The following is a 72,089-nucleotide window of genomic DNA, read 5'->3' on the forward strand; positions in this document are numbered from 1 at the left end:
TTTAAATAAAATTAAGATAAAGATCTATTTTTAAAATTTAGTTTAGAACTTTTTTTATGAATTATTTATTTATTTAAATATATATGATTTACAGTAGAAATAATTAGAATGAAGTTTCTCCACCTATAAAATATATCGTAAATAAAAACACATAAACATAAACATAAACACACAAAAACTTATCATATCTTTTTTAAAGCGTAAGAGCGTAATATACCCTATCTCTTTTCAATACAATCTTGTTATATCACATTTCAATATCACCTATAGTATTTCTTTTCGACAAGGTATAGGATAGCATTTGAATTAAGAGAAATTTGACCACATTTTTTGGTCAAATTGGATTGCAGCTAATTAATTAACCCAGCAAAAAAATATTATATATAAGTTTTAAGTTTTGGAATTTTGCACAAATATATCACCCCTTTAAAAAAAATATCAAACTACTTCTATTTTCACAAAATATACCAAACTACAATTTAAAAAAAAAAAATTATTAAAGGCTTGCCAATTGAATAATTAGCAGATCTCTCTTTTTAAAAAACATTTAGCTGTATTTTATTTTTCTTTAGAATTTTGGAAATTTATAGAGGGTGCAGTTAAGAATTTTGATAAAAACTGCGAAAATTTCATAATAAATATTATTTTCAAGAAAATTTGTAAGAAAATTATATATGTTTTCTACAAAACTTACACTTGAGTAAGAATATATATATATATATATATATATATATATATATATATATATATATATATATATATATATATATATATATATATATATATATATATATATATATATATATATATAATCAAGTCAGTTTGTTATATAAATTAAAAAATGTGATATCCTTAATATATTAAGACAAAATACAACTAATTTTTTTTATTAAATTCATCAATATCCCATTTAATTATTCAAATCCTTTGTTTTATTCAGGGTAAAAACTTTTCATATTTTTAATTAAGAACTCCACTCTTCTAATTAATTATTATTTTTATGATATAAAATTTTATTATTTTTACATTTATATTTTTAATTATTAAAATATTATATTTAGTCTTAATTTTTTCTTGTGGATTGGATTGCACGTGTAAAAATACTGGTTTTAGTATATAAATTGGATAATAAAAGTACTCGTTTTAGGATATGAATTGGATAATGATGGTAGTTTGATGAAAAATTCCTAATTTTGTGTCTAATTATGTCTAGGCAATATATTTTAAACTATTATTATTGCATTAATCACATTGTTATGTTACTTTCCCACTTTGTTATCATTTTCTATAATAAAAAAGAATATATATATATATATATATATATATATATATATATATATATATTAAATTTTAACTTTACTAATTTTATCTTTAAAATTGTATTGTGCTAAAAAAACTTAAGACAAAAACAACTCTTTTATAAAATAAATCAATCAAAATGTTTTGAAATTGTACATAAATAATCTTATAGTATAAATCATAAATTTATCGGTCAAATTTTCAAGTTTATTTTTGTCCATCTAATAAATCCCAAGTGTACATGGTGTTTCATGTGACCCTCCTAAAAATTTAGAAAAGATAATAACAATAATTATTAGCTAGAAGTAGTGCTACTGCTACCTTATACAAAAAGAGGAATTGATTATAAAAAATAAAGAGAGGAATTAATAGACAACTTGGGAGATGCTATTCCTAAAATTTAGTTAAATGAAAAAAGTACATTGAGTGAAGTGACTCAAAATTCGGGAAAGATATCTCCAATAATATTGTAACATAAATAATATATAATCTGCAGCAAATATTAAGACTTTTTAATGAAGGATTGTTTCGATTAAATCTAGAGTTTTTTTTCATTGTCATTATCCATAATTCATACTAAACATCAAATTTGTTTAATATTTCATCATGCATGTGGCTTCAAAGAAGAAGAGATAACCACATTTTATATACTATACTTATAAATATTAAACACATTGATCTATTTGGAGGCCGTTAGAATTAAATTATTAACAATCAATTGAATATACATGCTCAATAAATGTGGAAGTTATACAAGCATGTATAAAATTAAAAGACCTACAAATTGATTTTAGAAATACATGAATTCAGTGAAAAATTCATGTTGGCGGTAATCTTGAGAGTTGAGAGACAAACAAAAAATACTTTATAGCTTGGGTGGTTCTTCCTTAATCGGTACTCCTAATGTCTTTAATACTCTTTAGATGGGGAGAAAAGATTATTTTCTTATGTACGGTATATTGGGACTATAGCCCGAAGGTGTGAGAAAACACAAGAAAGGAGAGTTTGAATTGGGTTGCACCAAATATAACCATTTCGTAACTCAAACACAAAGCTAACAAGTGAATAAAAATAAATGAACACAATTATTTTTATCCTGGTTAATTGTTAACTAAGTTACTCGAGCCCACCCCGTAAGGTGATTTACCTTATCCACAAGGACTTAATCCACTATAATCAACTAATTACAGACAATCACAATAAGTCTGATCAACCTTGTTGACATCCCCAACAAGTCCGTCGATCTTTATTGTCAAGCCACTGACAACCACAATAAGTATGATCAACCTTGTTGACAACCCCAACAAGTTCGTCGATCCTTATTGGCAAGTCGTATACAACCAAAATAATGTTAGAACAAGATTTGGTTCTGCATATATCTCTGAGTTTTGATGATAACAATGAGTATGTTTGTATGAACAATTTTGGTACTAACGTTTGTTAGTTTTGAGAATTTAACAATCAGGTTCTGATCTAATTCAAGGCACTGCCATATGATTAGAAGAATCCTTGTTACGTTTTTGCGCTACAAAGGTTCTGTTAAACAGTAGCAAATCACTTCAGAAGACTCTGAAGTATGTAACTCTGATAAGCTATCTGAAGAAACCAAGTGCTGAAGATCTGAAGACAAAGTTTCTAAGGAACAGTCTAGATGCTGAAGACTTTTGTTTATGAAGATAAAGGATACTGAAGACCAAATGCTGAAGACTCTGAAGACGTAGTTTTGAAGACTTGAAGTTCTGAAGAACCCAAGCTTATTTTCCGTCTTCTAACTCATGCTCAGCAGAGCCTCTGAAGTCCAAGAAGAATAGAAGATAATGTTTACGTAGTACATAGTACATGGTACAAACCGAATATTTCGCTCCACTACCATGAAAGGACAGACTCGTCGTACGATCTTGTCCCCCACTACGTTCAAGCTGCCAACTTTCTAGAAGTTCCAGATTTTCCCTTCAACGGATGTATTATAATATTTGGCTATAAATAGGCTTGAAGACTGAAGAGGAAAAGTTGCTATTTCACCATCATTCAAACGCTCTCAAGAGACTGTTCATAAGGTTTTCATTTCTTTTAAGTCTAGAATCTGAATTTACTGTTTACTCCAACTTGTGTAGAAGCATTCATTGTTAGCACTTTTTTTTTTCAAACCGTAGTTTGATATTTTTCTTAAGAGACCAGTTGGTTAGATTTCTTAATAAGTCTAAGAATAATGTATCTTAGAGGTTGTATTATTAGTCATTTGCAGTTAGCTTATGCATTGGAATAATCTTGTGATTAGTGGATTAAGACCTTGTTGATAAAGCAAAATCACCTTGGCGGGTGGACTAGATTAGCTTGATATTTTTCAAATGAACTAATATAAACATAAATTGTTCTTTCATTCTTGCATATTTATCTTTATTATCAAGAATCAACTTCTTATTAAAGGGAAACGTTTTGGTGTTAAAACCCTATTCAAACCCCCCATTTCTAGTGTTTTTCACATCTTCAATTGGTATCAGAGTCTGGTTCTGAGTTGGTAAAAATTTTGAATTTTTATCAAGCCCTTAACAGTGTTCAGTACTGATCCAGGCTGTGTGAAAAACAATGGCTGAAAAAGTTGTTGTTGAAAATAAGGATAGAGATCAATGTACAGCTAAACCTCCTACGTTTGATGGAAAAAAGTTTGATTAGTGGAAGTATAAAATTGAAACGTACTTCATGGCGTTTGTCTTTGATCTATGGAATCTGGTAGTTGATGGCTACAGTTATCCATTAGATGCAAATGGTGTCAAGATTGCAAGAAGTGCGATGAAAGATGGTCAGAAGAAAACTTACAAGAATCATTTCAAATCTGTGTCTATTTTGCTATCTGATATTTCCCATGCTGAGTATGAGAAAATCACAGATAAAGAGACTGCAAAGTCTATCTGTGATTCTCTTAGGATGACTCATTAAGGTAACACTCAAGTTAAGAAGACAAAGGCTCTTGCCGTAATCCAGAAATATGAAACCTTTAGAATGGAAGATGATGAATCTATGGAAGCTATGTTTTCAAGATTCCAGATACTTGTTGCAGGACTTAAGGTTCTAAACAAAGGATACTCTACTTCAGATCATGTTAAAATATTATCAGAAGTCTGCTTGAGAAATGAAGACCAATGGTAACTGTTTTGAAGCTATCAAAGGATCTGAATAATACCAGTCTTGAGGAACTAATAAGTTCTTTAAGAATTCATGAGATTGAGCTTAAGGAACATGGACCTTAGAAGAAAGGTAAATCTGTGGCTATGAATTCTAGGTCTGAAAAGACAAAGGCTTTTCAAGCTGAAGAGGAAGAATCAGAAGGATCTGAGGAAGATTTAAGTGAAGATGAACTCTCTCTCATATCTAGAAGGATCAGTTAGATATGGAATCACAAACAAAGCAAGTTCAGAAGACCAAGAAGAACTAAATGTAGGTCTGAATCTACATCTGGTGAAAGGAAAGCTTCTGGAAAGGAAGTAACATGCTACGAGTGCAAAGAACCTAGACACTACAAAAATGAATGTCCTAAGCTCAAGAAGGACAAGAAACACAAGAAAGTGTTCAAGGAAAAGAAGGTTCTCGTGGCAACATGGGATAATTCAGAGTCAGAAGAAGAAGATTCTGATGAGGAGCATGCAAATGTGGCTCTCATGGCCAAGACTGTCACAAGTGAAGTCATTTCAGAATGTGAGCCAACATCAGATTATGAATCAGACTCTGAAGATGACACAGAAGTAATGTCTTCTATTTCTCGCACTGGACTTGAATCTTGTTTATCTGAAATGATGAAAAGACACCATCTTCTTCTTGGTAAATACAAAAATCTGAAGAATTTTTTTTTAACTACCCCTAAGAACTCTACCAAGTCTAAGCAAGATTGTCATGAATTTTTTTTTTACTTTTGAAAAATCAAATCTTGCTCTGAAAAGTAAAGTTTCTAAGTTAGAAGAAGAGATCACTTCTATGGCAACTATTACTAATGAAGTAATCAAATACGATAGAGCTTTTAAGTATTTCTTAGCTAAAAGCATAGATAGAAGTAAGATGGATTCAATAATCTATGTTGTTAGCAGAGATGGAGGCATAGGCTTGGGATACTTAGGACCTCCAAAGAAACCTGGTGTACCTGAGTTTGTTATTCCAAAACCTCTCTCTGAACATTTCGTGCTTGTTGGCACTGAACTGAAGTGTTTTGAACAAGAAGGTCCTGATTTTATCACATCACAACCACATGCAAAGAATGAAGCTTCTAAGCCTAAATATCATGCACAAATTCCACTTGATTGTCCTGTTTCACGTGAGTCCAAAGGTGTCAGAACCTTTGGAACTACTAACAAGAGAGGACCTTGAAAGTGGGTACCTAAGGATAAGATTATATATGTTGCAGATATCCTTGATGGCTCCACTGAAACACCAATCATGGTACCTAGACAATGGTTGCTCGCGACACATGAAGGGAGAAAGGCGTACGTTCCAAGATTTGGAACTTAAATTTGGAGGACTTGTTGGTTTTGGAGGAAATCAGAAAGGAAAGATCACTGGCTCTGGAACCGTAGGTAATGGTAAGTTCCCTTATATTAATAATGTTATTTTTGTTGAGGGTCTGATGCATAACTTATTATCAATTAGTCAACTTAGTGACAATGGTTATGACATCATTTTCAATCAAATGTAATGTAAAGCTGTTAGTCGGAAGGATGGCTCGGTCTTGTTCAATGGTAAGAGGAAGAACAACATTTACTAAATAAGGTTATCTGATTTGAAAAATCAGAATGTAAAATCCCTTCTTTCTCACATAACATGTCGAAGTCTTTCGACACTATTCTCCGCCACCATCAGTCCTCGGAACCTTGAGCTTTCGACCAATTTTCCTTTCGACCAAAGATTTAAACTTGGAAAATACCTCAAGCACTTCACTTTTATTTTTGATCAGGTAAGTCCATAGTTTTTGACAGAAATCATTTATGGATGTCACAAAGTATTTGTTACCTCCATTCAAATCCACCTGGATTTAACCACATACATCAAAGTATATGACTTCAAGGATTGCCTTCGACTTGCTTCCTGCATCCTTGCTGAAGTTGTTCTTTTGCTGCTTTGTTTGCACACATTCCTCACACTTTTCTTGGAATGTCGATTTCTGGTAATCATAAAACCATATTTCTTATTTACAACTCTCTGATGTGATTGAAGTTTATACGTCCTAGTTGATAGTGTCGTATCCATTCATCTCTACTAGCTGCAGTTGCAAGGCACTTGTGCTCCATCACATTTAGTTCAATCTTTAAGGTTCTATTCTGAGACATATGAGCCTTCAAGATTAACTTTCCACTTTAGTCGATAACTCTCAATATCTTGTCTTTGATCGGCATCTTGTAGTTATTTTGGATTAACTGCCCTATACTGAGAAAATTGCTCTTCATGTCTAGTATGTACATTACATTAGAAATTACTAACCTCTTTCCATCTTTCCTCATTTGCAAATTTCACTGTGTTCTTCATGGAGGGATTTATATTGGCAAACCAATCTTTTCTTCCAGACATGTGTGATGAGCATCCCGAGTCCAAGTACCATTGGTCCTTGAAACTCTTTTCATCTCTTGTTGTGACTATCATCATCATCATCATCATCTCTTATTCTTTGTGCTTTGCAAACTTTGTATCGCTTTCTTGATTCTTTTATTTTTCTGGTTAATCACTAGAGTAGTGACCATACTTCTGACCATTGAAATACTGAATATGACTTTTGTCAGACTTTTGACCAACACCTCTTCCTCTACCTCCAACACTACTTCTTTGGTTGCTTTGGTATGAGGGATTTATTTGATTCAACCAGCTTCCTTCTTGTTGATTTCGACTAGTCAAATTATTGTAGCCTTCTCTACCTTTGTTGCCATTCCAGCTTCCTTTGCCTTTCTTTTCTTTTGCCGACTGAGCCTGCAGAGCCACATCGCTCTTCGACTTGTCTACAACTCTTTCATCCATTCTTTGTTCATGAGATTCAAGTGTTCCTTGAGGCTCTTCTTTTGTCAATTTCGACAAATCTTTCGACTCTTATATGGAAACCATCATGTGGTCAAACTTTGGAACCAATAACCTTAAGATATTTACAACAACTAATCTTGATGTCAACACTTCTCCACATACCTTGATTTGATTTCTCTAATTTCGTAACCCTAGTGAAGAAATCAGTTATGCTTTCACTTTCTTCCATCTGAAGCAATTTATTCGTTCTTTTGTGAGTTTGTAACCTCACGCCTTTCACCTTTTCTACACCTCCAAAAGAATTTTAAAGAATCTCCCAAGCTTCTTTTGTAGATTCTACATCACTAACCTTTTCAAAATTATCTAGACTTAGACATTGAAGAATTATAAAGAGAGATCTATAATTCTTCTTCTTCAATTCTTTGTGTGCAACCTTTTCTTCATCTGTTGCGTTTTTTGCAAGCGGTGCTACCACTTCTTTCAGTACATCCCAAAGGACTTGATAACAGAAAACAACTTTCATCGGTTTGCACTAATTCTTATAGTTATCAACTTTCAGAATTGAAAAACTCGTCGGAAAGTGCCTACTTGGGTGATTCATCGCCATCGTGACTTTCTCCCAAGAATCACTCAGCCAGTGCTCTAGATACTAGATGTTGGAATTAAACTCAAACCTTTGGGTAACTCCTTATTGCTACGCAATAACAATGAATGAAACAGGAAAAAAGATGATGAATTTTTACAGAGTTTCTCTCTACCCACAAATTGTGGAAAATTTTATTCACTTTGCAACTACAAAATTATGTGAATACAAGTTGTTGCAAAATAGGGGTTACTCCCTTTATTTATAGTTTTAGGTTAGCTTGCTCCCTAAGGTGAATTCCAAAACTACAAAAGCCCAAAATACCTATTTTAGACCCAAATCGAATTATGTGTGTAGCAACCTGCTTAAAACACTTTGACAACTACATACAACTCGGCAGACTAAGTTTCTCGACATACATTCTGTCAAGCAACATCCTGCTTTTACACAAAGAATTACACTTTAACAATTTTCTAGGAACACTCGTATTAAGAATTTTAAAGTATTGAAAATTCTCATCATCAAATAATCATTATCAATTCTTCTCAGTGGTTTATTAGCCTCGAGATTTTTTAAATTAGTTTATCAAGAGTACTATAAATATTACTCCAATTTCTAATTTCATATCTACCCTCTTCAAAATGTCTACGCACCTTATTCCATTTAATTTAATTTAGTTTACTTTTCTCCCATTTTATTCTATCCCTATAAATTGTTTAAAAAGATATTTAAGTTTAGAGATGAGACCTACTGGCATGAAAAAAAGAAGAAATTAGAAAAGAAAATAAGATTGATATTATCATTAGCATACGCTCATTGGTGGATTTTTGACCAATTATAGTCAAATAATATAATTTATAAGATTCTTATATGTAGAGATTATTAAAATTTCTATTAGAAAATTATCAATTTTTTTAAGATGATTGGATTTTTTCTTTGTATTTTTGAAAATAGATTTTTCAAAACCGTTTTTTAAAATATTACAAGTTTTTTTTTATATTAGTTTTTTCTCAAATGAAACACCCATTTTGACATCCTATAACATAAACATACATTATTAAGACCAAAACTTAGTCAAAATCTCAATTTTTTTAAAAATTTGTATTTCAAAAATGATTTTTATGAAAATCTATTTGAAATAGCTTCAAAATTAAGTGATTTTTTTGAAATTTTGATATCCAATTTTTTTTAGCATAATATAGCAACCTGCCCTAAAAACTTATATTTTAGAGTCGCCACCTATTCTGCCAGGGCGAATAGGAAACCCTACGAAATTTAGAGATCTGAGTAAGTTATTATAATCAGGTCAAGGGAAGGTGTTAGGCACCTTAACCCTTTCCTAAGGTTTTATTTTAAGCAAGAGTTTATGGCTTAAAAGTATTAAGGTAAGGTTTGTGGCTACATAAAGAAATGTGACAGAAAGTTAATTAGGGTAAACCTTAACCCTATTGAAGTATTGGGGAAGGGGACTCGCCTTGGTTATCAAGTGCCTACGTACCTCCTTAAGGAGGATCAGAGTCTACGTAGTTCGGGATATGTTGGTGTTTTTTAGAGGTTGTATGCCTTTGAAGTTTGTATGTTGAAGTGTATTTTTAATTACCGTATGCAGTTTGGTAATTGTCGCAGTTTTGTGTAATTCGTAGTTTGTGAATTATTAAGATGTTAAAAGTTATTAGCAGCATACAATCCTATTTAATATTTTGAAGTTTTGTTAATCGCGTTGATCAATTGATTTGATCAACATAATTAACAAATTAATAAAGAATTACTAATTATCGTAACCAATTTATTAGGTTAAAACCTATAGTAAATAGAACATGTCTGAATATGTCATTTAAATTAAAGTATAAGAAAATTTATTATTAATCATCGTAATCAATTAATTCGATCGAAACAATTAATAAATTGACCCTAACCTAAATCGGCTTGACAAAAATAATTTTTATCGCTAACTATCGTAATCAATTGATTTGATTAAAACAATTAGCGAAGTGACATTGATATAAATGTTTTAATAAAAATTTATCCTAATATATTTTCATTAAAATATTTTTTATCAACGCGACTATTAGGCATAATCGAATCGATTAAAAATTTGCATAAAGTCAATTAAACAAAATAATTAAAATTCAATAAATAAATTAATTATTTTATGGCGCAGGGGGTGCATTATTAGTTTGGAAAGTAATTCAGGAGGGTGTGTTTAGTCACTTGGCTGGCCTAATAATTCTGAAGTCCAATGGACTCTATGTGGGCGCGCGCGTAGTGTTATGGTGTGTTTGCGAGGTTGGTGATCGTTTGATCTGGGATCTCACTATCTAATGGTCTGCATGCTGCCTTGGATGAGGGAATATGGTAATGGATGTGCATAGGATCAAAGTCCATCTGCAAACCATGTGGCCATCATGAGGCCACATGGCCTTCATCCAACGGCTGGCTGAGGGAGTTATTCCGATCCACCCGATTTCATTTTTTCATTTTTTCGTTTTCTTTCTCTCTCTACTCTTCTCTCTCTCTCTCTCCCTCTCTCTCTTAACTCTCTCACAAACAACCCTAAAAGACCCAGAAATCGAACCCCCACCACCGGCCGGAAATCACATCCGCCGGTGGCTCCGCCCGTAACCACCATAGAAATCCAGATCTCCGGTTGAATGTCAACCGATATCTTCATACCTTCAACCATTCCCCAACCCAGAAACCCAGATCCTCGAACCCAGATGAAGATCTTCGTGATCTTCATCTTCAACCTTCAAACAAATCCCCAAATCCCAGGAACCCTAACCCTAACCCTAGCAACCTAAGAACCCTAACCCTGAATTTATGAACCCTAACTCTACATCACGCCCAGATTTAGACAAACAGCAACAACCAAGCATGCACATCAACAAAATTTAAGCTAAGTGGGTCGATTCAGTTACCTTTGGTCTTGACTTTCTGGATCGTGTGAGCTCCCTCTCTAATCCTTCTCTTTCTTCTGTTTGCAGGTTTGAAGGTGGCGCTGTCATACCCCAAAATTTGCCCTCCTCATTTCATCTTCAATGACTCAAGGTTCAAGGGTTTTCTCAAGTCACTCTCTCCTATTCAAAACTAGGGTTTGCATTTTATCAAAGGAGTTTAAATCTATAAGGCCTCAAATGGATCTCAAGGTATCTCATATGTCTCAAGGAATATCCATGTCAAAAGTCAAGCTTCCATTCCAAGGATTGCTCACTCAATGGCTCAGATGATCAATGACCGACTATGTTGACTTAAAAGTCAACTATAGTCAAAGTATAATCAAAACTCCTGACTTTTGGTCAACATCAAGTATTGGAGGTTATATCCATCATTTGATCAAGGGTTGATCATGATTCATTAATAAAAACTCAGAAATGAACAAATTCAAAAGGTTCAAATTAGGGTTTTTATAGGAGAAAGTCAACTCAACTTTGACCGGCCATAACTTTCACATGGAGTATCAAAAATTTCCCAACCAAAGCCTATTCTGAAGGAAATTGGATTCTCTACAACTTTGTCTCTCACAAGCCAAGGCCAGAAATGCATCATTTTGAAGATATGGTCAAAGAGATTATAGGTCCTCCAAAAAGTCAACAAAAACACCTTTTGGGTCAAAGCTCATAACTGGAGCATGGAAGCTTCAACTGAGATGAAACCAAAAGGGTCATTTAGAGGACCCGTTGAGATTTCCAAAAAGTCCTAGAACATGGTCATATGGCAAAGATTGAAGGAGTTACGGCTTGCACAAGTTGGGTAAAATTGGAAATTTGCTTGAAACCCTAAGTGAACAAAATCTAATTTTTAAGTATTGGGCCTATAATTTTGAATTGTCCACGTGGTAATAAGCCCAAGAGAAGTCTATTGGTCCAATATAATTACTTTTGTGATATTATTTTATTTGTATTTGATTTTATTCAATTAATTTCAAATAAAATCCTAAAATAATTATATGATGATATTTCTTTTTTTATTAATTCAAATCAAATCCAAATATGATCCAAGGGCCAAGATTAAATGGAAAATATGCATGGAATAGCATGGTGTTCAAAATTAGAAAGATTTTATACAAAATGTTTCTTCAATTTTCATGTTAATGATTGATTGATTGTTTTCCAAAACTTATGACCTAATAGACTCTCATATATATTCTGAATAGTAGCAGCCAAAGGGGGGGACGGAAAAATTGGGCAAGAAGCTAGGGTTTAGAGTTTCAAAGAAGGCAAGAGAAGGGCATCATTGAATTACTCCTCCAGGCGAGTTTCACACCAAAGCAAGTATTCCTTCTTCCCTTTGGAGATCCCAGGAGCCCAACCAACGTTTTGTTGAAGCCCCAAGCACGCAGAATTGTATCCCTGGGTTCCCCACGGTTTGCAATAAAGTTTCGATTTCTAAACCTTCAATTCACGCATTTTAAATGGATTTAATGAACGCCTTTATAATCATGTTGGTGTTTAGGATTGTTCCGAACCTTTAATCGTAAGTTTACATGCAGGAATCGAGGGACACCATAGTTAGGGCATCAAGGTCCTATACGTTCGTTTTCATGGCTACAGTGGTTTTCAATCAAAACTAACATTACCATTGAACTCAGGGACCTCGGTTTAGGTGATCTGGGTTGTCTTTATTTTTGTTTTTGATTGATTTTGCAGGATTCCAATTGTAGCCATGGGAGACGAAGTACCTGTGGAAAAATTCGCAGGTAAAGTCGCAACAATATCCGCAATAAAATCCGTAGGTAGCAAGGAAGAAGATGATGAACAGCAACTCAGGTCCACGCGTAACAACGTGATTGGCAGGTCCAAAGTCTTTATTCCTTTCTCTCACTCTGCCCACGCGTGGAGATGCGTGATTCGCTGGTCAACCAGCCAAGACTTCCTCTCTCCATTCCATTGGCTACTCACGGCGCAGCGGGCCCTCTTTTGAGTCATATTCCAAATTGCATTTTTTTTCATATTTATTAATTCAGAGTTGTGTAATTGATGACTAACTAACGTAGCTTAATTGGAAAGAGAGAGGAGTGTGTCACTATAAAGACCAGGGTTCGATCCCTGAGTCCATTCTATTATTTTGGCTATTATTTCCTATACATTCCAGCGCTCACAACCCAGGAAAGGGCCACCGTATACCTTCGTTGTCAGCCACAGGATCTTCATTAATCCAGATCTAACGTGCACAAAGCTGAAGGTTTACCATGCACCTTCAAAGGCCAACAACACAGGATTGCTTCCCAGGTTTTTCTATATTTTTATTATTTTTAGTTATTTAAATTAAACATTAATTAGTTATACTTAATTTAATTAATTTATAAAATTAGGATTAGAATAATAAAATTAGGATTAGGGTTAGGATTATAATATGTCCCGATTATTCGATTATTTTGATTATTCGACTTAATTGATTTAATTAATTTTAATTATAAAAAATCACAAAAACCCTAGAGAGCTTTATCAAATATTAGGGTTTGCCCAATCCCACTGGCCATATTGGCAAAAATATTAATTCTTGATTAATTTATCAATTTTCTCTTCGATCCGATTATATCTAATAGTCGCATTGGTGAGAAATAAAATAATAAGATACATTTATTTTGCTAAATGGTTTTAACCAAATCTATTGGTTACGATGATTAGCATATTCAATTCGTTATCAAGTAATAATCAAATTTATTGATTATGAAGGGTAACGATAAAATTAATAATTTAATTATTTAAAATATATTTTATTTGTTGTTCGTGATGATCAATCTATCGATCAGAATGGTCAGCAATCCTTCATTCAATCCGTTAACTATGGTGATCAAACCTATTGATCATCGCAACTAACGGTAACATATTAAACCAGGGTTGTACGCCAAATTCAAACACATTTAAAATACTTTTCATCTCTTAAATACTGCGATTTTCAAAACTACGATAAGGTAATTCAAAATACCTTGCGAACTTCGCATTTCAAAACTACGATAGGTAACTCAAAATACCTTCAAACCACTTCATATCAAATTCTAAGGCGTACAACCCTGTCCCGAACTACGCTGACTCTGATTCTCCCTAAGGAGATACGTAGGCACTTGGCAACAAGGCGAGTCCCCTTCCTCAAAATTCTAATCAGGTTTAAATCTTGTCATTTACCCTATTAACTTTCTGTCACCTTTCTTTATGTTTAGCCACAAACCTTTACTTTAAGATGCAAACCTTAGGAAAGGGTTGAGGGTGCCTAACACCTTCCCTCAACCTGATTATAATAATCTTACCCTGAATCTTCATACTTCGTAGGGTTTCCTATTCGCCCTGGTAGAATAGGTGGCGACTCTAAAATCTTAATTTTTAGGGCAGGTTGCCAGAGCTGGCGACTCTGCTGGGGATAACCTATAATGGTGAATTATTATGCTCATAGTTTTGACAGGGTTTAGATTTTGGTTAATTTTTAGGTTTTTGGCGAATTTTTAGGGTTTGGCTAACTTGCCAAAATTAGGGTTTTGTACTAGGATTTAGGTTTTATTTCTTTTTATATTTAAATATTTAAATTTTTTTTACATATTTATTTACGCTTTCTAGAATTTAGGTTTTTAATATTTAAATTTTTAAATTTTTATTTACATATTTATGTACAATTTTGTTTATTTACAACAATGGTTTATTTGAATATCTGTTTGTTATTGCATTCTTTTGGATATATAAATTGCTGTTAAACCTAAGCGTGGGAATTATATTTAAGACCAGAGGGGAATTACATCGCCTACGAGTCTTATTATAATTCCACTCAGAGTGGGTTGAATATTTGGAAATGTCTGATACGAAGCTTGACTTTGTTGAGGGCAGGACTTGGTATTTAGCTGATCTCTCTGGGAACCTACCCCTAAAACTCGAACCTCATGGATAAATGAGTTGTTCTAAAATCCAAAGAGACAAAAAGTCTCGGAGGCTACGAACGACCCCATGAGACCTTCTAGAACATACCAATGGGAAGGGTAGGCACCCTAAGCCGTTACGTCGAACCTATGAACCTAGGGCTTATATGCTTATGTGCTTATTATATGTGTGCAATTTATATACTGCGAATGTCTTGCGATTTAATTTTGCAGGTATTCCTACGCGTTCCCTGGCCTGCAGGGACTCTATTTCCAAGACCATGTCCTTCCCACGAAGGACACCTCCATTTATGCACGTCAATTGGCCTCTCGATGGCCATGAGATTTAGTGACTGTCTTGAACGGTCACCCCGTGCTTGCTCCTACGCATTCCCTAGCCTGTAGGGATTCTATTTCTAAAATCGCTTACTTCGTACGAAGGACATCTTCGTTAGCATACGTCAATTGGCCTCTCAATGGCCATGAGATTTAGTGACTGTCTTGAACGGTCACCCCGTGCTTACATCCACACGTTCCCTAGCCTGTAGGGATTCTATTTCTAAAATCGCATCCTTCATACGAAGGACATCTTCGCTAGCATACGTCAATTGGCCTCTCGATGGCCATGAGATTTAGTGACTGTCTTGAACAGTCACCCCGCGCCTGCATCTACGCACTCCCTAGCCTGTAGAGATTTTCTTTTTATACCTTTGTATTTTTACAACTACGTGTCCTTCCCACGAAGGACATCATGGTTTACGCACGTGGATTGGCTTCACGATGGCCATGAGATCTAGTGACTGTCTTGAACGGTCACCCCGTGCTTATTCCCGCGCACCCTCTAACTTGTAGGGTTTGGATTTTCATTTATACATCTTTCATCCCTAGATTGTAGGGATTTCACTTCGTCCTATATCGTCCTTAGATAGGTTGTGTTCCGCATAGAGAACCTTCCCACCAGGGACAACTCCATTGGTACACGTCGAACGGCCTCTCGATGGCCATGAGATTTGGTGACTGTTGTCATACCCCAAAATTTGGCCGCCTTAATTCTAACATTTAAATTATTTTTAACTTTGGATAAATAAATTTTTACTTGAAACTTTACATAAACTAAATAGCATAATTGGCAAGAAAGTATATTCAAGAATTTACCAGCTATAAAGACATGAGTTTTAGATTTTATATTATCATTATTATAAAAAATATCAAAATGGGTATGTTCAAGTATATTAGATTATCTTAAGGTTTAATATCACGTAGGGTTTTATAGTCATTTTATTATTATTACTAAAACAAAACAAAAAAAAGTTAATTATAATTTTTTAGGAGTTAGTTTTTTTAGTTTTTTATAGTTTTATTATTATTATTATTTCCTCTTATCATTACTAATTATATTTATCTATTACTATCATTCATAATTCTCCATTAAGAATTAATCAATAAAACCAAAATAAAAGGGCATCCACGGTTTCATATCTCCATCAATCAGTTTCAAATATTCACAAAATTATTTTTCTAAACACCCTGTGAATCAAACCAGAGTGGAAAGTTTTAAATCAAATTAAACAGATTCATAAAAAAACCAATATCTTTCATAGGACTGGGTTTCAGTGACTTTAACCCGCCAACTGCACCGTGACTTTACCTCACACTCTCTTACAATACTCTCTCTCATCTTAATTTTTTGTTTCTTATTTTATTTTGGGTTAAATGCAATTCACTCCCCTGCCATTAGGGTGTGTTTCAGATTTGCCCCCTGAATCTTTTTTTTTAAGAAGACACCCTTATAAAAGTGTAAAGCCAGTTTCACCACACCCTTTTACTACTAATGCTGACTGGGCTTTGACAAATTGGCTGACGTGGCAATTAGTTATTTAATATTTCATTTTATTATTAATGATTATTATTAAGAAAAATATTCATTCTCCAATCACTCTTCATCTTTCTCTCTTCACGATCTTCCTTCATCTTTCCTCATTTATCACTTCAATCATCAGCAACGATCGACAAACTTCATCTTCATTCTTTAACAACCTGCAACATAATCACAATCCAACAACGTTTCATCATCTTCATCCGCATTCTTCAACAGTCTCATTAAATCTTCATTCTGCGAGCAACAATAGCATCACGTCAAGATCTAGAAACGAGCAAAATAAGAAGGAGAATTGAAAGCAAAGCATACCTGAGACCTTGGAGACTATTCGCTGGACTTCTCACCGTTCGTCAATTCGGAGAAGCACATGAATTACTCCGATTGGTGAACCATAACCTCCGTCTTCGATTCGTTGAGTACGTTTTACAATCGATTGAGAGGAGAATGTGAGTCGAGAGGGAAGCGACGCGGGAAAGGTATTGAGAACAGAAGAAAGATGAGAGGAGACAACGCGGGGTCAATTATTGGTGGCCAGAGAATCAATCGGAGAAGATGAGATTGAGAAGAGGCCGCGGCCATGGGAGAAGAAGGGAAGAATTTCGATCGTTGCATCAAGTAACCCTAATTTCCCCTTTCCGTCAACAAACCCAGAAGAAATCATGCATTCAAACCCAGACAAACCCTAATTTTCCCAAATAAATCCCTAATCCCTCTTCTTTTTTCTGTGAAGAACAAATTGGATTTAGTTTTAATTTTAGGATTTGATTTGATTTTTAGAGTTAAATTTTTTGATTCGATTTGTTGTAAGTTTGTTTTGGATATTGAATGTAATAGATTGTTGATTCAGTTGTAGAATGTTTTCCTGATTTGCGTTTGATTTTGTTGGATCTGGGCCTTAAATGAAATTAGGGTTTGAGTTGATGATGGTGGTGGCCGCCGCAGCCCAAGGTTGAAGAAAGTGAACAGGTTCAAAATCCAAGTTGACTTAGTCAACGATTTCTTATAAATTAATAATAAAAGATTTTTCTTAATAATAATCATTAATAATAAAATGAAATATTAAATAACTAATTGCCACGTCAGCCAATTTGTCAAAGCCCAGTCAGCATTAGTAGTAAAAGGGTGTGGTGAAACTGGCTTTACACTTTTATAAGGGTGTCTTCTTAAAAAAAAGATTCAGGGGGCAAATCTGAAACACACGCTAATGGCAGGGAGTGAATTGCATTTAACCCTTTTATTTTATATTCTAAAAATATGTTACAATTTGCCTCAAGTCACCAAAGTCACACCCCTTCAAAGTTACTGAATCCTGTTCCATCTCTCACATCTTCATAATTCAAAAAAAGAACTAAATCATTCCCAAATCTCCCCAAATAAATTCTGAGAATCTACAAAACAGTCTAAATATATAAGCTTATCCCCTAAGTTACAAGTGAATAAAAAAAAAATCAAATTTCAATCTTTTCAAAAATAATACTTGCACAAATCGGTATGAATCAGAATAATCAAGTTTCAAACCTAAAAGACTTCACTATATAATAAGAGGAATTCATCAGAAAAGGGGGAGGAAAAACGACAGAAAACCGGAACAAAAAAAATGCCGTGAGAAGAACAGACTTGGAGAAAAACACGACAACGATTGGAACACCGTCCTCCCACACGCGCTGCCAATCAACTCAGTCCAGCCGCCGCAAAACGAACCGGATTCCCCACGCAGTTGCTCCGATCTTCAAATCAACCACGATGCTGTCCGCATTCCTTCACGCTGTCGTCCAGATCGCAAGCCGCTGTGAATCACCACTGAAACCGCTAACGAAAACACCCTAACCGTACCTCCACGCCATAACAGGATCAATTGTACCGCCGTTTCGGTTTTCAGGTAACTGTCTCTTTGAAGCGTTTCTTTGTATTTTTTTTCAAATTTTGAATGTCTTGTTGTTTATATGATTGAGGGGTAAACATTAGAAAATTGATAATGTTCTTCAGGGTTATGGTGACAGAATTTTGTTTTTTTGCATATGCTGGTTTTTCTTCTTCTGTTCGATTTACTGGTTTGGAGAATTGGGGGTGTTGCTAATTTTAATTTATTTCGTTTTAATAATGGTATACTATACATGTGTCTTGGTAATATAATTGAATTGACAAATTCTAACCAAAAATGAATAAATTGGTTTGTCAGGAAAATAGAACACTCCATCTCCCACGTGATACCCTTTCATAATTTAGTCCCTTGTTTCTTTTTTATAGTTTTTATTTTATTATTTGATCATAATTAATTTAGGTTGCTAAACATGAGTTGATAGAATAATTTTAGTTTTTTTATTAAAAGATGTAAAATATAAAAAACATCAACTCTAATTCTCTCTTTAACGAATAAATAATGGGTGAAAATTTATTTCATCCAGTTTTCGACTTGCTCGACTCTTCAAATATCCAACGAACAAAATTAAAAATTCAAAATACAAGTATTTTAATTCGATCAAAATAACTAATCAATTTAAATCACCTTTTTATATTAATATTAATAATTTTATATAATTTTATATACACAATGGAGGTTTCAATCGATTGCGATGATTAGCGACAAAATTAATTTTGTCAAGCCAAGTGAGGTTTATAGATTGGGATCTAATTTATTAATCGTTTTAATCAAACCAAATGTTTTTCGAATTGTATGCCTCTTGTAAATCAAGATTTCCTCTTTAGCCTATAGGATTCGATTTAATCTCAAATTCTTCAAAGTAATGATGATGAATAGATGTCAGTATGAGTCTTTCACACAAAATTTTATTTCCTCTTCTATTTTAGTTTATTTTTCAAACAAGATTTGTGTGAAAGACGCGGATTGACATCCATTTATCAATATTGTTTTGAAGAATTTGTGGTATTGGATGAAATTCTATACGATAAAGAGGAAATTATGATTTTACAAGATGCATGCAATTCAAAAAAACATTGGATCTTCTAAGTTGATTTTCAAGAATAATTTAATTTTTTTAATTATTATCTCAAAAATCTATTTAAATGAATGCAAGTTCAATGAGAGATTAGTGAAAAAAGCAATCACATATCATATGACAAACTCATTAACAACATTTATTAACAAAAACATCAATTACTTAACATAGATTAAGAGAATTTAATAAATAACCATTTCTCCAAGCTTTAAGTGAAAAGTAAAAAACCATAACCACTTGCTAGCTGCACATGAAAAACCATTTATTAACAAAAAACACAACAATATCAACAACAACAAGAACATAAACATTTATCAATAATATACATACCTTTAATTGAAAAAATTATTGTCTCATAATAAAGTTGAAGTTGATCTACTTGTGTTACTAGGAAAAAAATACAAGGAGGATGAATAGTTTCATCCTCCTTTTTTTTTTCTCTCATACTATGTGAACCATAAACCATCATGTGAACCACAACCATACTATGTAAATTTGAATTATACAAACACCATGAAAAAAATTAGCATGTTAACATAAACTAGCATGACATTATATTCCAATAAAATTTCTTAACATGCATAACAACAACATCAACATAACAACAACATACACACAGAAGAGAGAATATGAAAACATATTTGTCAACAACAACAAGCAACAACAAAACATGTGAAACCGAAGTAAATAATATGAAAATCATGCCAACAAACACTTATCTACATTTATCAACAACAACATACAACAATAAAAAACCCATAAATTATCTAACAAGAAGAAAATCATATGAAAATCATGTGAAACATAACAACAACTTGCACAAAAACAAGAGAATAAGGAAGAAAAATACCTTTATCTATGAAGAATATGATTGACGACTATACTATAGAATATGAAAGCTAATGACGACGAAGAGGAAAAATGGATGCTAGGGTTTTGCTGTGAAAGATATACTGTCAAGAAGCAAGAGTTAATTCACTTATATATGAGTAAGCAATTTATATATATATATATATATATATATATATATATATATATATATATATATATATATATATATATATATATATATATATATATATATATATATATATATATATATATATATATATATCACAACGGTTGAACAAAACAACCGTAGTGATATCCTTTTTGTTTTTTATCTAAAAATAAATAACAAAGAAAACGCACGCCTTAATGTTAAAGAAATACAATATTTGAGAGTCCTGGGGTTCGAATTCATGAAAACTTGATTTTATCACCACGGTGAGGTCATCAAACGTTATTATATTCTAACAACTTTTAATTAAAAAATAAATGTTAGCGTTTGAGTTTAGAGATGTCACCGAGGTGTTTGGAAGAACCGTGGTGACTTGGGCATTGTTGTTTGTGTGTTTTGTAGTAGTGTCAATTTCAATAATGAGGATGGTCCATTGGTTGAAGATATTTCTCAATATAGAGGAATAATTGGTAGATTACTTTATCTAACCATTGACCCGACATTTCCTTTGTTGTGAACAGGCTTAGTCAATGCATGGCCAAACCACAACAACCTCATTTGAACGGAGTTCATCATTTGTTATAATACTCGAAGAGCACATCAGGTTAAGGAATCATGTTTCTTGCAAGTCCATCTCTTCACATCTTTACCTATTCATATGCAAATCGGGAGAGCTGCACACATGAAAATTTACTACAGGATTATGCATCTTCATTGGTGAGTCTTTGGTAGCTTGGAGATCTAAGAAGCAAGAAATTGTGTCAAGATCATCAGTTGAAACGCAATATAAAGCTCTAGCTTCTCCAACATCCGAACTGATGTGGTTGACATAACTCTTAAGGGCATTCAACATTGATGTTTCATCTTGCAAAGTCTTATGTGATGGCACATCAACAATTCAAATGACAAACAATCTTATGAGTCATGAATGAGCCAAGCATATTAACATCGATTTCCATTTCATTCAAAAACATGTTTCCACAAACTTCATCAAAGTGATCCACATTCCATCAAAGTATCAGCTGACTTCCCATTTTACTAAAGCTTTTTCAAGAAACTTTTTTTCACTACCTAACATCCAAGTTGGAAATATGCAATATATACCTTTCATTTTTAGGGGAAGTATTATGAGATTGATGCAGAGAGTTTGTTATTTTAGCAATTACTAGTTGTTGTAACTAGCTTACTAAAAGTTAATTATTTATAGTGTAACTACTTTTCAAGCTCATTTTCCATATATAATAAATGTATCACACATATACATTCATTTATTTAATCAATGAGATAGTTTGATCCTTCTTTCTCATCATAAGTCTCTCAAACTAGAATACTCAAGTTTATGTATAATATTTCGAATCTTACTAACACTACAAAGACACTTTTTAAGAATTTTCCATAATTCTTTTTAAAAAAAATATTAACTATTTTAAAAATTCAAGGTATTGAACGAACACATTTTTATATAATTTTCTTTTTTTAAAGACTGGTTCTATAATTTTCGTTGAAATTTCCCTACTAGTTTTAATGAAAAATATGTCTTCACTCTTCACCATTATATAGTGTTGATGGCAAAGAATTTTGGCACTAAGCAATAACAACTTTCATTCATCCAACAAAGTTTTAAACACACGGCAACGGCAAAAAAATAATTGTTGTTTTCTAATATTGATTCTTTATTTTTGTTATAAGGATTCTGTAGCATTCAAACTGTTAAACCTGAAGCAAAATAAGAACAAAAACAATAGAATAGAAGAAAAGAAAGGATTGGGTTTGCCACGTGCAGAAAGAGGTGGGACCAGGTGGAATAATCTCTCTTACACATAAAGAAAGAAACAACTGAGAGAGGTTTCGGTGTTTTTTCTCTCTCAAAACAAAACAAAACAAAACAAACATAACATCCTCTCTCTCTTGACTCCTCCACGCACCACAACATAAAACAACACATTCATCTCATCATAAAATTCATAGACATAAAACCAACCTCAAATCAAACCTTCCACCAAACACACCTCACCAGATGTGCGACCGTGACTGGGTCAACTTAGCCTTGGCCGACGATTCCATCGTCGCCGACACTCTCCTCCGTTTCAACCTCCCTCAACGACCGCCACCGCCACTTCATCTTCACTGGACCGTCCGCCAACCCCGCTCAAGGTCCACTCCAAAACTCCCATCAAAACCTGACTTCACAAGAGCAAGCCCCACCACCCCGCTTACATGGAGCGCCGCCACCTCAGCCAGCGATGAATCCAGCCTCCCAACAAAACTCACCAAAACATCAAGATCTAAGGTCCGGTTTCGGTAACTCTTACTCCATTCATGATTCATGATTTATCTTCTCTTTCATTTTCACGTTTGCAAATTCTCCGGCGAAGTCTTAACTCGTATCTGTGAGTTGAAGAAACTGTTGTAGTCGTAGACATGTAAGAAGTGTGACAGTTTCTTTTTCAATCTTGAATAGACCAAAATGCCACTTTTTTCACCTCCATTGAATTTACGATTCTACCCTCGTAATACCGGCGCCTCTCCTCCGGTTGTCGGTAACTGTAACCGCTGTGTCGTCCGGTTGTCGGTAACTATAAGCGCTGTCACGTTAACAAAGTGCAACTTTCATTTCAACATGAACTTTTTTATTTATTTAAATTATTTATTTAATAGTTGTAAGAAAAAGAGTATTTTATTTAATAAATTCAGGGAAAAGGTGTGACTTCGGATTCAAGTCTCAACAAGGAATGAATTGAAGTCAGAGGATTGATTCACGTTTTTACCTCAGAACTACGTGTCATACTTTTTATTCAATGACGAAAAAGTCCTTTGCTTGGGGGCATTTTTGTCTCTTCTGTTCCGGTCTTGTCGGAAGGAAGCTTCAAGTTTGAACTGAATTTGTTATTTGTGTTGTGGGGCTAAACTGAAATGGGTTCGGTTTGTCACCATTGGTTAGTGGGATGCGATAGATTCACATATAAGGGTAATCTAGTAAAATTAATGGTGCCACGATTCTACATAGTAGTTTTTGGGTGGCGTGTTTTCGTGGCAAATAACTTATTCCTGTTGTTTAGTTTGGTGAAGTGGTTGTGCACTTTTTTGGTGGTTAGCATTTGCATTTGCAATTGCAATTTCTCTAGTATTTGTGGAGAAAAAAAATTAGTATTAATTAAGTAAGATTAGCATATTAAAAAAATTTAATAGTAATTGTTGACTAATCCTAGCTGTGTGTTGTTTGTCACGTGGCATAAAGATACACATTTCTTTTATGATATATGCCTAAAGTCAAAAAAAGAGTCCAAAATAAATAGAAAAAAAATGGAAGGAATATGCTAAGTAACAACGTCTTGAAAAAGACAAGGAAGTTGGAAATAAAAGAGAGGGAGGGTCCTTGTTAATGCCACCAATAGGGACCACCTTAATTTCTCACCAAATCAATGGGTTGATGAAGCCTATCTATCTACTTAGTTATCATTCTTTATTATCACTCCATCTATTTTTCAAACACATATTTCAATAATTTCTAATCTACATCTTGTGAATAGATATATATTATTTTTCTAGAAAAGCATAAGAGAATCATGTGTTATCCTCAACTTTTGTTTCTGTTTTGTATTAAAACTTTTGCCTTATAAAGATCTTTGATATGTTTAGGGCGCTAATCAGAAGGAAGCAGTTACAACCAAAAATTCTAAAAGAAAAAAGGTGAGTATATGATTGTGACATTTCATAACTCTTAAATTTACAACAACACTTAAGTTTTGTAAACTGTTAATGTTTTTCCCTTTTGTTTTTAGTTACATGTTTAACACATCTTGACTATGATTATTGTATTTGCAGACTTTAGCTGAACTAAAAGAGGAAGAGACTTTGTTGTTGAAAGAAAGGATAAACTTGAAAAATGTATGTACGATGCGTAGTTGTTTTCATCAATAGGATCGGTTCATATGTCCTGTCTCAACAATTCAAATGACAATGTTGCATTTGTTAAGATTTGTTTATCAACTTATATTGCTTGCATTTCTCAACAGGAACTGGCTTCTTTGCGTCTCAATGTAGAAAAAGAGAAAGCCACAAATGAAAGATTGAAGAGAATGAAGGTAAACCTCTCTTATTCTCTTTTTGCTGCATTCCTTTGGATCTAATATGGTGCATTATATTTAAATCTAATACGTTTCCATCTTTTGTAACAGCTTGATTTCGATTCACGACATAATTCTAATACAGCTGCAACCTCTGAGATTTGTAAGCAAGAACCTAAATTTGTTCTCCCAGACCTAAACTTGTAGGTCGAAGAGGATTTAAGGACGGCCAAATCTTGGTGGTTGAATTCGGGTTGCAGATTATGCGGTATAGTTTATGGTAAAACATATTAATCTAACTATTTAGGTTTTTCTAATGTAAGTGTAGACGCTAAATCATTCAGTTTCCTCACCTAGTCAAAACTAAGTGTGGTGTTTATTCATGAAGGTGTAGTGGCAGTCAAGAACTCCAAACACTTCATTTTTAGTTCCATTTTTTATTGTTTTTTACATTTTTCAATATTCTTTATGGCTACCCTACTTCTTCTTGATCACCTTATATTATGAAGTTTATACTGCAAATCCAGAAATGTACTCATGTGTTCTTCAAGTAGTTCAAGAATTTTGGTTCTTGTTTAGTGAGTTCTTATGTAACTATTTCATTTATGTTTTTATGTTAACCCTTGCTGTTCGAGGGAAACAAGTTCCGGTAATCACCTAAAATTTGAATATAAATTTGAATTTCTGTATCTCTAACACCCCCTTCCCCTTACTCTACACTAATCTTTTTCTTTTGATTTTTAAGTTTTTCAATTAGATTTTCTTTTGTTTTAAAGTTTTTCAATTAGATTTGAGTTTTAAACAAGTATCTAGTGTTTAGTGTGATGAGAATTCAATATTTTTTGACCAAATATAATTTGTGTCTTTAAAATTCCAAAATGATGGCCAAAATATAGAATTTGAATTGTACTTTTAAAGATGAATTTGCTTTTAATAAAGAAGAGAAAAACAACATCTAGTGAGAGTTACAAAGTAAACAAAAAAAAAAAATCATCAAAATGGGGGCAACAAGCATCTTCCAAAAAATAGAAAGGATCGAGTAAAACGATTTTGATCGAGAGTTTTTGAGGATTTGTTTTTTCTTATTACACCAAAAACTTTTAATTTGGGAGAATTCAAAATTTGGATTGAATGAGGTTTTTTGAGGATTTTGGAGGGCTTACATACATTTTTCAAATAACTTTTATGTTGTTATAGTAATCTGAAAATTAAAAATACAGTAATCATAAAAACTATTTTATGGTTCTATACAAAATAATTTTTTTTTAAAATGTCAATTTTTTTTTAAAACTCATTTTCGAAAGCCTTCTCTTCTCCAAACTCATAGACAAAGCGTAAGGAATCTAGAGAGAATAGTGAACATGTTAGTTAGTTGTCCTAAATTATTTTAGGATTACAATGTGTAAAGTGTTGGCAATGTTAAATTTATATAGCCTTGAAGTAGAGATATTGGGCTTGGATCAATCAATCACATATAGGAACAATAGCCCTTCAAGCAGTAGGTTGACCAAGTCAGGTAATGGTTTAAGTCCGACATCTCATTAGGGCCACAAATTGCAAGTGGAGTCAAGTGATGGTGTGAATCCAACATTTTTTCATATTAGGGACCCTTTGTATGGATCACTGCCCATTGAATTTGTTATATTAATGGTTGGTTCAAGGACAAAGATGTCTTGTGAACATAGTATTTTTTGCTTTGATGTGGTTTGTCTATTAGTTGGCGTAATAGACGAATTTTGACTTTTTAAGGTTAGAGTTTGATCATGATTTTCATCGTGTCACTGGCTTTATCGACATCCTATCATCTATCGGAACAAGTCATCAACCAAAATGTAAATGTTCTTTTCTTCGATCTAAGGAGTAGTCCTTGGTATGAGGTCGATGTGGTGTCATTAACCATTAACTCTCGCTAAACCAAGTGTGGAAGCTTGGAAGAGGGTCTGACTTGCTGAAGCTAAAGGTCATGACTCTTACTCAACTAAACATACAAGCTTTGAGGATGGTTTGACTTGCATTTCCACATAACAAAAATATGTAACTATTCCAGATATAATTGTTAGTAAATAGATATATAACACTACTACAAAAAAAACATTTTACCATGGTTGGGAGGAATATTCCATCATTAATGGTGGCCCGCGGTAATGAATGGTGTGGTAGTATGTGTAATCTTTATTATCACGGGATGGTAGGCGTGGTAAAAACACTGTAGCACGTAACATATCACTATGGTTATAGAAACCAATCGTAGTAAAAGGTGGAGGTTAGGTGTTTGATACACAACGCCATCATTTTGAAATATTTTTCAATATTTCACCTGTGTTGTATGTTCCAACTGTAGTGAAAGACTTAGCGTACAATTTTTCACTACAATTATACGTTCCAACTATGGTAATATGTTCACTTGAGTTTATTATAACTTATGTGAAATGCTTATTTCACCAACTTCTCACTAAACACATAATCTTTCAATATGATTTAGAAATTAATAATATGACAAATTGAGTTATACACTACAAGAAAAATCCTGTTTAGCCAGAGGTTAAAGCCCTTACAAATGCAAAATACCCCTCACAAAACAGAAATTTGCGAGGGGACATGTCCCTTAGCTAAATAGGTCGTCGCAAATTATTTGCGAGGGACCTGTCACCTCGCTATTTTGCTCGGGGCTTACCCTTGGCAAATTGCAATTCCTATTTTTCCTACTACAGACATGCAGGTGTAGGAACAGACTAGGTGACACATTTTGTTAGTATTTTGCTAGTGGCTTAACCCCTGACAAAGAAATCTACGTTTTAAAATTTGTGAGGGGTTTAGCCCTTGACTAATTGACTTTTATTTTACAGGTTATACTTATTCTAATAAAACATATATATTTTTCTAAATAAATATACACTAATAAAATAATATACTTTCTCTTAAATATATACTTTCCCTAAATAACATAATATAATTTCTCTAAAATATATACTTTCTCTAAATTATATATTTTCTCTAAATAAAATGATACATTTTTCTCTATAATATATAAGGTTTCTTAAATAATATTTTTCAAAATAATATTAAAATATATTACTAAACTAATTTTTTTTACTAAACTATATTATACTACTAAGTAATATACTTTTTATACTATTTTTAAAATAAAATTTACTAACAAAAATTTCAAAAATTCATATCTATCTATTTATATTAGGCTTAATTGTTGTTTTGACCCCTCAAGTTTTTGAATTGTTTGATTTCACATACGTACCTTTTTTTGAAAATATTTATAGAAAATGAAGACAAAGATATGAGCTATCTACTAGTTTCGTGACACCTTTCCTTGATTCATTCTAGTTGGAGAAGTTACATTGGAGTTTTGTAAAGTTCTGATAGATTTTTGAGAGATTTAGATAAAGCGAGAGAAGTTAGGGTTTCACTTTGAGCTTAGTATGTTCTAAAGTGAATTAAGTTTGCTTATAGAGGTAAAAAAAATCACTAAAATTGTTAAATTAAAAAGGTTTCACCTTTGATGCCCAAATCTTCTTCAACATAGGTTCATTAGTTCTAGAAAATCTAAGGTTATTACCTTTAGATATTTTTAATTTGTCAAAGAAAAAAAAAAGGCTCTAAATGGCCTATTCTTTTGCAGTGTGTACATTTGTAAATTGGACGATTATTTTCTTGTGATCTATACCTTTACCCTTTTTAAATCCTAGTCCATTTTTGTTTAAGTAAGATCTTTGACTCGATAGGATTAAGTCAAGCTTTTATTTACATTGGGTTAACTTTCCTAGAGTTTCATGCAAATTATTTACTTCCTTTATCAGAGAGACACAACTCTCACATATTTCTATTGAATTTCTGATCTTAGTTATGTCTATCTTGAATGATTTATTGATTTCTTTAAGAGATATTAAAGACTCTTTAAGACCTAAGTTGTGTTTCCAAAGTTTATCATTTTCTTTCTCTAACTGAGAAGGAATTCTAAATTATTGTTTGTAAGATGGTTTAGTTACTTTAACAGTATCTTCCTCATAGGATGCCTTTAAGTAAACCTCATCTTCTTCGTTAGAAAAAGGTCTTTTTATATTTCTCCCCGAGGTTGATGTCTCTCCTCCTTTTCTTCTTTTGAATTTTGAGGATACATCTTCATTTTCACAAATTTTCAAAAACAATGTTCCTTTATTTGATGTTGAATCTTCATAAGATCGTTCAACTATTGATTATATTCTTTCGAAGGATTCCACCATAGTTGTATGATAAGAGTATGATGAAGTTAATGATTCTTTGATTTTTTATTCATCTTTGAGTAATTGAACTAGTTTGTTCAATTTATCTATGATCTCCTTCTTTCTTGATTTTTCCTTAAATTCTTGAAGACTCTTATCTTTTGATTTAAGAGTTGGATTAAACCTCCAATTCTTAACTCTTAGAATTTGGTTAGTGACAAACATTCCAATATAACTTTTAATATTTTTAAATTTTGAAAAACATATAAAGGTGGTATCTTTTTCGCCTCGTGTGTTCATTTCCTCTTGTTCGATACGTAGGGAAACTCTATATACCATCTCAATACTATCCTACATTCCTAAGCGGTTTGGAAATGGTGAACATAGAAGAATTTACTTTCATCTATAGACCTTAATATAAGGCTCTTGGTTTTGAAATATATCTCAAACTTTCTCTTTTGCTCTTATGTCCAAAAGGAATCAGGTTTCTCTACTACTTTTTCATTTAATTAGTAGGTAGGGATAAACGTACATGTTCATGTAGAACACTTTTGATTGCCTCCCGGAAGAAGATTCCGGCGAGGCCTCACAGGAGTTTGTGGTGTTTAGCTTTAGGGATTTGAGCAGCACAGTTGATGCGAGCTCAAGATAAAATGCGCCTTACTTATCCCTCGGTTGGAAGCCCTATTTATAGTTGTTGGAGCCATAATCACCCTCATTAATGGAGGAACTTTAGATTCCCTCCATAATGAGTGAACTGACGTAACTTCCATCGTTTGACTCTTAAAGAGTTGTAACTTCCATAACGGCAGAGACCATTGATGTGCGGATGACAGTTACAGGTGTCCCGGGTTGGAAGACTCCGAGCTCGTTTATGTCTATGTCCACCGACCTGTGGTAACTGTCTTGACCGACTAAGGATCCCAAACCGGATTGAGAATCCACGCCGGGTTGCAAATCCTTACCGAACTGGTACTCTTTAAGATCAGTCATATCCTTCTGTTTGGTATTGGCTTTCCTGATCGGCCTAAATATTCCTAATATGTACAGTACCATTGATTATAGTTTCTCATAATTCATGATTTATACTTTGAATAAATATTCTAAACCTAGCTTGCGATATATCAAATCTAATACTTTAAAAGTGATGGTATGTTTAGAAAACATTTCTTGCTGGAAGTCATCTTCCTCTTGAGACGATTAGTCCTAAAACATTACTTAGGCTCTTATGCTACTTGTTTAATACGTTACTTCGCACACAAGAGGGGGATTGAATTATGGGTTTCAGAAAAACTTAAGTTTGAAAAAAAAATTGGATTAAAATCAGAGTTTCAAAACATTTTAGAAAAGTTTTATAATTATGCAGCGAAAAGTAAAATTACAGAAGATATAATGCGGAAATAAGAAGTTTAAGGGAAGAGAAAAGAACACTAGAAATTATAGAGGTTCAGTAAAAAATAAAAATACATAGTCCCAATCGATTGGCAAGTGTAAAAACTTGGTCACAATTTTTCTAACAGCTCCCAAATCATCTATGACGACTTCAAGACATTTTTGAATTTTTTTTTAGAAAAGAAGTTTGAAACTTTTTTATGTGTATGTGTTTGTAGCCATATACCTAATAAGAAAGCCCTAATTCATTTATAATAAATTCACTCAGACGCATTTATGCAAACTTTCAAATTCTTCAAGTCTAGTCAAATGTTTCTATCTTGTAGACAGCTGCTTGAGTTTACTTTGATATGAGGCTTGAGTTATGTTCAATTTGGTTGCCATTATCAAAGAGTCAAGTGTAAAGAAGGTTCTACACTCACTAAAACTTCTTATCATGTTAGGGACAAAATACATAGACGTTATGCCCCGAACATGAATTTGTTTGGCGTTCCTCCGACTCATTAACTCCAGGTGAGAGGTTGAGGGAAAAAGGGACGCGAATGACAACATTTATGTTATGGGAAATAAATGAACACCACGACCTTTCCTTTTTTTTCTTCCTTCAAAGCTTTGTTCTAGACCGATACATTTTTCCCAGGGAAGCAAGAGAATCTAAAGGAAGAAGAAAAAGAGATCTCCTCAAATAATGAGTCAACTCTTATGTAGAAGTCCAAACATGCAAGTAATGCATTTACTCATGGGAGTAAATACTGTGAGGAGTGGAAAAGTCTTTACACCTAGAAAAGAAATGTAAGGGAAATGGATTAATTTGGATTTCCCAAGAAAATCATCATTTGTTGCATTAAATGCTATCCATGCCTTCTTCGTTAAACCCTCAAGCTTTCATAATTGACGGGCATTCCGACGTCTTTAACCAAACAAATAAAATTTGACTTTTTCAACCAACGTTTGTTTACCTAGGAACATCTGGCAAGAAGTGGTGACTTACCCCCTATTATGAGGACTCACCTCCCATTAAGAATACCGCCTTTAGCTGAGGGACTCGCCTCCCATTAAAAGACCTCCTTCAGCATAGGGACTCGCCTCAAAAGACTGAATCTGTCCGAAAGAAGTCTTAAAATACTTCGCTCTGTATAAGTCCTCGTGTTTGAGAGATTGTGTAGTGTTATATTTGTGAGAGTCCAAAAACAAGGGCGGCTCTTGGGTCTCTGTATTGTATGACGTAGCCGGGGTGACATCCTCATAGAGCATCGGGGCTAGCCTTTGGGACCGAGGACGTGTATATTACTGTTACCTTCTCTCTAGTCATATGAGAATATGAGAAAGGGTCATACCCCTGTTACCTTCTCACTAGTCATATGAGAATATGAGAAAGGGTCATACCCCAACTTCCTAAAAAAGTAGGTAGTCAACAGTCTCTCCTAATCAACAGGAAGAGTTATTATCTCTAAAGGTTTCTTAAACTCTACAACCAAAGGCCTCTAAAAATACATTTTCTCTAGTCATATTCTCACTTCTCACTTTTCAAACTAAGATTATCAAGATGAGTTATGTTAATATAAAATTTTAATACACATATATATAAATTCATAATTTTTTTTTAGGTGATCTCGGGTTATCGTAGTAACGTTTGATAAAGAAATTACTTAAACAAGTGATTGAACTTATTGATTAGATTTTAAATAAGTACATTAAGCAGTTAAGTGGTACAAATTAGGTTAAACTTTCATTGTGTACATCATCTATATTAGTGACAGTTGAGTATTTTAAGTGCAAATATAGCCGGTTTATGTATAATACATGCAGTTTTTCCAAATTAAAACAAAACTAATGGCTTAATTAAAATTAAATTGAAAGGATACATAAAGTAAAATTAGTGATAAAACAAGGTGAAGAACACTCTTTGTAACTGAAACTAGAATAGTGACAACAAAACTACTAGTGAGATTTGCATCCTCTTCTACAAAATTTCTCTACATCACTATCTCACATAATTTCTTATCTTCCTTTTCTCTCTTTTCGCACACATTTATTTTGATTCTGGAGGTGTGGTAGTAGCGGAAGCTAAGGCTGAGGCGGTGGTGGAGCTGTAATATACCATGGTATAGGCTCTGGAGGTGGCGGTGGTGGAGCAGTAATATACCATGGTACAGGCTCCGGAGGTGGCGGTGGTGGAGCTGTATTATACCATGGTATAGGATCAGGAGGTGGTGGTGATGGTGTGTACCACCATGGTTGAGGAGGTGGAGGAGAAGAAATCAAAGGCGGCATTGGCGGTGGGATTATCAAAGGCGGTGATGGAACTAATGGTGGAGGGTGAGGAAAGTAATGAAAGGGAGGTGGAATTATCCAAGGAAAAGTTGGGAATGGCCATTGTCCACATTTTCCATATAGATATTGGTAAAATGGGTCGCACCTTGAGCTTCTTCTTCCTCTCCCTCTTCTCTGAACTCGCAATTCTTCTTCTTTGTTTTTGTGTTTGTGTTGATGTTGATGAGGAGCATGTGTTGTACTTTCAGTAAGAGAGTACTGAAAGAGGAGAACAAGTGTTAGAAGGGTTAAAACTAGTGTTTTCATTTTAACTTAGTTTATCTAGTCAAACAAAAAGGTTCTATATATATATATACTTGTTCCATCTCAAATATAAACAACATACGTACAATTTATGTGTTTGATAGTGTTAAATAATCTCTCTGTTTTTTTAAAAAAAAAAATTTGGTGAGTTATTTTTGACTTTTTACATATGTTAAAAGGGTAATTAATTTTGCATCAGAAATAGAATTAAAATACATTTTATAAAATTATTTAATATTGAAAAAATGAACTTAAAAAATAAGAGAAAGATATAGTAATATTAAGAGTATAAAAAATATTATTAAAGATTTATTGATATTGTAAAGCAATATATATACAAATTAATACAATTTTTTTTATAAAATAACTTATAATAATATCAATAAAAGTTAAATAATTTTATTAGATTTAATTTTATTATTCTATAATTATTTTGTCAACTAATTTAAATAACTTTTCAATTAATTGCTAATTCTCTTGAAACAAGTTTACATGATGAGTATTTTAAGAAATAGAATTATTAATAAAAATGTAAAATGAGCCCGTAAATCATTGTTCAACTTATAAAAATCAAAGGTGCGTGTGTGATCTAGCGGTGAAACGCTTGGGTCTTGAAAGTGTGCATCTCTCGAAGTCTCAGGTTCAAAAGTCGCTAGATACAAATTAGTTATTAAAAAAACTTACAAAAATCAATTGAAACCTTATTATCTGATATCAATTCGAATCAAAATCTCAAAGTTATATGTGAGTTTAAAGTGATGATAATCACTTTGTAGTATAGGGATGAATAATCTTATTATTTTTTAGTGATTAATAGTCTTATTACTACATTTAGTCATTTACTATTTAAACGAATTTTTTTTCATTGATAAATAGATTGAGTATTAGTGTTTGCGTGTGGAAAGAGGGTGTAAATGCAAAGAGAAATGGGTATCAAGAATCACGCATTTCAATAGAAACGTATTGGTATGCTTGTATGTATCTGCCATCAACCACCCACCCACCACCATCAATTTTGAGTTGTTGAGCGCTAAGAAGATCTTCATTCATAGTTGAAGATATAGGTGAGTGTATTAATGGAAGGAAGACATAAATTTATACCTAGTTAGACGTGCCATTTTGACCATTTCACTTGTGCAAAGAATCGGTGGTACTGTACCTACTAGTACTACCTAGAATAATTTTCTCACTTAGTCACTGCCATTCTACACTATAAGTCTAATCCTACCATGTTTGAACGCATATGAATATGAAATTGGAAATCTCTCAATCCAATATTTTTACACAGGACCGTTTTTTAGGGTGTGCTAGGACAGCTAGTGCATGGGCCTGAAATTTTTCAGAGTTAAGCTATAGATAAATAAAGCCTCAAAAATTATTTGTCAAGTTAAATCGTGATTAAATATAGTATGTACTTGTTTTTCTATAAATAAACTATAGTTAACCTACATAGAGCTTCTAAAAACTTAAAACGGCTCTGCTCTTACACATACATCTGTCAAACTACATAAAGGTGTATCCAATAATATTCAGATCAAATAGGATATACATCTGTCAAACTACGTATACATCTTCAGATCAAATAAACAGCGTGTTTTTGGTTAAATACGGTATTTTTAGACGGCAAATTAAGCAATATTCAAGAAATTTAGTACTAGATTGGTAGAATGGGCCGAAGATATAGCCCACTTAGAAGTTGTATGCCCACCTAGAAGAGTCACTATTAAATATAATATTTTTTAAATTTAAAAATATATTTTTGTATGCACCTAAAATACACCAACTCGTTCGTAAATGAGTCACCCACCTTATGTTATTAAAAAAAATAGTTTAAAATATATCTCGGTAATTATAAAAGGGTGAGCTTATATTCCGTAATAATTTTAAATACATTTTAAACTTACAGTAGTATGTTTATTGCATAACTCAGTGAATAATACAGAAATATACTTCGTAATAACCTTGGGGTAATAAATTGATTATAAATTTGACATTTTTTAAAAAATCTTATATTTTAGGTTATTTAAACTAAATTTATTATCAAAATTAATTGGTTATCAATTAAATCATACACTGATGTAATATAAATAAAATGTCATATATAACTTCAATTAAAATCCATAATCAAAGTATCATTTTTGACAAATTACAAACCATAATATAAATATTATTAAAATAAAAATAAAAATGAACTAATGGATATATTTAATCCCTTGGTTTCTTCTCTGAATCCTATACTACAATGTGATTTGTGACTCGAATAGAATGACCTCTATAATAGTCCTCACAGTAGTACCTTCTGAAAACTTTCCTCTGATCTCTCTCTCTCTCTCTCTCTCTCTCTCTCTCTCTCTATATATATATATATATATATATATATATTCACTTTCACAATAGTCATATTACGCTAACATGCAGGTAAAATATGAACGACGTAATCTGCTCTAGCTTGCTCCTCCTCTAATATCTTCTGATGAACTGCCCTAGGTGGATCTTCCCGAGCATCTGGTGTCATGTAAGGATGTGACACTCTAAAATACCATTGAACGTAGCTAAATGTACTACTCCATGGTTGAGGAGATGGTACACTTTGTGTTTCCTTTGGTACCAAATAATTATAGAAATGATCATACATCGCATTAAAATCTCTGAGGCCGATAGCGGGAGGAGAAGACACGAAGGGGTCTCTTGGAATACCTTATTGAAACCTGAACTGGCTCATAACTCGTTCAGACATATGTAAATAAATCAAGAGTGACCCAACAAGTCAACCATCAAGAGTAGAAGACTATATCATCCAAGGGACGGGTTTGACAGTGGTCTTTGTACGGTGTGTAGCATATATTAAGAAACAATTTTAATGAATTAGTCGCCTGATTCCTTCGAAGCTGGACGAATGCGCAAGCACGTGGAAAATCCTCAGAATAGTCATCCGGATATGACAGGCCGAAGATGTGTGGAAAGTGCTAAAGGTGCAAATAAATTAGTAATGGCGTAGCACAAGGGTTATGAAATATTAGTAACACTAAAGGTGCAAATGAATTACCGTAAATAACGTGCAGCTTGTTGTCATAGTATGGCCCCCTTAATATATATTTTCTAGTTCCACCACTGCATGCTCTAAGATGAAAAACTTGTGCATCATCACCATCGACCTCCACTGTCGGAGTTAGGTGATTTATGTATAGTTCTTCCTCTTATGTTTTGGTTTGTTTACTATATTTTGGTAAAACAATAAGTTCAGTAAGATGTAGGACAATATGTTGCGACATGTTGCTGCGACATTGTAGCCTGCGTTGTTTCTATTTTTGAAAGATTTGTTTCTATTGTTCCAGAATATTTGTTTTGTGGATCAAGTAGCACATTAAAGATTGAATTCTCTAAAGAATTTGTTTTAAAGCTGAAGAGCTAACAGAATATCTGATTTGCTTTATTGGATGTCAAAACCTTTTGCCTTGCATTTTAATATTTGATTATATATAATATGATTTGATTATATCGACTCCTTGAAAAAATTATACGACTCTTTAATGAGTCAATATACGCCCTGAAAATGACAAACTAAGCTGATGGTCGTCCCCAATGGAATCCAACAGAAGAAGAAAGAAACCATGTGAGAATATATTTAAGCTCTTTACAAAGGTTATGGTTGAAGGTGTGTGATCGAACGATAGGTTAAAGTGAATGATCTTTGAAAAGAGGTTAAAGACGAATTACATTTCCCGTGATAAGTTAGGGCTGAAAGGTAACAGGAACATGAGTGACTTGTTCACCGGGGCCTAACCATATATTAGTTACAAATAAAATACATTACCATAAAAAAATGGAAAGGAATAAAAGATCATGGAACTCAATAAATATTCGCGTGACTAAAGAGACTTTAACCTTCGTCGCCACGATGGAGACCACAAATATGATGTTACTTAAAACTAACTACATATATTGTGTTTCATTGTTTGAGATGGAGATTCATTTGGCCCATTTGGTTCTTTATATTAGACATTCTAACATCGACATTGATCATAAACAAATGGGTATGAGTCTCTTTTTTGTAGTAAACTACAACTAGGTTAGAATTCATGATATGGGTAGGGAGAATTTATTTTTTATTTGATATGAACTACAAATGAGCCAAAAATATTTTTTTATACCACGTTGATTTTCGATGCAATCTAGACCACACATTAAAATCTAATGGCTTGACAACTTTTGAAATATAGAATCTAAAACATGCACAAACAAAAAACTTAGATTGTATTCATATTATAGAATTTGAATCCAAATCACACATGTCATAATGAATTTGAGTTCTACAATTTGAAATTATTGTTTGCAACATCAGAGTCCAAGTTATTGATAATAACAAAATTGCACCAATATATTCTATAACATGAAAGGGCTTCTAAAAATAATAATTTAACCAAAAATATCCAAAATAACATATAATGTAACATATCAATAAGAATATGTGAAAACTCCATACACAAAATAGAACCTAATTCATAACCAAATTATCCTAAAAGGAAAACATCCTACTAGGTCACATGGGAACTATTGACCCCTCTCTTTATACGAATAGAGTTATTGGTTTCCTTCAGAATCTCCTAAAAGAGCGTGGACATTAATTCCCCCGTCTACGGCCCCATGAGATAATAATTATTGGCCAAGTCTCTGATGCCCTAGTCTTTTCAACAATCCATCACAATAGTAAAAAATAAAAAATTAGAAATAATATAAAATAAGAACATAAAATAAACTATAAAGTATGTATCATACTTCTCCTTCCCAAATATTTCAAAACACATATTTCATGTAAAAAATACAATACAAATGTGTCATACGAGCCTCGTGGATATACCTCGTCCTCCCGCACCTTATGCAACCTAACCTCCGTCTTCCAAGCTTGAGATTGTGGCCCAGATGGTTCAGTTATATTCCCATGTATTTTACGTGTACATTCCTGCCTAATAAGAGCAGTAGCTAAGTCTCTATTTCCTTGTCATTAGCATATTGTTCATGTACATTCCTATCAAATGAAAAAACTAATTAGTTAATTTGACTATAAAATATCATAGAAATTCAAATCAATATTGTAGTTTGTCATGGTTCTAATTATAGAATCTGAATGTGGTTTTGTCAGCGCGTTCAAATTCTATAATCAGAAATGATGTCGTAGTGTGTTCCTAAATTGTACATTTCGAGCTTAATCAGTAATCCATAAGAAAAAAAGCACGCATTCAATTAAATAATCAGACACACATATACTAATATGTTTCAAAATAAGTACATACATAATAATTCGAGCAAAATTTGATCCAAAATTAGACAATGCAATCAATTTCATATTTTAAAATTGAAGAGTACAAATGTTGATGTGAAGGAAAGAAGAAGAAATTAGTGTCTTAAAATGGATAAAAAAAAAAGAATTAGTCATGCTCTACATTTTAAAATTTAAAGAATATTTTTATCAAAACAAAGAATTTCTGAAAGATTTCAAGGGTAAAATAAGAATTAGTCATATTTTATCCTTCCTCTAATAAATTATATGCTAAATACATCTTTTATTTTATATATATTTTTCATTTAATAATGTTTTAGTAGTTATTTTTGTTTTTTTGAATTTCAAACAAAATATTTTAAGGTATCAAACAGATGTTTTATATTTTGCTTTAAAAAAAATTTTCTACTTTTTTTAATGTTGCAAACATTAGTAATAATCATTAGGAATAATTTGAAACTCAAAAAACTAAAAAGAAAAAAATTATTAACACAAAACATAAAAGATGATAAAAACACATTTGGGCTGAACTATATTAACAACTACAATAAAAGAAATCATGTTTAAAAATTCTTAAACTAGTAACTTATGTTTAAAATTTCTTAAACTATTAAAAGAAAATTAGATAGAAAATAACATAACAAGTAATTTTTATAAATAATCAATCACAACTTTAATTAAAAATAATAATTAAATTTTAATTTTAATATAAAATTTTAATTTAATATAATTGTTGGAAAAAAATACCAAACATAGATAAAAAAGAGAAACAAAATAACAAACAAGGTATTAACGTGAAAACTCCAAAACCGAAGAAAAAACCATGATCATTGTCAATAGACAATCAGAGAATAACACTATATAAAAATTGTTACAACACATGATATACCCTCAAATACACTCACACCCTCCAAAATAAATATTTAACTACATCTCACAACACTCTAATACAAGAGCATAAGAGAACAAAGAAAGTCAAATACAAGCTTAAAGTGTTTTTGACTGGTACATCTTGTAAAGAAATAATTGAATCCTATATATAGCATTGGACTCCCTCTTCCTTCACAAAGATAAGCGATGTGAGACTTCTTCAACATATATATTTTCAACCAAACTCAACAATCTCCATCTTAATTGAAAATTATACGTAAACTTTCATTGTCTTCCCCGACAATCATACTCCACCATAAAGAGTATAATCACTTGAAGCTACACAACTCCAAGAATTTTCACATTGTGTTCACCGACAATCATAGTTTTAAAAACTATCATACTCCACCTAAAGAAGAGTATACTTCACTTGAAATTAAATCACTTCAAGAATTTTCACATGTCGAAAACCAGGTTGAAACTTTATGGTGCAACTACCTTATTGGTAGGAAGTTCTTCAACCACCGACATAATCTTTCACCTTGTGTAATCTTGATTTTATCAACGCATCTTTGACTTGAACTTTCCACAAGTCAAAACAATTCTTCCATCAATTTTCTCTAATCCAAATTACACGACAGAACATGTGACTGCAGCTCAACAACTCTTTCACAATAGTATCATTCTTTTCTAATGTGGAAGATCAGGCAAAGCTGCAACCACAGAGCATACTAAGAACACTTATCCTGGATCGAACCAAAAGCTCTAATACCAGTTGTTGGAAAAAATAACAAACATAGAGAAAAAAGAGGAACAAAATAACAAACGAGAGATTAACGTGAAAATTCCAAAACAGGAGAAAAAAACACGATAGTTGTCAATAGACAACCAGAGAATAACCTTATGTGAAAATTGTTACAACACATAATACACCCTCAAATACTCCAGGCCCACAGTACACCCACACCCTCCTAAACAAATATTTAATTACATCTCACAACACTCTAATGCAAAAGCATAAACTCTAATACAAGAGAATAAGAGAACAAAGAAAGTCAAATACAAATTTAAAATGTTTTTGACTGATCTTATAGAAAAAAATACTTGAATTATATATATAGCATTTGACTACCCTCTTCTTTTACAAAGATAAACGATTATATGAGACTTCTTGAACATATATATTTTGAAAATCCAACCTATAATATCTTATTAGTTATTTTTAAAAGGGTTAAACGCTATTTTGCCCCCTGCCATTTGGGGGAAATCCGAAAAACAACCCTGTAAAAAAAAAGTTTAGATTCCATCCCTGTAATTTCCAGATTCCCTCTTTTTAAACCTTAAGTGGATTTTAGTGGATGACATGTGATTTTTAGCTGATGTGGCAAAGAATATAATACATACGTGTCATATTTATTTCTTTAACATATTTTATGTGGCAATTTCACTTTCCTCAGATTAGGGTTCAACGTTGTCTTCTTCATCTTCGTTTTCTACCACCTCTTTGTTTTCTACCACCTCTTCGTTTTTTTACTGTTGACTCCAGAGCTTTCGCTTGCGCCTGACATAACTAGATGTTTGAAGAACAATTCTTGCATGGACACGACCCTAAATCCACATTCTTAGGCACAACCAATAAGAAAGAGTCTTTTTTAAATTTATTTTAATTTTAATTTTGGTTTTAATTGGATTTATGGGGTGGTTGAGATTATGAAGGAGAGAGAAAAATCAGTATTTATTTTTTTAATTAATTAAAATTCTGTAATTAGTTGTGTGTAAAACAATTTCTTAAGTATGTGTCCACCTAAGAATTTTCCGTTTTTCAAATAGTCAAATTTGACCGCAAATAAGTTTTCGCAAGAAGACAATATGTGTGATTTATTTATTTTTACTCAAATAGACTTTGAAATCACTACTACTACTCTACTAGTACGTGATTAATATATGATATTTTTGATCAATTAATCATTTGATTTACATAAGGATAGTACATTCAACATCTTAAATACATAAGCATTATGACCTGCGTGTACAACGGCGCAAATTGAATCTCCACCTGCCACTTTGTTATTTTCTCCAACTTTTTCTCTTCTCTCTCTTTCTCTATCCCTCTCTTTTTCTCTCTCTATATTTTCTATTCTTTTTGATTTTCTGGTATATGTGTATTATAACAAATTCACGTGACCTATGTGATTTTTGTCACGCATTATGTAAAGTTTTCTCCAACCTTATCATCATAGTTTCTAGACAAAAGTAAAATCATACAATATGTATTGCATGACTATAGTTATGAGGCACTTTCTATTACTTATTGTATTTCCCTATACGTTCACTCACAATATTGTTGCTGTTTTTTTAATTTCTTCATCTGTAGGTTGAGTTGGATTGTTTAGTGACAAGTACATGTGAGATTGCGACAATCATAATGTAAAGTGTAAACAAATCATGTCCGGTTACCTACATGGATTACATCCCAACCTCTTTGTTAATGTTAGTTGATTAATCAAATGTCCATAATTTTCACATTGGTACCTGAGAGCATGTCAAAGTCTCTGGTTCGAATTCTATTAGATATTAATAATTACTATTGAATTAGTTCATATAAACTTTTTGCTAGTAGGCGGTCTAATTGATCAGTCGCAAGATCTGATATCAAATTTGCTTTGTCTTGGTAGTTTTATAGCGACTCAAATGTGATTCATCAACCACCAATTTAATAAGCAAGGGGACCGTGAATGAATAAGTAGCATTGAGCTATTGACAACTCTCAATTAATTTGAAAAAAAAAAAAAAAGTAAAAATCACAAAAGCCGTGTAGATACTTTTGAGTGTAAATATAGCACACCTCTTTTCAATAAGTTGGAAAAGAGAAAAGGCAAAGCACATTAAAGTTGTTATTGGTGTAGTATCAATGAATGATCATGCCCCACATTAACATGGTATGCATTTCATTTGCAATCTGGTCCCTCACACAATAACTTCCTAACTCTCTCTCACCTCTCAATAACTGCCACGTGTCTTTATGTTCCATATTGTCTCTCCAAATTTAGGTTTTTTAATTTTAATTTAACCTTTTTCTTAAATTAAAAAATATATGATTTAAAATATGAATCATCTGATCTCGATTGATCTGGATCGAACGACTATAAATATATTTATTGTGTGAATAAGTAGAAATATGAATGGAGGGAAATGTGGTCCCTTAATTTTACTCTCTTTATTACACTCATGAATGAAACCAACTTATCATCATCATCCATCAAATGGATTATTAAAAAAAGCACTTTATCGGTTTCAATGAAAGAAAGCTTTTGTCTATTTCTGCATACAGAATCACTTCCAAAACTCAATTCAAAATTTTAACAAGAATAGAAAAGAAGCTTCTCTACAAACAAACAACTTATTCATAATGAATTTTCTTACTCTCTTCATTACCATTTCTGTTTGCTCAATAATTCTCAATGCTAATGCTCAATCTCAACCTCAAGCTCAATCTCCAGGTAAACTATAACTCACTGTTATGATAAATTTTCATTGATTCTAGAAAATCATGAACTAGTCTTAAATTTTTAAGATCTCATAGCAACTAATGTAATCAATGATGAATCATGAAGTTTCATTGCCTGAAAGATGAAAATATCATCAGCATTTTTATTTTATGTGAATTTTATTTATAGGTTGATTCAGATTACGGTGCTTAATGAGTTAATGTATCTGATGTTTCTGCGTAGCTATCAACTGAGCTAGTTTAACGAGACTAATGAGTTAATTTATTGTTTTTACAATGAATGATACAGGAAATCAAGATGTTAGAATTGTGCATCACCAGAATTTGAATAAGAGAATTCTACTAGCATTGATTGCTTGTTCTGCTCTTCTTGCTGGAATCTTCATCTTCTTATTGTTTTTCTTCTTCCGGCGACATAAAAAGTTAACAATCTCCGCAAGTAAAAGCCGAGGAACCATAGGTATTATTATGGTTTCTATTCTCTCTGATGAAACTTTTATCTTGATCTTGTTTTTTTTATTGAATCACTAATTAGTTCATGAAATTGTAGGTGTTAGTCGATTTTTATTCTTAAAAATTTTCGATGTTTTGAAATGATCCCTGAAATTTATATGCGTGGATCAATTTAGTCTGTAAAGATGTACAATAATAGAAGATTTTCAATTTCTGCGATTATTGAAATCGGTGACTCGTCTTTTTTTTACCAAGCTGAGGTGATGGAAGCATAGAAAGTTTCTTTTTTGTTTCTCATTTATATGATTTTGAATTTGTAGAGGCTGCAAAAAGGGAAAAGGAAAACTTAAGTTCTGTTAGTGCGAAACTTAACTACTCGAGAATGGCTGATAAGCAGAGTTCGATTGCTATTTTCGACTTTCAATTGTTAGAAGGTGCAACAAACAACTTTTCCAGAGATAATATTATGGGAGAGAGTGGTTCTAGAATTGTTTACAGAGCTCGTTTCGATGAACATTTTAAGGCTGCTGTGAAGAAAGCAGACAGTGATGCGGATAGAGAATTTGAGGTGATCGATGATCCTTTATAATTAGATTTCAATGTGTACTATTTTTCGGTCATACTGAATTTGCCTTTAGTTATTGCACTGAATTGCAGAATGAAGTGAGTTTGTTGAGCAAGATTCGGCATCAGAATATCATAAAACTCCTAGGCTATTGTATTCACGGTGAATCGAGGTTTCTTGTTTACGAGTTCATGGAAAGTGGTTCTCTGGAAACTCAATTGCATGGTACACTTTTCATCGATATTGACTCAGAAAAACGCGAAAAGTATCCCATTTTGAGAATCTAACCATTTTTTCATTGGTGTTACCAATTGTAGGTCCTACTCGCGGATCGTCTTTAACTTGGTATATCCGGTTAAGAATCGCAATTGATGTTGCTAGGTGAGTTTTTGACACTTACAGTGCTAAAGTTAAAACTAGTTATGATTAGTATACCATTAGTTTTATCTATGATGACTGATACATATTTCTTCTGCTAGAGCATTAGAATATCTCCACGAAAACTCCAATCCTCCTGTGGTTCATAGAGACTTAAAATCTTCCAATATTCTTCTGGATTCTGATTTTAATGCCAAGGTTTGACCGTACAACGAATTAATAAGCTTACATGTTGTTAATTACTACTTATATTTGCATTTATACTGAGTTTTGTGATTCAGCTATCAGATTTTGGACTCGCTGTAGCTTCTGGTGTGCAACACAAGAACATGAAAATGTCGGGAACTTTAGGCTATGTGGCACCCGAGTACATATCACACGGTATACATTACTACTAGTTCTTCAATTGTGATAAATCTTAAAACTGATTTGAGCTTTTAATAGGGGAGCTAACAATGGTAAGTTTTTCAGGCAAACTAACTGATAAGAGCGATGTCTATGCTTTCGGGGTTGTACTTCTAGAACTTCTTACCGGAAGAAAACCGATGGAGAACATGTCTTCAGACCAATATCAATCTTTGGTTTCATGGGTATGTAATGGAGAATTTGATTGAAAACTTAAGTTCCAATGTACTTAAATGGTTAAGAGTTTGAAATTCAATATGCAGGCCATGCCTCAGCTAACCGACAGATCAAAGCTTCCGAGTATTCTGGATCCTGTTATCCAAAACACAATGGATTTGAAGCATCTATATCAGGTTCATTGAATAGAATCAGTGTCATCACATGTTTTAATGCTTAATCAGAAGTCGTAACTTATAAATGCTTCTTAATCCGTCTTAATATTCTACAGGTCGCTGCAGTGGCTGTGCTATGTGTGCAAGCAGAACCAAGTTACAGACCACTTATAACAGATGTCTTGCACTCTCTCATTCCTTTGGTACCCTTAGAGCTTGGAGGCTCACTCAGAGTTACAGAACCAATCGGCTCGGAGAATTTTCAATGATTATAGAAAACTGTGTTTTCAGATGGTTTTTCTATTGTTTTTTCTTATATGTAATGTAATTAAGCATGGTCAATAGAGATTAGAAAATGTGTTTTCAAGTTTAACTTAAGGAAAACAACAAGAATCAATTAGACAACAGAGGAATATTATCCAAACATTGCTTTCTCAAGTACATGCAGAATTTCTTGTGGTTCACGATTTGGAATGTTGAATTAGTGTTTCATTGTTTTTTATGTCCATCAAGTTCAAGGAAATTTACTCACTTCACAAGAACAAACTTGTTACTTAGCTTAAGCATATGCTTTATAGCTTCTAGAATGAATTATCTAGAAATTAGTTTTCTTGTGATACTATTTTGACTAAAATTTAAAATGTATACTATTTGAAATAGATTGTATGGTTTGTAATGAAAATCAAAATTTAGTCATCTCCATCATTAAGTGCTAGTTTAGGATCATGGTTAGTTTAGTGTTACACCATGGTTTTGTTGAAGCTTCAAAGTCCTTCTTTTATCAAAATCATGCTGGTTTACTGAATTTTCCAAACTCACCGTGATTCTAAACACGCACTAAGATGTTAGACGATGCCTATTTCACTTCTTTCATTATATCATTATTCATCTTTTTTCGGGTAGAATCTGGATATCTTTTGCGCGCAGCTATAGTGATTAATCTCTCAAGCCGGAAAGGACCACAATGGACAACAAAACTCTCCCTGAAGAAAATTTAACACTTTTGCGTGCCCGAAGACTGAGTTCAAACCCAAAACCTCTGGTTAAGCAGAAAGAGATTTTTTACCATCTCATCCAAGTAACCAATATAGGTAATATGATGAGGTAAATGAGTGGCAGCATCTAAGTAGGAGACAAAGGCACAGTAAATGAAAACAAGAGAGAAACATGCAAACAAATGCTACGATAGTATCAATGAAGATATCAGAAACAGCCAAGACCAAGAAGATTATTTTTTTATGATGACAATGTAAACCACAAATCTTGTAGTTTTGTTTTATTCTATTGAACTCATAAGCTACTTATACTCTCCAAACCTTCCCAATGATGTAACAGAAGCATGTTCCCGCTTTAACCTCTTCCTCCTCCCTAGATACATCGAAACCATGCCATCTTCTAGTTGGATTTGTACCAATAATTCAAAGAACGTGCTTCTCCGGATTGTCCATCCCGGCGGTCGTGTTGAGCTCCATGACAGACCTGTGACTGCAGCTGAGATTATGTGCCGCAACCCGAGATGCTACGTTGCGCATCCGTTTGTGTTTCAGCAACCATGGGCAGTTGTTGAACCAGACACAGTGCTCATGCTTGGACAAAAGTACTATGTAGTGCCGATAAGTACTATAAGAAAGCTTCAAGGTCTTTCTCCAAGAAACTCTCCTTCTCCTGCTCGCGAAATTACAATCGGTACTTTGCTCGATGAAACTAGAAGCATACAATCCTACAAAGCGAATGAAGACGACGGTATGATCTCTGGTTGTTGTATCTTCAAGAAAAAGAGTGTTACAAAGAAATCTAATCATCACAAGCAGCATTCAATGAACGAGAGCAAGATATCAGAAACAAGATCAGATGTTACAAATCAAAGTAATGATGTAAATGAGAAGAACGGCGGTTCATCATATGATAATTTCATTGCACGCATATTGAACGGGGGAGTAGCTAAAGCAAAAGCCAGTGACGCGACAAAGGAAACAAGAACATCGCCGAGCAGCACTAACCTTCATGCTAACAATACACTAAACAGGAAGAGGAAGACAGATTTAGCAGGAAAAAGAGGCTCGCCTAAGAGAGCATGGTCTTCTGATTACTGGCAACCGAGTCTAGATAGCATAACCGAAGAATGAAAAAACTTTGTGGAAGCAGAAGTCTTGGCTGTTGATGATATTCAATAATTTGTACTTTATTTATTTGTTCTTCAAAACAAAACCTATATGCTTTAAGTACCATAATGCACCCTCGGCTGCATCGTCTGCAGCCATTTTCTTCTTTTGATGAGGAGCACCGTAAACCTCTACAATGCTTTTCGATGCTTCAGTTCTCTCTATGTTTTTAGATGCTTTACTTGTCACTATCTCAATAGTAACCTTGAATGTGAACCTGTGAAAAACATGAATTAGTCACTTATTTGCTATACTGATTCTGATTTATATGAGCTTGCAACTGCCAACACACAAAAGACCTGTTTGAACCCGACTAATTTGAGTTTATCTAGTGGTAGGGCTGTCTTTGAGGGTATGCACGGCGGGCTACCACACAGAGCCCAGATTTTTTACAATTTAGTTGTGGCTAAATAGGGCTCCAAAATATTGACACATAGTAGTTTAATAAGGTCTCTATTTGTTTTGTCATGATTAAGTCGCGACTAACCAACACAGGGCTTCCAAAAATTTGAGACGGCTCTGTCTACTGGCATAAACACGTGTGAACTGTTTGGAAGAACTTAAGAAAGTAACTTATAACATATCTGATAAACTGTTTTCAACTTATTTTCATAACCTCACCTTATGATTGAAAACAACTTATAACCTATGAAGCAAGCACGGACACAGGCACGGACACCTGACACGATACCAACACTAACACGTAGACACCGATAATAGTTTGAAAAAAAATGAATAAATTGAATGTAATCACAAGTGTCGGTGTTGTTTTAGTACACCGACACAGACATTGACACACATTTTTTCAGAAGTGTCGGTGCTAAAGAGCGTATCGGTATAACTAATACGAAAAAACAGTTTGACTTTATTTTATATTTTTGTTATAGAAATATATTATACATAAAGAGTTTATATGATAAGCACTTATACTAAAAAAACTGCAAATTAAGTTGTAAAGAGGGCCAAAATGTGGAACTTATATCAAACTTCATTTCCATGATTATCAACACATTATTTTCCAATTATTCAGAAAATCAAATCATTCATTTTCAAGAAGACTTACATTCTGCAATGACATGGTCCTTCCTCTTTACAGCATTCAAACACAGGAGGCTTCCAATGATTTGCAGCACAGATCTCATACAACTTTGATTTACCATTTCCTTTCTTCACACCTAATAACAATAATAATAACAATATCAAACTTGTAACTATCTTTCTGAATTCTTAACTAATAAATATTTTTACATGAAAAATAAAAAATTAACTAATTTTGAAAAGCATGCAAAAATGGTACTTTTTTACCTTCATCTGGAGTTGTTGAAGGGTTCCCTAAAACCACCCTCTCTTTGTTGAATGAATCCTGAACAGCAACACCAATGGATTTCAAGGTTGGATTTTGAACAATGCCTTCACCAAAATCAACCAATTTGGTTTGATTATTGGTGTTGGGCTTCATCATTTTTGCACCACAAACTATGATACTAGATTTTTTTGGATTACCCTGCAAATAATAGATAAAAATTTCAATTCAACTAACTAAAAATAAGCAATTTTGCATAATGAAACAAAAATGAAAAATTGAATTCATGAATTTATGAATTACTTGTACTACCATGGAGGAAGATTGGGAAGATGAGTTATTATTCTTGTTCATGTTGTGTATGTTCTGGTTTGTCACATTAAAGTTAGATTCTCTATGGTTTATATATAAAAATAAAAAGAATATTAAGATATAATTGTTTTGTCCAAAGTTAACTTTTAAATCTCCATTTCTAAAAATGTGTTTTTTAAATTTTTATTTAATAATTTCTGATTTTTTTTCCGTATATATTTTGTTTCTTTATGACGTGTTGATACTTCGGTTAAATTGATAACTTCGAGATATAATTGTGATATTTTTGCGAAATCGAGATTCTCATATTCAATAGTTATGACTTATACAAATTATATAGTTTTAAATTTAGAAAAGATTTAAAATTTAAATATATAATTTATATTTACTAATTTATAATTTATTTTGTTAAGTTGGTATAAGTAATTTATAATTTTTCTCTATTTAATATTTATTATTTTCAATTAAAAAAACATATATATTATTTTATATTAAATCCTATTTATAAATTAATTCAACTGTAATTTTATTAAATACTACCTATTTAATAAATAAATTTATGCATTATTTATCTCCCATTAATTTATCAGTTATATGTTAGTATAATTACATGTTATAAAACAGCTTTAAACTATTTATTATTTTGGTTTGCCAAAATGAGCTATAAAATAGTACTGAAAACTAATTAAAAAAATTAACGGCTAAATTAATTTTGGTTAAACTAAAAAATTAAAACTGGTAAGTGAAAAAGAGTGGAATAAGTTTTTAAAATATTTCTGGAAATGGGTCCACAAATATCAACTTTATGTGTATATCTTTACTGTCAATTTCTTTGAAGAGTTTAAGAGAATCTTAAAAAGTTACATTGACACGTCCATCTTCTTTTGGCATAGATTTCAATGAGTTTATTTTTCTTCGCTTCAGTTATTGTTTCGAATGGAATTAGATATGATTTGTGAAACGCTGAGATAAGATTTTGTATTGATTAACTAAATTGAATATTTAAAATGACGTGTTTTTCTCTTTATCTAGTGATAGCGACTAAAATTGTTTGTATAGGGTGAAATGCATTGTGAGAGGAGTATAATTATTTGTTTTTGAAAAAAATTGATATCATCTATTTTACACATTTTATCGTTTGATAGTTTTCTTGGACTTTTCGCTTTGGATCTTGCGAACAGCCCAAATATATAATTTTTCTTTTAAATTATTACTCTGTCATCATTAGTGCTTAAATATTTTATAAAATAATTTTCACACGATTTTTAACCATTGATAATGGAACGTCTATTAAGTAGTGTTTATGACGCTATGTTTTATTTGATTTGATTGAACCCGTGTTATTGTTGTTCTTATTCTCTTTTAAGAAGTGGTTTTTCTAGTCCATGTAAGTTAGTGAGTTTTTGAATTTGGTCACTAAACCTTTTTTTTAATATAAGTCTCATATGTCTATTTCTTGTTGGTGTTGGACCATACATTAAAGTTCTGTTAAAAAAGCGCTTATATGGCAGACAGTGCTGAGTTTTCATTTTTTATATTGGATGCATTATTACACGTGGATATTCCATATCATGGTTAATAAAGGAAGGACTAAATTAAAAAAATGTCGCCACTTTCCAATTCTTCCCTCTCTCTTCGTATTTGTACCTTCTTCTTTCTTTGTGCACCTTTAACCTTCAATCACCCATGGCTTCTTCCTCAATTGCAAACTCGAACCCCTTTCAAGTGCCGGTATGTGGTTGTAATAGATCAATGAAATTGTTTATGTCAAACTCACTTGAAAATCCTAAACGGAGATATTGGAAGTGTCAAAATTCAAGATTAATGTCAGGTTGCAAGTTGTTCATATGGGATGAAGAACTTGAACGCAACCCACTAAGTGAACCTAGAACTTCAAGTGAATGCAATTGTTTAGAGGTTGTCAATGATTTAGGCTGCATTGTGAAGAAGATTGAGACTATGAAGAAAGCGAAGATGAAGATGAAGTTGGAGAAGGAAAAGAGAAAAGGAAATCTATTCAAGCTTCTATTAATTTTGTCATGGGATTTTTTCTTTGCTTACCAGAAATAGTGGCGAGTCCCTTTTGATTGTGTCTGTATTATGTTTTTGTTTTTAGTCCTTGTAACATTAAGTTGTTATGAATATCGTCCATGTACTATTTAATAAATGAAAATGTTGTTTAGAATTTGGACCATTTATGTTTGGGATTTTATTGTTATCCACGTTTATGAATGGTCTAAGATAAGAAAAGAGGTAAAAGGCTAAGACAACTACATCATAAAGGAAAAATATTACTAAACCATAAAGATGGTTAATGTACCAAAAATACATGTAACCCAAAGGCATAAGCCAAAACACACAAGCCAAAAAAGCCATAAGCAAATTTGTTCAACATAACAGAAATACATAAGAGAGATACATCATGTCTTCCATTTGTTCAACATAACATAAATACATAAGTCAAAACACTAATGTCTACAATGTCATCGGTTGTGTTGGGTCACTTCCTTCTCCCTTGAGCTTTTTGCATTTTAGCACTCTTGTTCTATCTTTTCTCCTCAACTCCAACTTGCTTGCTACCTTTTGTTTGGGTTGTTTTTTCTAGTAAGATACAACATAACACAAGCATTAGACCACATGCAATAAACCCTAATCAAACACATAAGCTGAATTAGTATAAGTAACTCAAGTGGTTTAAGAAATCTTGAAGGTGTAGGTACAGCTTCCCGAGGTATAGGTTCAACATTTTGAACACGTGCAAACAAAATGTAATTATTTTGTGAATCACCATAACCAAAGTCATGTGAAGCTACCTGAGGAGTTGGTTCCACATTTGGAACAGGTGCAGACAAAATGTAATCAGTTTGTGAAGCACCAATACCAGAGTCATGTGCAGCTATTTGAGGAGTAATTTCCACAGTTGAAACATGTGCATTATCAACATTAGAAACAAGTGCAGTTTGGGAAGTAACATCATTGACATTAGGTTGAGCTTGTGTTTCCTCAAATGCTACACAAATATCTGCAACAAACATTTCAAATTTAGGATCTACATCAGTTTGACTTTGAGGTTGTTGTTGTTCTGATATTGCTTCAGCTTGAGGTTGTTGTTTGTTCTTGTGTAGTATTTTCAGGTTGGATTTGTGGTTGTGCTGTATTTCTAGATGCAGCTCCTGTTGCACTCTTCTTTGTTTTTCTCTGTGCATATAATTGATGCAATTAATATCACACATAAATTGACATTAACAAGAACAACATTGAGTAGTGTTGTGTTTCCTTGCTATCCCTTTCCTTTTGCCCCAATATGGTTTTTCTACTAAATCAAATCCATTTTCCAACCCAATATCCCTCTCATCCTCACTGTCATCAAATGATAGACCATTAAATTCAAAGTCACTGTTGTCGCTGCCGGCAAAATTAACAGAGTCGCCATCGATATTTATTTGTTCCTACAGAACGGGTAAAACGTCGAATAAAACCTATAAAGGAAAGGGAATGGTCATGGCAACCATATCGGGTTCGGGAGTCGGTTACGCGAGGGGAAGGTATTAGCACCCCTCGCGCCCGTTGTACTCAACGGGACCCATTTAGTTAATTTTGCGCTCGAGTACTATCATAAAATGTTTGCAATCTTCTACTTAAGAAAGAGAAAAGAAGGGTTTTTAGTTTATTGGGCTCGCCAAGACATCGTGTCTTGTGCCTACGTATTCCCTCGTGCAATGGGAAAGTCAGAGCTTCGTAGTTCGGAGTAAAAACCACGGGTTTGTTGGTTGATTTTAGAAGAATGATGCATTAGACATTTTGAAGGTTTGAACTTTGACTTGTTTGCTCGTCTGAGAGGCTAAGTCTATGTGTTCGTTCTTTGTATCGAAATGGCTAAGACACATTCGTTTTGAAAATGTTTTCGAAGAGTCGCACAAGGGCGAAAAAAAAGTTTGATGAGTTTAAGTTGTTTTTTATGTGGGTGACAAGTATTGGATCACAGGTCTAGAACAACAAACGATCCAATTACGAGAAATCGGAGGAACAAAATGGGCTCAACCAATCATTTTCATCCAAAAAGTTTTACTTATGAAAATGGTAAGGTGAAACAATGTTCACTTATTAGAGTCTCTTATGCATGGAGGACAAGTATTTAGACAATAGGTCTAACAACCAACAATCTCAATACTCGGAGTTAGAGGAGCAAGCAGTGCTCAACTAACCTTTTTCACATCCATGTTTAGTGTGAAAATGTTTTGAAAATACATCTCGACATTGGGTCAAGGTTTTTATTCTATGAGTTTGAAATGATTCCTCTTATTTGGTTAAAATATTTTTCTTTTAAAAACAAAAAAAAAAAAAAAAAACCAAAGTTTATTTTCATATATTCTTATTAATTTGTATACTAGTACACAAAAAACCAAAACTATAGTTCTTAATAGCATGCAGCTACGATTATACATGTACACCTTGTAAATATGACATCACACTTTTTAACACATTTTGTAGTAACATCATTATAAGAATGACATCTCTTTTTCTAAGAAAACACTCATATATTACTACTATACTACTACCAGTAGCACCATTACGAGAATCACATCTCTCTCTTAACAAACACATATTTCTTGCATAAAGCTAAATCATGTTAAGAACACATATAAATTAAAAAGCCTTGGCTATTTCAAATAGGTTCTAACAGTATCTAGACTTATTTAAATGAAGGACAACATGCAAACTAGATATCTAAAGCCATGACAACATCATAAGCACTTAAAACCAAGGCAATTTCAACACAATATATGAACTAAAACCAACCAAAATCTCAAACGAAAATTAATCAATGCACATGAAACAGAGAAAAATGGAGATGAATAATACAGAGAAAGCACATATTAAAGGTAGATTTAATGAGATTCAAGCGAAATTGAAAGAATAAGAAATCTACCGACGAAAGTGCGATTGACGATGGGGGCGGACTGAGAGCTTTGCGGACGTGTTTCTTGTCGTCGAATACCTCTGCTGTCGAATTTGCAGCCCGGTGTTGTCGTAGCGTGGCTGAACTAGCTTGAACTTGTTGACGTGAAGCTTGAAACAGACGTGTTTGGGTCGCTATCGGCAGAGGTTCTTGGTGTAGATCAGAGGTAAACTGGTTTGAAGTTGTTGTGTTGGTGCAATGTTTGATACTTTGATGGTTGAGGAAAGTGTCACGATGAATGAGCTGGTTCTTGAGTTTGTGTGGTATCAGGAAGAATAATGGAAAGTTGGTGAGTGTACAATTGGGAGGAGATTATAGTGATAGGTTTGGAGGAAGCATATTGAATTTTGTAACCGTTTTCTTCTCCTCTTCTGTTGTGAATTGAGAGCTGTTATATAGTGAGGGATTATACTTATTACGTGTGATAGGTTTAGAGAAAATTTAGGAATGGTCTTTGACTGAAAAAATGACGGGATCATGACTTGAATTTAAGAGAAGTGGTGGAGTCCGTTAGAGAGAACTTAGGAAGTTAGGATTGATTGAGCCATCAGAGAATTGTGGCTTAAAGTGTGAGAAGTTTTAGGGGTTGAGGTTGAAGAGTCATGGTACGTGTGAGAGACGTTGGGGAGAATTGAATTGGTCTATCCATAGTTTAAATTTATTAACCAATTAAAATTTATTAACCAAAAATCTCAACAAAATATAAATAATTAAAATAAAATTAAACTGAAAATACAGTTAATTATATTTAATTATCTTAAACATTTTGCCGAAAAAAAAAATAAAAGGATTCAAAATGCATAAAAATCGGGCATAAGTATGCTCGAAAAATTAAAATGACTGCACCAAAATTATCAGCGCAAAATATACTTTCTGAAAATAGACAGGTCTTGACCGAATTTTGCAGAAAAAATACACGGTTAAAAAGACCCTGACAAGTAAAAATGTGACTGCTAAAAGAGTCAAAAAAATAAAATGAGCACACCAGGTTAAACTACACGATCCGTAGATTAATAAAACTGACGTCGGCAAGCTCGATTTTGAAATTTTTCGTCTGCTAATTTTACGTACATTTGATAATTAATTCAACCTGTCTGTCTATAGATCCAAAAATTTATTCTGCTTGACATTTTAGGCACTATGCGAGATGAAATGCATGTTATGATATGCATATGAAGCGAACGTCTGGTAAATGAATGGACTTATATATCGAGGGGCAAAATTGGGGTATGACAGCTGCCCCTATTTAAATATCTTTAACTAGACGATTTGAAGAGAACTGTCTTCGAATTGTCGGGTAAAAGATAGTTTAAATACTAACATACCCAAATTTTGCCCTCGTATGCAATGAGTATGAAGACGCTATGCAAAATTTTGGGGAACCAAGATTCATTTGCTCTTGACTAGCATGAATTTTTCCAAAGTTGACAGATCATCGCCCTACCGTGTATTGTAGACGGCAAATTGCAACAAACATGAAAATATCTCTACTAGGGATAGAAAAATTATGTTCAGTGCTCTTGACTAACATAGATAATCTTAATGTTGATAAAACCTCGCCCTTCTGACGAATTGCAGAGTGGAATGCACAAAAAATAGTCTTTGATGTTGATAAATCCTCGCCCCTCTAACGAATTGTAGAAGTGAATTTCAACATACAACAGATAAATGTTGGCAGATCCTCGCCCTACTAGCATCGACTAGCAGTGGATCACCACAAACATGTAAAACATGCTAATATAAGCTTTGATGTTGACAAACCTTGCCTCTCTGGCGAATTGCAGAAGTGGAATGCAACAAAAGCAGTCTTCGATGTTGGTAAATCCTCGCCCATCTGACGAATTGCAGAAGTGAATTCCAACAAAAAACAGATAAAGGTTAACAGATCCTCGCCCTGCTAGCATCAACTAACAGTGGATCGCAACAAACATGTAAAACATGTTAACATAAGCTTTGATGTTGTCAATTCCTCGCCCCTCTGACGAATTGCAGAAGTGAATTCCAACAAAGAGCAAATAAAGGTTGACAGATCCTCGCCCTGCTAGCATCAACTAACAGTGGATCGCAACAAACATGTAAAACATGTTAACATAAGCTTTGATGTTGCCAATTCCTCGCCCCTCTGACGAATTGCAGAAGTGGAATGCAATAAAAGCGAATAAAGGTTGACAAATCCTCGCCCTGTTAGAAATTTAGATAACAGTGGATTGCAACAAAATTAATGTTGATAAATCCTCGCCCTGTCGGCATCTGCTGACAGTAGATCACAACAGACATGTAAATAGCTTCACTGGAGAAAACTTTGTTGAAGGTAATATCTTTGGATTGAAATCATATAGACATCCTTTGGCAGAGATAGATTTTGTTGAAGTGAGAAACCCATTGGGGAAATAAACACACCAGAGGTTTGCTGGGGATTAACTGAGAACAACTCAAGAAATATGATCTATAGAGGGCTCTTGCCACTAAGACTTGCTGGAGAGATTGTTGTCTGAAAGATTCTGAAAAGATCTTGTTGAGAATAACAATGCTGAGGACACCGCTTTGGTAATCCTATTGAAATAGGCTCACTTGGAGAGCAATTAAAGCTTCACTGGAGAAAACTTCAAAAGAAACTCTGCGGGGAAATATCACTGGGGAAACTCAAGCAAATGTTCCGTTGACACAAGAGTTCACTAAGGGAATATCAATCACCTTGCTGGGGAAGAAACTTGATTTGAGAATCGACTCCAATGCTAATTGATTTTCGAACAAGAATTCAACTCGTACTGGAGAAAGAACTAAGTCTGCCATTTAAGAAATATTCTTCAAAAACCTGATCCTGTTGAGGATAACAACTAAACTCCCTTGAGGTCACTGAACCTTGGTTGAGGTTGTGAATGATATGCTTTATGCATGATATGCTTAAGTGAAGTGACATGATGAATGCAAGACAACGATTTATGTGATTATTTATGCAATGATTGATCAATACATGCACAAGTTATTTGATATGTGCTAACTGAGACTTAGACTTTAAAGGGTGAACTGCCATATGAGAACTGACTTTAAAGAAAAATACCAGACGAGAACTAGATTTCAATTAACAGTCAGACGAGAACTAACTACCAGGAAAGAAGTGTATTTGAATTAACAGTCAGACGAGAACTGACTACCAGGCGAGAACTGGATTTAAATTAACAGTCAGACGAGAACTGACTACCAGACGAGAACTGGATTTAAATTAATAGTCAGGCGAGACCTGACTACCAGACGAGAACTTGGTTTAAAGTAACAGTCAGACGAGAACTGACTACCAGACGAGAACTGGATTTAAATTAACAGTCAGACGAGAACTGACTACCAGGAAGGAACTACAAGATTAATTTCCAGACGAGATCTGGATTCAAAAAAAAGACTGCCAGACGGGAATTGGACTTTGAGATACCAAATAAGGTTGAATTTTTTTACATATGTGTGACTACATGATGCACAAGATGCGATGCATGATATGACGCAAGAGTAATGCTAATGCATGCATGATTGATGACAATGCATGAAGGATACTTTGACTATTTGAATAATCAAGAAAAAAAAGTTCTTGTAACAAATTTCTCATCAAGAGGATGTTGTGCTAGCATAATTCCAGACACTCATTTTGAACTCAAAGGTTGCCGATGTCTGACATAAATTCTCTTAAGCAGCTTTAAGGTATAGAGAAGACTTGTTTGTCTGTACTTTACCCCAATCTGCGGGGTCTCTGAGGAATTTTGTCTCGAACGGACATTTATAAACAATGTACAGTAATCAGACATTGAGATGACTTGCCCCAGTATCTTGGATTTCAATGCAGGATGCCCCTTATTAACTTATCCTTGAAGAGATTTTACTGTATCTCGACGTGATTGCCCCAGATTGACTTAACCTTAGAATAACCTGCCCCAAACTGACTGATATTGTGGACGATGCCCCTGAATGCATAATTTTTTGGAAGAATTGACTCCATATAACAGTGGCTTCAAATGCTTTGCCCCATATTGGTTCCTTTAAGAATGGTCGAAATCCTTGCTGATTGTTCATTGTTGGAACTTCCTTGATGCTAAGTGCTGACTTGCAGTTAATATTCATTTATTAAAAATGGTAATTTTAATGCAATGTTTATGCAAATTTTGAAATCAACATCACTATTAAAAGGAAGGCGAAAAGACAACAGTGAATGGATCACTGGTTTTTTCAAAGTGTGAAAGATGAAGTGATAATTAAGACAGATGGTTTAGCAAATATCTTTAGTCGTCAGATTAACGTGGCCTTGCTGAGTATACTTTCGAAATTAACCTTGCTTCAATTAGGTCTTTTGAAGGTTGTAACGTGGTCTTGTTCACGGTTTACGAAACAAGGGATATAGGCTCAAATTTTGATATTAACCCACCCCATTCTTCGTGATATTCTCCACTCCTATGTTCAGTTAGTTGACACATACATTCTCCTTCCAAGAGAATTTGCAGATAATGATGTGATTGTTTAAGAACCAATGATCTATGAGGTGGCAGTCACTATTCTAGCTTTGGAAGTCACACAATCTTGTTCAACGATCTTTATTTTTTCATTTTTGTTTTTGTATCCCTAACTTTTGCCTGGAAAGTTTATTTTGAGCTTTCAATCCAGCGGGATGCCCTAATTTTTGCCTAAGTCGCTTTTTAAGGGTGTCGACTTAGCGGACTTTTTCTTTGATTTTTATCAGAACAACTTGTATGACATTTGTTCACTTGATTTTTGTTGAAAGAATTGTGACTGACACGTTTTTATGGTTCAAGAGAAATAAATGTTGTAAGCTTTGGGATTTTCTTCTCTGACATTGTGTGCGGAGAGAGGAAGCGGTTGAACCTCTGATGGGATATTTTCCTTTGAAATTCAAATGCATGGTCATATTAACTGAACACCTACCCTGCCCCTGGTTAAAATTACGGGTTTTTATATAGAAAGAAACATCAACTTCTAGGCTCAAAGGGGTTGACGAGGGATTATCTTCCTTATGTCTCCAGTGTTTGGGAAGTTGAAACAATGCCTTACATCATCAGCAAAGTTTTATTCGAAAGTATATCTTTAGCAATCTTGGGTATTCGTTTTCATCATTCTCCTTCTAATTTTTGCTTAAACAAAATTTGATAAAGAAAATGAAATGTGAGAAAACATTTTTTTTAATTTTATGAATAATGATTATGTATAGATTGAATACAAATGGATTGATTCAAATGCATGCCTATTTCATTAATATTACCATTTAAGAACAACAAACTTAAAAGCAAACAGTACATTAACAAACAAAGAAATTGAAAATGAAAATGATAAAGTTGCCCTAAGGATTATCAGCTTCGAGGATGAGCTCTCCTTCATGATTCTCCGACCTCAGGAGGTGGTTCTTGCAGTCTTGGCGCTCACTCGAGTATGGGGTTGCCAGGTACTTCTGGTCGATCAACTGTTGAACTTTGGCTTTGTAGGCATTGCAGTTCTCAGTTGAGTGTCCTACTGTTTCGGCGTGATATCCACATTGCGCATTGAAATCGTACTCAAGTGGAAATGATTTTGGTGGCTTAAGAAACTTGGGAAACACCAACGAGCTTCGAACCAAATGTGGCAGAAGTTGACTATAGGTCATAGGAATTGGATCCAAAGGAGAATTCCTTCTTTCTAGATTATTTCGAGGCTCACACCGATTCTGATATCCACTGCCTTGGGCTTGCTGATTTACATAAGGAACAACTTGTGGTTGTTGGAACTGAGGACTAAGAAGCAGTGGTTGTTGGCATTGAATATCTGCTACATACGGATGTTGACCATAAGATATATGAGGTGGAGCTTGCAGAGCTTCCCAAATTGCATCAGTTTCTTCCTCCCCATCCTTTTGGGAATCACTAAAGCATTCCTTCTCACTAGTATGGCTACTCAAGGCACCTTGGAGTTTTCCACTTTTGAGACCGCTTTCGATGCGTTCTCCAATTATCATTAGGTCAAAGAAGCCTAATGACGCACAACTGATCATCTTTTCAAAGTATGGGTCTTGCAGGGTACCCAAAAACATATCAACCAACTCCCTATCAAGTATTGGAGGCCGAACACGAGCAGCTAACTCTCTCCATCTTTGAGTGTACTTCTTAAAAGACTCATTACTCTTTTGAGAGAGACTTTGTAATTGTGTACGGCTAGGAGCAATATCAGTATTATATTCATAATGCTTCAGGAATGCCATAGCCAAATCTTTCCAAGTGTGTACATCGTTTCTTTTCAGTTGTGTATACCATTCTAACGACGCTCCACTGAGACTATCTTGAAAACAGTGGATGAGAAACTTGTCATCGTGAGCGTACGCGGCCATGTTCCGAATAAACATCGTCAAATGAGTTTTTGGACAACTAAACCCTTTATATTTCTCAAATTTAGGCATCTTAAACTTTGGCGGGATTACGATGTCTGACACTAAGCACATGTAAATAGCATCCAGACCCTGGGTGTCTTTTCCTTCTAGGGCTCTTATTTGTTCTTCCATGACACGACACATTTTAATAACTTCGGTATCCTGAGGAGCTCTAATGTTAATCATTGGGTTTGTCTGTGCACATTGAGAAATTTTAGTAGCATGAGGAGGTGGGATATGCGCATCTTGAATAATGGAGTGTTCTTGCATTGTAGGGATCTGATTAGACACAGCGGTGTGCACTGTCTGAGGTTGGATAGGATCATCCATTTCAGGAGGAGAATCGTATATTGGATTGTTCACCACAGTAAAGCCTGATGTAGGATCAACATTCTCTATGACAGGATGTTGGACATTGTTCTTTGACAAAGCTAGTAGAGCTTCCAACATTTGGCCCACCTTATGGTTCATAGCATCTATGTCCTCTCTCAACACGACTTGATTTTGTTCCAGTTGCTCCATTGTCCTTCTGTAGTTACCACGGGTTCTCTACGAGTGTCGGGAATTGGCTAACAAGTTATGGACAAGAGGTGACATGAGTTTTTTGTGTGGAGGAATATGAGATGCATAGTGGTGCATGCAAAAATGTAATGTAATGTTTAATGCACAGTTACAGGTAATGGTACGAGGTAACAACAAAATAACCTAATTGGGTAGGCCTCCTATAAGGGATAGTTATATGTTTTGTTTACCCATAACACCCACTCACAAAGGTTAGCTCTAGGGATTTTGGATAACTGGTTCTCAGAGTCACGGATCCCCTTTTGAAAATATCATCATCAACGTGAATAACGTACGAGTTGACGACATTTTCAAAAGCGTCCACTCTGAGCGATGGTTTACGCGCCAACCTAACGAGACAATGTAGTCCAACAGGTCGATACTACGTCACCATCTATTATAGGGTATTCTAAAGGTCTCTTAGAGTTATGGATCCTTTTTACAGAAATTGATGTCAACGCACTAACATACGAGACAACAACCTCCTTAAAAGGATCAACTCTAAGCTGGGTTTTCGTATCGAACCAAGAGACACTGAAGTCCAATGGATCTTTACTACGCAACCGCCATCTTATCTTAGGTGTTTACTCGAAGCCTGGGTAGTGGGCTTTTCTCACAATTTATCACAATCCAGAAAATTCCCAACACAATATATAATATATAAAGCATAAAGAGATAGTAAGGAATGGAATAACAAAAATAAACAAGAATATAAACACCAACAAGAAAGCAAAATAAAACAATAAAGTACTCAAACACATAAAGAACTAAACTAGGGTGAACTCGCTTTAGGACAATGTCCCCAGCAGAGTCGCCAGCTGTCGCTGCCGGCAAAATTAACAGAGTCGCCATCGATATTTATTTGTTCCTACAGAACGGGTAAAACGTCGAATAAAACCTATAAAGGAAAGGGAATGGTCATGGCAACCATATCGGGTTCGGGAGTCGGTTACGCGAGGGGAAGGTATTAGCACCCCTCGCGCCCGTTGTACTCAACGGGACCCATTTAGTTAATTTTGCGCTCGAGTACTATCATAAAATGTTTGCAATCTTCTACTTAAGAAAGAGAAAAGAAGGGTTTTTAGTTTATTGGGCTCGCCAAGACATCGTGTCTTGTGCCTACGTATTCCCTCGTGCAATGGGAAAGTCAGAGCTTCGTAGTTCGGAGTAAAAACCACGGGTTTGTTGGTTGATTTTAGAAGAATGATGCATTAGACATTTTGAAGGTTTGAACTTTGACTTGTTTGCTCGTCTGAGAGGCTAAGTCTATGTGTTCGTTCTTTGTATCGAAATGGCTAAGACACATTCGTTTTGAAAATGTTTTCGAAGAGTCGCACAAGGGCGAAAAAAAAGTTTGATGAGTTTAAGTTGTTTTTTATGTGGGTGACAAGTATTGGATCACAGGTCTAGAACAACAAACGATCCAATTACGAGAAATCGGAGGAACAAAATGGGCTCAACCAATCATTTTCATCCAAAAAGTTTTACTTATGAAAATGGTAAGGTGAAACAATGTTCACTTATTAGAGTCTCTTATGCATGGAGGACAAGTATTTAGACAATAGGTCTAACAACCAACAATCTCAATACTCGGAGTTAGAGGAGCAAGCAGTGCTCAACTAACCTTTTTCACATCCATGTTTAGTGTGAAAATGTTTTGAAAATACATCTCGACATTGGGTCAAGGTTTTTATTCTATGAGTTTGAAATGATTCCTCTTATTTGGTTAAAATATTTTTCTTTTAAAAACAAAAAAAAAAAAAAAAAAACCAAAGTTTATTTTCATATATTCTTATTAATTTGTATACTAGTACACAAAAAACCAAAACTATAGTTCTTAATAGCATGCAGCTACGATTATACATGTACACCTTGTAAATATGACATCACACTTTTTAACACATTTTGTAGTAACATCATTATAAGAATGACATCTCTTTTTCTAAGAAAACACTCATATATTACTACTATACTACTACCAGTAGCACCATTACGAGAATCACATCTCTCTCTTAACAAACACATATTTCTTGCATAAAGCTAAATCATGTTAAGAACACATATAAATTAAAAAGCCTTGGCTATTTCAAATAGGTTCTAACAGTATCTAGACTTATTTAAATGAAGGACAACATGCAAACTAGATATCTAAAGCCATGACAACATCATAAGCACTTAAAACCAAGGCAATTTCAACACAATATATGAACTAAAACCAACCAAAATCTCAAACGAAAATTAATCAATGCACATGAAACAGAGAAAAATGGAGATGAATAATACAGAGAAAGCACATATTAAAGGTAGATTTAATGAGATTCAAGCGAAATTGAAAGAATAAGAAATCTACCGACGAAAGTGCGATTGACGATGGGGGCGGACTGAGAGCTTTGCGGACGTGTTTCTTGTCGTCGAATACCTCTGCTGTCGAATTTGCAGCCCGGTGTTGTCGTAGCGTGGCTGAACTAGCTTGAACTTGTTGACGTGAAGCTTGAAACAGACGTGTTTGGGTCGCTATCGGCAGAGGTTCTTGGTGTAGATCAGAGGTAAACTGGTTTGAAGTTGTTGTGTTGGTGCAATGTTTGATACTTTGATGGTTGAGGAAAGTGTCACGATGAATGAGCTGGTTCTTGAGTTTGTGTGGTATCAGGAAGAATAATGGAAAGTTGGTGAGTGTACAATTGGGAGGAGATTATAGTGATAGGTTTGGAGGAAGCATATTGAATTTTGTAACCGTTTTCTTCTCCTCTTCTGTTGTGAATTGAGAGCTGTTATATAGTGAGGGATTATACTTATTACGTGTGATAGGTTTAGAGAAAATTTAGGAATGGTCTTTGACTGAAAAAATGACGGGATCATGACTTGAATTTAAGAGAAGTGGTGGAGTCCGTTAGAGAGAACTTAGGAAGTTAGGATTGATTGAGCCATCAGAGAATTGTGGCTTAAAGTGTGAGAAGTTTTAGGGGTTGAGGTTGAAGAGTCATGGTACGTGTGAGAGACGTTGGGGAGAATTGAATTGGTCTATCCATAGTTTAAAATTTATTAACCAATTAAAATTTATTAACCAAAAATCTCAACAAAATATAAATAATTAAAATAAAATTAAACTGAAAATACAGTTAATTATATTTAATTATCTTAAACATTTTGCCGAAAAAAAAAATAAAAGGATTCAAAATGCATAAAAATCGGGCATAAGTATGCTCGAAAAATTAAAATGACTGCACCAAAATTATCAGCGCAAAATATACTTTCTGAAAATAGACAGGTCTTGACCGAATTTTGCAGAAAAAATACACGGTTAAAAAGACCCTGACAAGTAAAAATGTGACTGCTAAAAGAGTCAAAAAAATAAAATGAGCACACCAGGTTAAACTACACGATCCGTAGATTAATAAAACTGACGTCGGCAAGCTCGATTTTGAAATTTTTCGTCTGCTAATTTTACGTACATTTGATAATTAATTCAACCTGTCTGTCTATAGATCCAAAAATTTATTCTGCTTGACATTTTAGGCACTATGCGAGATGAAATGCATGTTATGATATGCATATGAAGCGAACGTCTGGTAAATGAATGGACTTATATATCGAGGGGCAAAATTGGGGTATGACAACTGTCATCACTATCTCACTATCATCCATATCCTCATGTCCATCTTCTTCAACATCATTAAGATTAGCGGCAACATTAGCAACATTATCATCAACATTAGCAACATCATCATCATTAAGATTATCATCAACATTTGCAGCATAATCATCATCATTAACATTAGCACCATCAACATCATTAACATCATTAGCATCAATATCATTTGCATTACCAGCATTAACATTATCATCAACTACTCTATGCTTAACATATAAGTCCATATTACAATTCGGTTCAACAACATATTCATAAACCTCATTAGCATCACTATCACTAACCATTATTTTATGCTTGTCCGATATAATGTTATACCACCATAACCATCACCCCGATACTCAAGATGGCAAAGTTCTTTCACAATACCATTAGTTTCAAAGAAACTCCATTTATCAGGGTCAATGTCTACTATATGTCCATGCCCACCATGTAGTATACGACACTGCCCCTAACAAACATTCTCCCATAATTAATGTTCACAGTAAATGTCATACCTGGACCAATCAATTGTCTTGCTCGATTGCGATTTTCTCTTTGTCTACCACAGTCCCCACCCACATAGCTCTCCTTTGTAGCAAGCACCTTCACTGACCTCTGAGCTCTCCAACGTTTCCTTTTCTGGAACCCTAATTTACTAGGACTAAAATTAAAATTGGGAAATGAATTTTGATGGTATTTTTTGTGGAAAATATAGTATCCATGTGTATTAATGCATCTAATATTAAAAATGAAAACACAAATGTGAACTCAACACCGTCTGCCACATAAGTGTTTTCTTAACAGACCTTTAATAACATGAACCAACGCCAACAAAAAATGAACATATGGAAACTTAGACAAAAAAAAAAGTATTTATGAACCAAATTCAAAAACTCATTAACTTACTTGGACTAAAATACTATTTAAGCTTATAAACTAGCTTAAAATCCCTTGTACTATAATATAAACTTAACTGCATGTATTACTACTATTTACAAGATATTATTTACAATATAGTATTAAATCGAATTTAACACTTTGTAAAGGCTTTTATTTTTCGCCATTGATAATGGAATGTCTATTAAGTGGTTTTCATGCCTCTATATTTTATTTTATTTGATTGAACTCTTGTTGTTATTCTTATTCTCTTCTAAGAAATCAAGCATATTTGAATCACTAAAGATAAATAGCATAATACCATAACCAATTCAAAAAGCAAAGACAGAAAAGCTTCATTATGAAAATTTGTGATAACATCGGCAAAAAAACATTTGGTGTCTACATCCCAATTTTGGTACATGTAGCCCAATCTCCAAATGTTGGATTATTTCAAAGCCCTTGTTATATACTCTTCTAAATTCCAAATTGGAATCTAAAATAACAAGGCCAATACAATATTCAATTGTATATTTATCTATTTCTCTTCCAAATCCATCTTCTTTCCATCACTCAAACAGTGTAGTGTTGTTGAATTGTCTCAATGTCAAGTCCTTTCAGTTTCACAACAGATTCAACATGTCCCTTCAATGTGTGTAGCTCCCTTAGCCTCGCGATCTCAGCGCGTTTCTTGGCTTGGTCCGCAAGTTCAGACAAGTCTCTATAGTTGTTACTTTCATTCAACACTTGATCTGAGTCTGGTGGATTCAATCCGTGTAGCGTGCGTTGAGCTGCTGCCCATTGCGCTTCTCTCGCCCCCCTTCCGTAATCTTTCTTCGAGGTGAAAGCGGTCTGCATTCCATTACATTTGTTAGAAATATAAGATTACGTGTTCTTTAGCCTCGGTATTCACTTTTCAGATTCCAAATTCACGCGGTTTTGTAATTTGTGAAACTAAAAAGTGAATTCAGGGACTAAAGAAAAACATATTTAATCGAGTTAGTACGGTTATAACGCGAGCTTACCCTATTTTCGGTAATATTATTCCATGCCTTGCCGCTCAAGGCATATCGAATCATGAACTTAAGGATATCCAAAGGAATGTAGAAAACAATGCTGAAGAGCCAAATGACTCCAGCCCAACCCCATCCGATTCCTTTCATGCTTGCGAACGCCCAATTCGCATACACAGCTATCAATGTGGCAATCTAAAAGAAGATAAAAATAAATTAATTTCGTAAGAAAGATACCACAAAAGTAATGAAGAACATTTAATTATTCCGAACTCTGGGTTACCAGGAGCCTATTCTCCTAAAGAAAACTTACCAGTTGTGCGACGAAAAAGGCGGTGAGAAGTAATAATCCGGGACGTTCGACGAAAGACCAACTCCTTGATCGTGTAACAAAGATGAGAGCCTGACTTACGATACTCACTTGAAGGTAAATTGCAGCTGTGAGCTCCGCGTGGCTCTCTCGGATAGATCTTACTCCAAATTTTTCCTACAAATATTTTTCAGTTTATGGATCAAGCATGAAGGCTGAAAATGATGAAATAATGAGCTTATTGCAGAATCACTTAATCTTACTGTGAAGAAATCAGAAGCATGAGCAAGCCAAAAGAAGATAACAGTAATAACAGCAAGGTAGGCACCAAGCACGACGCCAGTGGCGAAAATCTCCCTCAATTTCCATGAATCTGGCATAGGAGATGGCTTCACTCTATCCTTTGAGATAGTCATGATTGTGCCGTCGTTAAGAATGGCAATGATCAAAACCATGAAAGGAGAGAAATCAAATTTCCAAATTAGAGCTAGGAGCATAAAGCCAAGCACGATTCGGATTGTTATTGAAACTGCGTAAATCGTGTAGTTCTTCATTCTTTGAAAAATAGCCCTGCTTGTGAGGACCGCACTCACGATAACACTCAAACCAGGCTCCGTGAGGACTATGTCGGATGCACCTCGAGCCGCATCAGTGGCGTCGGCCACTGCAATTCCAATGTCGGCTCTTTTCAATGCAGGTGCATCATTCACACCATCTCCTGTCATTCCACAAATGTGTTTCCTGTCTTGAAGTCTCTTTACAATCTCATATTTGTGTTCTGCATTTCAAATTCATTCGCATATTCCCATTAGTACTCCCGTCTCGTCTTCCATATAAGATCAATCGATAATACAAACAAATATATGTATGTGTGTATGTATGTATATATTACCAGGGAAGACACCGGCGAATCCATCGGCCTTCTCAATGAGTTCATCGACGGGAAGGGAAGCAATTGAGGCATCCTTGTGTTCGCCAAGGAGGGAGGATGACGGATACATGTTACTTCCCATACCGAGCCTGCGACCCGTTTCCTTGCCAATAGCTAGTTGATCACCAGTAATCATCTTAACGTTTACTCCAAGATTGAGAGCTTGTCTAATGGTTTCTGCACTGTCATGCCTTGGTGGATCAAAGAGAGGCAATAGACCGACAAACGTCCATGGTCCACCTGAACTCTCTTTGGTCTTTTCTGGCACTTCCTGAAAAATTCGCAGAAAATCTCATATAAAGTTATTGATTTGTTCAACCATAATAACTCATCATTAAGAAAAACTAAGAAAAAACTCACTTGTTTGCAAACGGCAAGTGAACGAAGACCGCGGTCAGCGAATTTATCAATAATGGATAGAGCTTTCCTCTTCACATCTTCTCTAAGATTGCAAAGCTCAATAATCTAAAAGAAAATTCAAAAAGTTATTGTAATGCAAAACGATAGACGCCAAATATGACTCGCGAAACCGTGAAAGGTCTATTTATTTACCTGCTCTGGTGCGCCTTTGCTTACTCGGTGCCAGTTACCGTCAGTGTCGATGTATGTTATGGCGGTACGCTTGTCCACTGGATTAAAGGGCAAGAAATGCACCTCTGTGAGACCTTCTCTAGCCTCCTTAGGATCACTCAACATTCCAACAATGCAAGCATCAATAGCATCTTGATTCTCGACCCTAGAGGCTCTTGCTCCGAGCAAAATAACCATGTCCTTGTCGGTATCTCTTGAAAACACCTCAACGAGATTCTTGTCCACGGTAAGTTTGTTCAATGTTAGAGTTCCGGTTTTGTCACTGCATAAAACATCCATTCCTGCCATTTCTTCGATGGCGGTCATTCTCTTTGTGATAGCACCTTGCTCTGACAACCTATGTGAACCAATAGCCATTGTAACTGACAAAACTGTTGGCATGGCGATTGGAATCCCTCCGATGAGGAGAACCAAGAGATTGTCAATTCCGTTCCTATACTTGCGGTGCTGAATCGGATACATAACAACAATCTCGATGACCATTCCCACAGCAATTGAGCAAATGCAGAAGTTACCAATGGCTGTCAACACCTTTTGGAAATGACCAACTTGGTTAGTGCTGTCGACCAAATGAGCAGCCTTACCGAAGAAGGTGTGCACACCAGTAGCGATTACAATAGCCTCGAGCTCTCCTTGCTTTACCGTGGAGCCGGAGTAGACTTCATCGCCAGAGTTCTTGGTAACAGGCAAGGACTCACCGGTGAGTGCGGATTGATCAATCTTAAGAGCATCTCCCTCCAAAAGACGACAATCGGCTGGGACGATGTCTCCTAATTTGATGCTGATTATATCTCCCGGTACCAATATAGCAGCCTCTTGCTCAGCCCACCTTCCATCTCTCAGAACCTTCGTTTTGGGAGCAAGACCTGCCATAAGCGCTTGAGCGGCATTTCCAGCATTGTTTTCTTCTATAAAACTAATGGTTGAGTTAATAATTAGCAACACCGTTATTCCCACAAAATCTTGCCAATCTGGTGGTTGACCCTGTATGTTTCAACAGAGACAAAATGTGAGACTCTTAACGCACTCTCAAAACCAGAACATCTCGAGCGTGACCAGAGTGGTCTGATAGCAAAAACCTATACTAGGTGGCCTAATGGATCTTGGATTTACATATATATAGTAACACGGCGAATAGTATACTACTATACAAATACACCGGTGTGTGAAATTGTCGAATAGATCATTCGTTGTGGAAAATAAGAAATAGTATTTAAAAGCATAATTATGTTATGAAGAACATACCCCTCCATTTGCCAAAGCAATAGCCATGAGAGCAGCAGCCTCCATGACCCATGAGAGGGGATTCCACATAAAACCCAAGAATTTGAGGACCTTACTTTCCTGTTTTAGTCCAAAAATAAATTTTATTAAATGATTTTCATGTAATAATGATATGAATTAACAAAACTTGAGTGTAGATTAGTTGCATAATTACATACACTTTTTTCTTCCAATTTGTTTGGACCAAAAACTGTAAGCCTTTTTTGGCCTTCTTCATTTGTGAGACCTTCTTTAGTACAATTCAATTCTCGAAACACTTCATCCACAGGTATCCTCTCCTATAAAACCAACCAAATTGCATTATATAACATAAATGAATCACTATAACTTATAACAAATCTAATAAAAGAAACATGAGTATGTCAGATCACGGTGTCCTGTATCTTTGACAGAAGTTAAGTTAACTGAACTTCTGTCAAAATTACAACGGCTCATCCTGATTCTGACAAACTCATTGTGAATTTAAACTTACAAGGTCAACCGTCTCTTTCTTAATATCTTCGAGACTTGTCATGTCTCTGATCCTTTATCCTTTATTTGACAATGTTAGTAGTAGTATTATTATTACAAGTAGAAAGTAATGCAAGAAGAGAGTTTGTTTTTATTTGTTGCTTATAAGAAAGAACAAGTTATGAGAGTGAAATTTGTATATGTATATATATAAGGAAAGAAATAGAAGATAATAGTAATACACAAGTGTTGAATCATCAATGGTGTGTGTGAGAGTGAGTTTCTCCTTTCAATTCTCTCTTAACTCTAAAATCACTCATTTCCACTCATTCACTAATAACAACAATATTGAAAATATAAAATAAAAATTATAGTAGTGAAACAGCTACGCTTGAGGTGTTTGTTTTGACCATGTAATGGTCTTTTAGTGCTTCTTGCACGTGGCAATTCATTAACTTCCATCTTGAGAAAACAAAACTTTCATCTTGAGAAAACAAATGATCAACAAAAACACAATATTATCCCTTTTAATTTCTTACCTCGTGTTTAATTTTATGTCATTTTTAATACATTTTAATGTACTACTAATTAATTAATTTTTATATATTTTAAAATAAAATAAGTTTAGTTTATAAAGATGTATATCAAACAAATTTATGTCACTAAAAATTAGTGTTTATTTTAATATCTTGACATCAAAAGAGAATAATCATAATACATAAATTATAATTTTTACAATTTTTTTTAACAAAAACCAAGTTATATTAATTGGATCTCATTTCCAATTCTGAATGGACTTTGATGTAAGGTGGAGTTTCCTCCATTCATATTTGGTTTTGAGCCTCAATAGCATGTTCAACTAGAAAGTGACAGAGTCGTCTCAAACTTTTGAGAGACTCTGTGTAAGAAGCTGAAATTATTTTCAGTTCAATTCTGAAATTTTTTTAAAAAATCTTATTTAAGCGTAAATTAGCAATGTAATATATAATTGGAGGTCCTTCTTATCATAACTTAAACATGAAAAAGTGTGAGGCCATGTGCTGTAGGTCACCTTATCCCTCAAAGACAATCCTGGAAAGTGGGTTAGACCATTGTTACATCTATTTGTGAACCAAAATCTCACTTTTCTAAATCGGTTTTAGGCTTTGATATAATTGCAAACCATAACACTCCAAGTTTTGTCTTCTTCTTCTTTGCCTCTTCCTTCCATATTGATATTGTCTATTAGGGTTTTGCAATCCAATTTAAATATAACTTCTTTAAAGCAACAATCATCAACAAACTCCAATTCTCTCTTCAAGACCATGACTTCAACTAGGTTGGGGTTGTCGTCACATTCAACAAGATCATTGCATGCCATAAGAGTTTCTCCCTTGTTGTTATGGAAGATTATACCAAAACCCCATAAACCCTTTTTAGCAAGACTGACGTCAACGTTACACCTGACCTAGTCCTCTTTTGGAGGATTCCAACATTTCTCTTCGATCTCATCAAGGTAGTGGTTTTTAGTGGAAGCTTTGTTTCCTTTGATAAGATTATTATTTCCATCTCCCTCATTTCGAGAAGAATGGTGGTTTCGAGAGGCAAAATTGCAATAAGATTCAAGATAAATTCAAGAAGTACACGGGTTTAACCTCCTAAATGACCAAGCTTGATGGTAAACCTGAATCCTTCAAGAAAATACAAGGGACATCAAACTTCAACCAACAAAATACTCAAAGCAAAGACGGGAACCACATTCAGTGCTATAACTATGAAAAATGGGGTCATTATGCCTCATATTAGTAGTACAAAGAAACGGAGAAGGCTCAAGACAATAGTGATGACGAAGCCAATATAGTCTAAGATGATTCAGATGATGGCATTGTAGTGTTCATGGCTAGAGTGTCTAAATATCACCATAAATCACGATCATGGTTTCTAGATAAATGTTGCTCAAATCATATGATAGGCCACAAGATCTGGTCAGAAAACTTTGATATCAAGAAAAGGAGAAAGGTAAAATTAGCATATAGTAGAACCCTAAACAAGGTACATGGTTATCAAAAGGAATGATTATAAATCTACAATCATGAAGGATGTGTTATTTGTACCAGGAATGGGGTGCAACATACTAAGTATTAGCCAACTTATAGAGAAGTGCTTTTGTATAATTATGAAGAGTGATGTCTTTAAGCTATATGATCGTACAACCATCCTTGTATTTAGATCACCACTTGCAAAGAATATGACCTTTAAGACATTGATCAATAACGCCGAGGTAGACTGCTTGAAAGTTGTAGTGAAGGACAAGAAAATTTAGCTATAACATCTAAGGTTTGGTTACCTTAATTTTATATCCCTAAACCAATTAGTGGGTCTAGGAATGTGTAGGCTTGCCAAGATTCAAAATCCCTGATAAGACGTGTGATGGTTGCTTGGTTAGTAATAAATCAATGAATTCATTCAAGGCCAACTTACCAATGAGATCAAACAAGGTGCAAGAAGTTGTCCACTCAGATATGTGTCAACTTTTGGAGGATAATTCTTTAGTAGGAAATAGATATTCCATCTCATTTGTTTATGAGAATAACATGAAGATGGGTCAATCTAAGGATAAAGTATTTGATATATTCAAGAACTTCAAGGCTCTGGTTGAAAACAAAAATAGTAGAAAAATAAAGATTCTAAGAACTGATGGTAGTATTGAGTACACATAAATGACCAAGCTTGATGGTAAACT

At 34.0% G+C, this 72,089-nt stretch overlaps 5 protein-coding genes across 9 annotated transcripts; 2 read left to right on the forward strand and 3 right to left on the reverse strand.

Moving 5' to 3' along the window:
- The first annotated feature begins 22,400 nt into the window (after nt 1-22,400).
- On the forward strand, nt 22,401-25,331 carry LOC131648368 (uncharacterized). The gene is made up of 5 exons (XM_058918132.1): nt 22,401-22,843; nt 24,193-24,243; nt 24,379-24,441; nt 24,570-24,638; nt 24,732-25,331. Exons 1-5 carry the CDS (start codon nt 22,571-22,573, stop codon nt 24,825-24,827), a joined length of 552 nt encoding a protein of 183 aa, XP_058774115.1. The 5' UTR covers nt 22,401-22,570; the 3' UTR covers nt 24,828-25,331.
- A 6,962-nt stretch (nt 25,332-32,293) lies between these two features.
- Nucleotides 32,294-32,806, reverse strand: LOC131651487 (extensin-like). Its single transcript, XM_058921148.1, has one exon. The coding sequence runs from the start codon at nt 32,804-32,806 to the stop codon at nt 32,294-32,296; it is 513 nt and encodes a 170-aa protein (XP_058777131.1).
- A 9,358-nt stretch (nt 32,807-42,164) lies between these two features.
- Nucleotides 42,165-45,138, forward strand: LOC131654077 (probable receptor-like protein kinase At1g80640). The gene is made up of 10 exons (XM_058924490.1): nt 42,165-42,451; nt 42,749-42,919; nt 43,233-43,480; nt 43,570-43,702; nt 43,795-43,858; nt 43,957-44,053; nt 44,137-44,236; nt 44,327-44,445; nt 44,524-44,613; nt 44,709-45,138. Exons 1-10 carry the CDS (start codon nt 42,361-42,363, stop codon nt 44,859-44,861), a joined length of 1,266 nt encoding a protein of 421 aa, XP_058780473.1. The 5' UTR covers nt 42,165-42,360; the 3' UTR covers nt 44,862-45,138.
- A 622-nt stretch (nt 45,139-45,760) lies between these two features.
- Nucleotides 45,761-48,454, reverse strand: LOC131654078 (ribonuclease 3-like protein 1). 5 transcript variants are annotated; one of them, XR_009299219.1, is made up of 5 exons: nt 48,361-48,445; nt 48,060-48,258; nt 47,818-47,929; nt 46,593-46,971; nt 45,761-46,312 (listed from the first exon to the last, which is right to left on the reverse strand). XR_009299219.1 is itself a non-coding variant. In XM_058924492.1 (4 exons), the coding sequence occupies exons 1-4, from the start codon at nt 48,409-48,411 to the stop codon at nt 46,779-46,781; spliced, it is 546 nt and encodes a 181-aa protein (XP_058780475.1). In that variant the 5' UTR covers nt 48,412-48,454; the 3' UTR covers nt 45,761-46,778. The 5 variants fall into 5 exon arrangements, 2 of the variants coding, with proteins under 2 accessions (XP_058780475.1, XP_058780474.1); XR_009299217.1 differs by having other exon boundaries at nt 45,761-46,357; XR_009299218.1 differs by having other exon boundaries at nt 45,761-46,386.
- Nucleotides 48,455-65,119: 16,665 nt separating this feature from the next.
- On the reverse strand, nt 65,120-69,678 carry LOC131654080 (ATPase 9, plasma membrane-type). The gene is made up of 10 exons (XM_058924493.1): nt 69,390-69,678; nt 69,076-69,195; nt 68,879-68,977; nt 67,595-68,617; nt 67,403-67,507; nt 67,004-67,313; nt 66,375-66,889; nt 66,115-66,288; nt 65,814-65,996; nt 65,120-65,640 (listed from the first exon to the last, which is right to left on the reverse strand). Exons 1-10 carry the CDS (start codon nt 69,429-69,431, stop codon nt 65,362-65,364), a joined length of 2,850 nt encoding a protein of 949 aa, XP_058780476.1. The 5' UTR covers nt 69,432-69,678; the 3' UTR covers nt 65,120-65,361.
- Between the last annotated feature and the right edge of the window lie 2,411 nt (nt 69,679-72,089).

The sequence above is a fragment of the Vicia villosa genome, linkage group LG2 (assembly GCF_029867415.1).
Source record: "Vicia villosa cultivar HV-30 ecotype Madison, WI linkage group LG2, Vvil1.0, whole genome shotgun sequence".
NCBI lineage: Eukaryota > Viridiplantae > Streptophyta > Magnoliopsida > Fabales > Fabaceae > Vicia > Vicia villosa.

What these genes read in the sequence shown, in the direction of transcription:
- LOC131654080 (XM_058924493.1), bottom strand. Translation starts at nt 69,431, where the DNA reads ATGACAAGTCTCGAAGATATTAAGAAAGAGACGGTTGACCTT. An exon ending in AGAAAGAGACGGTTGACCTT is followed by an intron (nt 69,196 to 69,389) that starts GTAAGTTTAAAT and finishes TTGGTTTTATAG; the next exon opens with GAGAGGATACCTGTGGATGA. An exon ending in TTGCTTTGGCAAATGGAGGG is followed by an intron (nt 68,618 to 68,878) that starts GTATGTTCTTCA and finishes TGAAACATACAG; the next exon opens with GGTCAACCACCAGATTGGCA.
- LOC131654078 (XM_058924491.1), bottom strand. Translation starts at nt 48,411, where the DNA reads ATGAACAAGAATAATAACTCATCTTCCCAATCTTCCTCCATGGTAGTA. An exon ending in CTTCCTCCATGGTAGTACAA is followed by an intron (nt 48,259 to 48,360) that starts GTAATTCATAAA and finishes TATTATTTGCAG; the next exon opens with GGTAATCCAAAAAAATCTAG. An exon ending in GGACCATGTCATTGCAGAAT is followed by an intron (nt 46,972 to 47,817) that starts GTAAGTCTTCTT and finishes TGTTTTTCACAG; the next exon opens with GTTCACATTCAAGGTTACTA.
- LOC131651487 (XM_058921148.1), bottom strand. Translation starts at nt 32,806, where the DNA reads ATGAAAACACTAGTTTTAACCCTTCTAACACTTGTTCTCCTCTTTCAG.
- LOC131654077 (XM_058924490.1), top strand. Translation starts at nt 42,361, where the DNA reads ATGAATTTTCTTACTCTCTTCATTACCATTTCTGTTTGCTCAATAATT. An exon ending in ATCGCAATTGATGTTGCTAG is followed by an intron (nt 43,859 to 43,956) that starts GTGAGTTTTTGA and finishes TTCTTCTGCTAG; the next exon opens with AGCATTAGAATATCTCCACG. An exon ending in ACCCGAGTACATATCACACG is followed by an intron (nt 44,237 to 44,326) that starts GTATACATTACT and finishes TAAGTTTTTCAG; the next exon opens with GCAAACTAACTGATAAGAGC.
- LOC131648368 (XM_058918132.1), top strand. Translation starts at nt 22,571, where the DNA reads ATGTGCGACCGTGACTGGGTCAACTTAGCCTTGGCCGACGATTCCATC. An exon ending in CCAAAACATCAAGATCTAAG is followed by an intron (nt 22,844 to 24,192) that starts GTCCGGTTTCGG and finishes TGATATGTTTAG; the next exon opens with GGCGCTAATCAGAAGGAAGC. An exon ending in AAAGGATAAACTTGAAAAAT is followed by an intron (nt 24,442 to 24,569) that starts GTATGTACGATG and finishes ATTTCTCAACAG; the next exon opens with GAACTGGCTTCTTTGCGTCT.